Below are 72,089 nucleotides of genomic sequence, written 5' to 3' on the forward strand. Positions count from 1 at the left end.
AAAACACAAGAAAAATGGCAAATCCGGGTATCTCTATTCCCAATCCCGATAATCAGGGGACGGAACAGATAATGAATAATCCAGAGGAGAATTCCCAAATAGCTCTACAAACACTGCTGGCAAACATGATAAATCAAAAGATTGAAAGCATACAAAGGTCTCTGTATGAGCGTGATAGGGAGAGAGAGGAGGCATTTCAAAAGTTTATACAGGAATATCATAAGCATAAAGAAGCTACTCAAAAGCTGATACAGGATTTGCATGAGCAGCTTGAGAATACTCAAAGACAGAAACAGGAATGGCGTGAACAGGCTGAAAACACTCAAAGAGAACTACAGGAATCCCACGAACCGGAGGAAGCTTATAAAAGAGTAATACAGGAATTGAGAGAAGGAAGACAATACACAAAGATCACTAAAGGCATTCATGGAATCCATTAACAAAGAGCTGAAGGAAGTCAGGGAGACCACAAAATGAATGCTGAATGGAACCCAACAGAAGGAATGGGAGTCCAAGGAAACCATAACCAATCAACAAAGTGATCTGAGAATAAACACTGAACATCAAATTAAGGAAGTAAAGAAGTTCATACAAGATCTAAAACAAAGCTTCAACAAAGAACTTGAAGCCATCAAAGCTGACCAATTAGAAGGAAAAGAGATAAAAAAACAAAGTAGAAAGTCTTGACAGCAGGTTAGACCATGCAGAAGATCGAATCTCAGGGATTGAAGACAGCCTAGATATTATAGAGAAAGAAGATACAAACATCCAAGACAAGTACAAGAAATATGATAGATCTATCCAATACTTGGAAGACACCATCAGAAGGCCTAATCTAAGGATAATGGGTGTAGAGTAGCACCTAGAAACAGAAGTTAATGGCCTAGGAACTTTGTTTAACAGGATCCCAGCAGAGAACTTCCAAAACATGCAAAAAGATAGGCCTATTCAGATACAAGAAGCTTTTAGAACTCCAAACAGACTAGACCAGAATAGGCCATCCCACCCTCACATTATAATCCACACAGGATCATCTCAGACCAAGGAAAAGATCCTTAAAGCTGTCAAGGAGAAAAGATTAATCACCTATAAAGGAAAACCAATTAAAATCACCTCAGATTTCTCAGCAGAGACAATCAAAGCAAGAAGAGCCTGGAACGATGTATGCCATGCCCTAAAAACAAACAATTATCAACCAAGAATACTGTACCCAGCTAAACTCTCCTCCATAACTGAAGGCCAAATAAAAACCTTCCATAGCAAAGAAAAATTGAAACAATACATCTCTACCAAACCAGCCCTACAAAAGATTCTTAAAGATGTTCTTCACATAGAAAACCAACAAGACCACAATAAAGGTCAAGAAACTTCACCCAAACTGAGAATCCAAGAACCATAGGAAGAACCCAGTTTTCGCAACCTCCAAGAAGGTGGATAGCATGGCAGGAACTCCCAAATACCTCTCAGTCCTTTCTCTTAATGTTAACGGACTGAACTCTCCAATTAAGCGACATAGACTGTCTAGTTGGATTAAAAAACAAGACTCTTCTATCTGCTGCCTTCAGGAGTCACATCTTGCCCGCAAAAACAAACACATTTTCAATGTTAAAGGTTGTAACAAAATCTACCAAGCAAACGGCCCCCATAAACAGGCGGGAGTTGCAATCCTAATATCAGATAAAATAGACTTCAAATTAAACTTCATGAGAAGAGATAAAGAAGATTGCTACATACAAATTAAGGGATCTCTCATTCTGGAGGATATTACAATTCTAAATATCTATTCGCCAAACAATGGAGCACCCAAATTTATCCAAGAAACACTACTTTCCCTCAAATCCCATATAACTCCAAAGACATTAATTGTTGGGGATTTTAACACACTACTCTCACCACTAGATAGATAAACTCGGCAAAAACTCAACAGAGAAACTACAGATCTAAACAGCTGCATAGATCAACTAGATTTAACAGATATCTACCGAACATTTCACCAAGCAGCATCAGAATACACGTTTTTCTCAGCAGCACATGGAACATTATCTAAAATAGACCACATTTTAGGTCACAAAGCAATCTTGTCCAAATTCAGAAACATTGAAGTTATATCTTGCATTCTCTCTGACCACAAGGGAATAAAGTTAGAACTCAACACCAAAAGTCACCAAAGAAAGTCTGGTATCACATGGAGGCTGAATAACACACTTCTGAATCACGAGTGGGTGATGCAAGAGATTAGAAAGGAAATTCAAATGTTCATGCTATTCAACAAAAGTGAACACACAAATTACCAGCTCCTCTGGGACACAGCAAAAGCAGTACTCAGAGGCAAGTTTATAGCTCTGAGCGCCTACATCAACAAATTGGAGAGATCTGAAACCAACAATCTAATGACACATCTAAACCTCCTTGAAAAAGAGCAGCAAGATAAACCCCAATCTAGTAGACGGAAAGAAATAATTAAAATTAAATCAGAATTAAATGAATTAGAAACCAAAAAAGCTATAGAAAGAATCAACAAAACAAAGAGTTGGTTCCTCGATAAAATTAACAAAATTGACAGACCCTTAGCAAATCTTATCAGGAAAAGAAGAGAACACACCCAAATAAAAAAACTCAGAGACGAGAATGGAAACATCAACATGGAAACAACCAAGATTCAAAACATTATAAGGGAATACTTCTCAAAACTTTATGCTAATAAGTTTGAGAACTTGACAGAAATGGACCTTTTCCTAGCAAATATTGACATGCCAAAACTAAACCAAGATGAGTTAAACCAGCTTAACAGGCCCATATCAAGCATTGAAATTGAAACAGCAGTAAGAGACCTCCCAGCTAATAAAAGTCCAGGACCAGATGGTTATACAGCGGAATTCTACAAGGCCTTCAAAGCAGAGCTCACACCAATACTCCTCCAACTCTTCAATGCAATTGAAAGAGAAAGTTCACTACCGAACACATTCTATGAAGCCACCATAACAAAACAATGTTTCTTAATTTATAAATGCAATATATTTATAGTATAAGTCAGTGCTTTCTTAAGTATGAGAAGAGAAGGAAGACAGAAATGTAAAAGATGTCAGATATAATTTTGACAGCATACTAGGTCTCCATAGAAATTTTGTAGTTGTCACTTCATGTTATCTTCCTTCCTTAAATCTTGCTTTATTAAAACCCTCTGGGTGGATATTGGTTGTACTACTGGTAATGTTCTCCAGGAAATGAAGCTGATTTTTGCAAACTGATGGTGTGATAAATAAAGGAATGTTGAGAATGAGGACTGATATTGTCACATAATGAGAGACCAGGTTCAACTGCTGAACAGCAAAACAATGCAAAGTTTCAAGTCTGATGATTCATCTTGGAAGATATATAGATAGCTACATGCACATATACATATGCCTGCATGCATGAAATAGTAGAATATTGAGAAACTTGGCCTGACAATTTTAGACTACATCAAACTGGTTGCAGGAAAGGTAGAGTAAAATACCAATAGTTTAGCATAGATTTTTGGAAAGGATGAAAATTCTTCCTTGATTATATACTTTACAAATATCCTTAATATATTTTAAGTTTTTTTTATATTGTAATGGGATCATCTATACAATGCTGACATTTGGAATTACCCAAAATATGCAACATGGCTGGGAACTGGAGGTTCAAGGATGTAATCTTATCAAGTTAAGAGATTGAAATCTGATTATTATAGTGTGAAGCCAGCCTGCGTAGAAAAATTCATTAGATTCTTATTTCCAATTAACCACAAGGAGAAATGGAGTTCCAGTTCAAATTGTATGCAGAGCACTGGCCTTGAACACAAAATCACCATCCATGCCCTGAGTTTAAGCCCTAGGATCAACAGAAACAAAAACACAAAATACAACATGGAGTTAGATATTTTATAATGAAACACATTATTAGAAAACTAGATTTCTGTGTTAGCTTTATAACCTACAATAATCAGTGATATTGTCCATTTATTAAGCATAAATGCTTACTCAGATTTACAAGTTGGAAGGTTTCAGTGTATGTAAAGTTGGTTTTATTGTTTTGGTGGTCTGTGACAAGACAAAGTCAAGGTGGGGAATGTGTCACAGACAAATGTTTTTGACCTAGAATGATTAAAGGATAAAAGAAGAAAGTAGATGATAATCTATATTCTCATGGTTTCACTCTGAAGAACTTACTCTCCAAAAGAACTATTCAGATATTCTCCACAGTATGGGAGGAAATGGAAAGTCATTTTTCTTTAACACATAGGTCTTTCTGGGCATTCTAAATTCAAATGGCTACATCTATACCAGTGATAATAACTTATCCAGGGGTGGATGCAACTCGATATTTCTATAAATTCTAATCAGATCTTAGCAGACGAAATATTTTATGGAATTCCTATTAAAATATTTTCTAAAGACTGACTGAGTCTCCATACTACAGATGTGTATATCTGTGTATTTGTATGTGTGTGTTTTAATAAACTAATATAACAATGTACCTGATAAAAAGTACTCCTATGGCCTTTTTTTCTTCTCAGATCATGAAAGCCTCCCAATTTCCCAATCAAATCCCATCCAAGATTCAAACGTTAATGCTGTCCCAAAAGTTTTGCATGGAAACTCAAGTACATCCACGTCATTTCAGAAGGCCATGGTATAGGAAAATTTTAAGGTTTTTCAATTATGTTGTCACCAAGGATACAACATAAAATATTTCTTTTGAAAATACCTAGATTATAGAACACTTTAGCCAGAAAATTGAAGGAGTATAATTTATGGGATTTAATTTAAATATTTAGTCACTTAAATGGATATTCTATATCCACATTTCAGAGCCTTACTAAACTACATAATTGCAAAACTAATCTATTACCATATTCCATGAAGACAGGCCTTGCTGAAAACAAACCAAATGTGGTAAACAAATTAACATGTATGTCATTTACAAATGTTGCTTTTCTAAAGGATAGAAGTGACAGAGCAATTAATGCCTGTGAACAGCTGTTTCTAAGGAGTATGGAAAGTGATTACCTTGCACCATAAGTGGAAAAATCCACAGATATTTCAGGTTGTGCTTCATTGTTGGCATTTGTGAGATATATTTTGGAAAGCACAATGAATGAAAGCATGCTGTTTTGTAAAACTTTGCTGGCTGACACAACAGGGAAAAAATTTATTGAAATGCTTCAAATGAGAAGACAGAGAATAGGGTGGGTTACGATGTGGTATGAAGCTTTAAATACAGACTGAAGCAAACCAAAGAATGGGAAAAATAGTTTTCCCTTAACAAATGTTTTCTGAGTATATCGTGCTATACATTATAACGATTAAATGATCATTTCTTTGGAAAGTAAGGAAAAATACTATCACTTGTTGAATTTCTTTTTAAAGTGAATCTTAGATGACAAGGATGAATAAACTTAAATGGTTGAATCAAATATTATCATGTATTACTTTAATTTTTGTTTAAAATTTAAAACAAACTGATAGACTATTAGTCCATCAAATTTATAGAGTGAATTGTCTGGAATATACTTTCTTTTGTTCCTATTTTGTGGGAGGTGATATAAGTATTTTTTTTCTCAGAAAGAGCACATGGTTTTAACCATTACCCACAAAATTTATGCTGTAATAGAATCAGAGAGTTTTTCTTTTTACTAAATTAAGACAATTGTAGGCTAATTTTATGCCAACACAAAATTAAACACCAATGACATTTTTCACGGAACAATCACTCATAAAAAATCATGAAATAATAATATATAAATCCATGTCAATTTCTTTTGTCGGTCGTGAGATTTCAACTCTGGGCCTGGGCACTGTCCCTCAATTCTTCAACTCAAGGCTACCACTGTATCACTTGAGCCAAATTGCCGTTTCTGGTTTTTAGGTGGTTTATTGGAGACAAAGTTCTCACAGACTTTTCTGCCCATGCTGGCTTTCAACCACAATCCTCAGATCTCAGACTCCTGATTAGCTAGGATTACAGTTATGAGCCACCACTGCTGGCAATATTTATATCTGAAATTTGTCAGTGGAACAAAAGGTACAGAAACTGTTATTCTTATTACTAAAGGACTTCACATTGACAGGTGTAATTACAAGAAGAAAAACGATAAATATTCACAGAGGCACAAAAATTCCTTAGGTGCCTCGTTAGACAACACTTTTTTTGAGAGACTGCATGTTGTGTGAGTGGTTTTCAACCGAAGTGACTGTAGAAGGTATTGGACCCTAAACAACACTGACAATTGCCCACTGACAAAAACCCACTCCTCTATGACAGATTTAGCAAGGATTATCATGGAGATTCCTGTTAGGGACATGATGAAAAATTTATATGTTAGTTGTGATTACAGAACTTTTTTACACCTGTCACTCAGCCATTAACTGTATTTAACGTAGTTCCTTTGCTCTAACTTATATTTTCTTGTCTCAGGAAATTGTTGTTATTTGTGAAAACTTGGCTGTTCACAACATAGACATGAGTTTTTAATCCTTTTGAAATTACTGTCTGCACAGATTTCTATGAGATGAACTTCTCTTAACCACTGGAATAAACTTACTCTGATTCAAACTTAGACATCAGCTAGCTTGTTCTTGCTCCCAGAAAACCATCTGTATAGACGTCTTTACATGTAAAACAGATCCTCACTTACTTGCAAAAGTCTGTCAGTGAGTCAATCCTAACTCACCCAAGTGAGGTTAATTCTTCTCCCATGCTTCCTTTACATTAAAAATGGTAAGAACTGTTCCACAATGCACATACTTTTTAATGTGAAGTGTGACTCCTATTTTCCATAATGTGAATCAAGCAGAGGAATCAGTTTATGATGCGAAAGAGCCTTTCAAAGAGTCTTAGACCTTGAAAATTATCCTGAGTATAATTTTTGGAGAAATATCTCTTTTCAAAATAGAGGACTCAATTATCTTTTATATTGTGATGGTACTGAGGTTGGAACTGCTGGTCTTGAGCTCTATCTGGGCTTTAATTCTCAATGTTTGCTCTATACCACTTAAGCCACACCTGCACTTCTTCCTTTTACCACAACTGGAGAAAAGAATCTCTTAGGTTTATCTACTTGGAATAGCTTCATATTGCAATTGTCAAATTTGAACCTACCAAGTATCTAGATGTAAGCCACTGGTGCTCTGCTACAACTCAATTCTAAATAATAAATAATTACAAAAATCTGAGAAAAATATTTGTTTAATTATTTATGTGTTGTCTAATAAACCAAATCACTTGCTACTGGAAGAGAAAAAGAAGATAGAGATGAATATGGAGGAGCAAGACCCAAAGAAAGAAGAAGGAAAGGGAGGATAAAAGAGGGAAGGAGAAGGGAAGGGAGTGTACGAGAGGAGGGGGCTGAGTAGAATTGTCTTCTCCTCACTAAGGTATTGTTGGACAATCAGTGCTTTTGCATTTATGTAGCCAAAGCTTTCTATTTTTGGTAGTAGTAAGCTGAGACATAAAATACCAATTTACAGGTAATAACCTGCTACTGTGCTTCCTCCTGCACCAAGGAAGCCACAGTTAGATTACTGTTAGAGAGAAGGCAAGAGTAATCAGTTTAAGTGATTCTGAGAAACAATAATTGACATGCAAGGAATGCTCCCTTGTATGGTGAAATCAAGCATCACTCTTGTTCCCTGCTCCACTCTTCCTCTCAACAAGAACAGCAAAAACAGAAGAGGAAGAGGAAGGAGATATCTGAGTAATGATCATCTTTATTTTTCCTCATCCCTTGGCCACTCAAACAATAAAGCCAAAGGAGACTTAACCTGAGCTAGTGGGAGAAATAGGGGGAAAAGTTCAGTCTAACAATGTGACAGTTGTCAAGTAATTGGGATGGCATTTCAAATACTGAAATAAACTTTTTAAAATTATTAATAAAAAGTAACTCGAAATTTATTGAACATTTAGAAGATTACAGGTCTCACTACATAGTGGAATCTGCATTATTAAAACTGACTCCTGCTTCTATCATCAGAAATTAAAGATCTTCCCTAATATTCCAATACTAGGCAAATTACCCTTGATATTGACTTATACTGTGTGAATATAATGCAGAAAACATGACTTTAAATTTGGACTGGTGAAGTGGTAGGTAATGGAAATTCATGATGGATAGCATAATGCTGAAAGCATGGAAATTTTTTTCCTTCTGTTTTCCATTCCTTCTGTGTAGAGAAGAAAAAAGCTCTCTTGGATGTCCCTGAAAATCCATTTCTAAATTTAGGACAGAAGGTGAATAGTAAAGGAGACCTATCTCAGCCATTCAGAGATTAGAAATGTGGAGAAATATCCTCATTTTTGTAGGTCAAACATGGAAGAGAAGATGTGGCAAGTCCAAAGCCAAATTTCAAAGGCATGAAGTTAAAACAAGTCTTAATAGGGAATCTGGGTTTAAAGAGAGTAAGGAGGAATAATGGAGAGGGAAATGGTGGACTAATACATTACTCAATGTACTTGTGTGAGGATATAAGTAGTAAACTTGAAGGGATAGGTGGGGTTGGGGTAAGGGAAGGAAGAAAAATGGAAAGTTTGACAATGATCCAGATGTATTGCACATTGAAATGCACATACACTCTATTCAACATTGAAATGATGAAGCGAAATCCATTTGCACAACTAGCTAAAGATTAAAAATTTTTTGAAGTTTTAATATTGAGAGACCAGAAGCCTAAACCTTTAGAGATAAACAAGAGGATAGCATTGACATATTGTTGAGGCTTGTGCTCCTTTCAATATGCAAAATTTAATAAGTGTTGTCTGGGCAAATGTAAATTTTATTTTACCAATTCCTTTTTCAAATTGCTTAAAATATAGAGAATCAAATTCCAATATTACTTCACTTCCAATAAAAAAAAATTTATAGACCTTTAGTTTTCTCAGTTGTTTCTAAATATCTTAGTGTAATGCATTGGAAATAATTTTATTCTCATTTAATTTTAAATTTGAAATCACTAAATTCTTTTAAAATCCTCTCACTCGGGCAGAGGTATGGATAGATAACTGACGTGGGCAGAATCAGGATTATTCAGAAGGCTGTAAATGGATCCTTACCTAGTTTTCTCTCTGCTAGATCATAGAGTACAGACTGCCATAATTGGAAAAAGTTAGCCTTCCCAAGTTTTCTTCGTATAAACACTCTATCAACATTTTGTTGTTAGAGAATTATTCAAGAATAGCTATATGTTATTGATAATGACTGAACATTACAGAAAGGTTAGGGAAAACCCTCTACACTTCAGTGAGGTTGTGAATTGTGCTTCATAAACTGTTATGAAATGGCTCCATGAGAAATCTAGCAACCTCATTTCTAAAAAGTCCTTGCATGGTTACTCTTTCTAATAATGTCTCAATTCAAGTAATTCTCCTTGGAGTTCCATACTACTCAATGATGCTGTATTAGCTCCTTGTTATATTTTGCAGACCGGTGTTGGTAATGAAATTTGTGCTTTCCGAAATTGCTCTCCCAATTCCATCCACAAAATGCAGACAAATATTCTGAAAGAGTCAGAGGAAGATGGCGGAGGAGAAGCTGCAGGCTAAACAAGCTCTAGCATAGAAAGCAGCTTTAGTGTTCCAGTGAATAATCCTAGACTAGAGAATCACAAGAAGTGTGCCTTCACTGTACAGAGAGTTTGGCAAAAGAGGGAAAATCCAGGAAGGAGACAGATCTGAGCACTTGCCCTTGGCCACAGATCTGGCCAGGGGTGGCGGCAGCAGCAGCTGCCTTTGCTGCCATACCAGAGAGAGTCTGGAACAAAGGCGCCAGATGCAGCGGGTAGGTGGATTCTACTCAAAACCAGCAAGAACTGACAAGGAGCAGATACGTTCATCCTGCAGATCACAGAACAGAGACTATGCAAAAACCAAGATTCTGGCATGCAGGAACCAAGACTCTGGCGTGAGTAGAACCGTGACATCTTCACTCCTTCGCTGGGAACATAAGAGGGAAGACTGCCCCCTTACCTCCCGCCCCCCCCCTCGCCCCGCCATCACCAGAGATCTCCATCTTTGATTCTGACAAAGTCCCGGCTGAGCAACTAGCTCCAACTCAGGCCTTGGAAGAAAACAAAAAAGGCATTTAGCAGGTTAGAAGAACCTGATCTGACCTGCCAAGTTCAGCTCCACCCAGGGGAAAGTCATCCAGCTTAGGCAGGGTATCCTCTGCCCCTGGAGGAGTGACTTTCTTCACTGGGTAAACAGAGCCAGTAGCTGCCCCTCCCTATAGAAGCCTAGACAACAATTGAAATTCAGTAAACATAAACCCTGAAAATGGCTCCAGGCTGGACTCTGTGAGTCTCTCACCAGCTAGCCCCTCAGGGAAAAGCTATTGTTTGCTGAAAGGCTTCAACCATACCCAAAACCTCGCCTCATCACAGCATTTCCAAACTAAAGAAAACAGCCATCTAACTGTTTTGTGATACTCAAAGCAGATGTCCCTCCCACTGTACTAGACTGGGAGAAGGATCACAAAATCCTGAGTAATGCAGAGCATTTTTCTGCCTGCTCTAACAAACTGACTTAAGAAACCAATCAACCCACAGGAAAACCAAACACCACAGACTAGATACTCCACCAAGAAACTGGTTACAGACACAGGGGAGATAGAGGATCTTCCCATTTTTGCACCCCCCCCTCCAAAAAAAAAAAATCAAAGACCTCTTTTTTTGTACCTTTTTAAATTTTAATTTTAATTTTTTTCTATTAATATTTTTCTCTCATAATTTTTTTAATTTTATTTTTATTTTTTGTGAACATGCTGTACGGAGGGGTTACAATTACAAGGGCAAGATAATGAGTATATTTCTTATCAAGCATTGCAGCCTCCTCCTTTGTTTACCCATCACATCCCTTCCCAGCCTTCGCCCATCCCCCTACCCAACCACCCCCCACCCCCCCCCGCACCAAAGTTGTAAAGTTCGTTTTTGACATGACAACTTGTACTTCTCATAGTTGCATCGAGTCCACCTGTATCCTTAAACGACTTGTTTTTCCCCATCTCCTCCACAAATTATACCGACATCAAATACAGTGAAAGCAGGGGTTATAATGTGGGGGAGGGACATACAAAGCTACAAAGAAATAATCTTATAAATGAGCTAGAAACAAATGCATGAAAGAAAAAAACATTAAAATACATATCTAAGGGTTCATTTTCCTAACATCACATAGTCTGATCTTTCCTTCTTGACTCATACATATACTAGATATTGCAAATAAGGGAAACCATGGGACCTATGTTTCTTTGGGCCTGGCTTACTTCACTTAATGTAATTTTTCCCAAGCCTTTCCATTTCCTAACAAATGGGGCAATGTCATTCTTTCTGATGGAGGCTTAGAATTCCATTGTGTATATGTACCACATTTTCATGATCCATTCATCTACTGAGGGGCATCTGGGTTGGTTTCATATCTTAGCTATGGTAAATAATGCTACAATAAACATAGTTGTGCTGGTAGCTTTAGTGTGGTCTTGTTTGTAAACATTTGGAAAACTGAACAACACAAACAGACTAGAGACTCCACCAAGAAACTGGTTACAAACACAGGGGAGATACAGGATCTTCCCATTTTTGCACCCCCCCCCAAAAAAAATTCAAAGACCTCTTTTTTTGTACCATTTTGAATTTTAATTTTAATTTTTTCTATTAATCTTTTTTTCTCACATAATTTTTATTGTGTGTGTTTGTGTGTGTGTGTGTGTGTGTGTGTGTGTGTGTGTGTGTGTGTTGTGTGTGTGATTTTTAAAATCTTTTTTGACCTTTTGGTCCTTTTTAAAAATTCTTTTCAATTTTTTGTGTTTTTTTTCTTTTTTGCATGACTTAATTTCTGTTCTACTCATCTTCAGATAAATACCTGACATTGATTATTAGACCTTATCCCCCACTATGTACATACTTAATCCAGAAATTTATTATTGAAATCACAACCACTTAGGCTTAACTTCTTTAATAGCAGCATTATATCTTTATACCTATATAATTTTCAAGTAACTAATTTTAAGTATTTTTATTTTTTAGTTTTTCATGGTTCCTTTCTATCCCTCCCCTCATCTCATCTTATCCTTTTCTTCTATAAATATCACTTATTTAAACTTACATGGTTTTTAATTGTATCACTTTTTAAATTTAAATTTTAGTTTTTCCATTTTTCCTTTTTTTTGTTGGTTTGTTTTAATCTCTCTCCTATCATTCTGTCCAATCATTTTCACTCTTGGAGATTAGGACTTGGTTAAATTCACTTTCCTTTTACTTCTTCACATCCCTCTAAGCCTATTTTACCCATATTTCTCCCTAAAACGAATAATTTCTGGTTTACCAAATTCTTCTTTGCTGTTTTTAGCCCATTAGTCCATAGTTTTTTGGTGCAGAATAGATTATATCTGTTGAACTACATTGTATCTATAGCCTTTTGACTGTGTAACTACAGAAATTTGGCTGATGCTTGCCTTAAAATAGTGTTCTAGCACAAAATTGGTGTTTCTTTCATACCAAATGGGCAGAAAAAGCTGGAAAAACACAAGAAAAATCCAAGTCCGTGTCTCTAAACTCCCAGACACGACAATCCAGTAATAGAATAGTTAAGGAATAATACAGAGGAGATTTCCCAAAAAGCTCTACAAATACTACTGGAAACATGATAAAAAAAAAAAAAAAGAATCGATTGAACACTTGCAAAGGACTCATGTTTGCGAGATAGGTAGAGAGAGGTGACAACCCAAAGGTTAGTACAGGTATTCCCTGAGCATGAGGAAGCTACTCAAAAATTGATACAAGACTTGCGAGAGCAGGCTGAGAACAGTCAGAGAGAAAGACAGGTATTAAGTGAGCAAGCTGAGAACAGTTAAAGAGAAAGACAGGAATTGTGTGAATAAGCTGAGAACAGTCAAAGAGAACTATTAGAATTGCATGAACATGAAGAAGCTAATAAAAGTAATAAAGAAACTGCAAGAGCAGGATGAGACTAGACAGAGATCAATTGAGGAATACATGGAATCCATAAACAGATAGCTGAAAGAATTCAGGGAAACTACCAATGGAATGCTGAATAGAACCAGACAGAAGGAATGGGAGTGCAAGGAAACCATAACCATTCAACTAAGTGATTTGAGAATAAATACTGAACATTAAATTAAGGAACTAAATAAGTTCATAAACATCTAAAACAAAGGTCCATCAAAGAATTTGAAGCCATCAAAGTTGACAAATTAGAAGGAAAAGAAAAAAAAAATGAGAAAGTCTTGACAGTAGGTTAGACCAGGCAAAACTCAATTCTCGGGGATTGAAGACAGCCTAGATTTTACAGAGAAAGAACTTACAACTATCCAAGACAAATCCAAGAATATGAAAGATCTATCCAACATTTGGAAGACAATATCAGAAGGCCTAATCTGAGGATAATGGGAGTAGAGGAGCACCTAGAGACAGAAATTAATGGTCTAGGAAATTTATTTAACAGAATCTTAACATGCAATGAGATAGGTCTATTCAGATACAAGAAGCTTTTTGAACCCCAAATAGACCAAACCAGAATAGGACTTCCCTCTGTCACTTTATAATCTTAACAGGATCAATTCAGACAAAGGAAAAGATCCTTAAAGCTGTTAAGGAGAAAAGATCAATCAATTATAACAGGAAACCAATTAGAATCACCTCAGATTTCTCAGTAGAGACAATTAAAGCAAAAAGACCTTGGAATGATGTAGGCCATGACCTAAAGACAAACAGCTATTAATCAAGAATAATGTACCCAGCTAAACTCTCCTTCATAAACGAAGGTCAAATAAAAGCCTTTCATAGCAAAGAAAAACTGAAACAATTTATCTCCACCAAACCAGCCCTAAAAGATAGTTAAGGATGTCCTATACATAGAAAACCAAGAAGACCCCAATAAAGGTGAAGAAAATGAACTTAAACTGCTAATCCAAGAACCGTAGGAAGAACCCAGTTGCCGCAGCCCCCAAGAAAGTGGATAGCATGGCAGGAACTCCCAAACACCTCCTAGACCTAACTCTCAACATTAACAGACTTTATTCTCCAATTAAGCCACATAGACACTCTAGTTGGATTAAAAAGGAAGATCCTTCTATTTGCTGCCTTCAGGAGTCACACCTTCACCATAAAATAAAAATTTTGAAAGTGAAAGACTGAAACAAAATCTACCAAGCAAACAGCCCCCATAAACAGGCAGGAGTTTCAATCCAAATATCAGATAAATTGGTCTTCAAATTAAAAATAGTGAGAAGAACTAAAGAAAGTTGCTACATTCTAATTAAGGGATCTCTCCTTCAGGAGGATATCATAATTCCAAAGATCTATTCACCAAACAACGGAGCACACAAATTCATCCAATAAACACTACATTATCTCAAATTTCACATAGATCCAATGACACTAATTGTTGTGGACTTTAACACACCACTATCCCCACTAGATAGATCAAGTGAGCAAAGACTCAAAAGAGAAACTGAAAATCTAAACAACTAGACATAAAAAAACCCTTAGGAAATCTTATCAGAAAAAGAAGAGAACACACCCAAATAAATAAACTCAGAGATGAGAATGGAAACATCACCACGGAAACAACCAAGATTCATAACATTATAAGGGAATAATTCTCAAAACTTTATGCTAATAAGTTTGAGAACTTGACAGAAATGGACCTTTTCCTAGCAAATATTGACATGCAAAAACTAAACCAAGATGAGTTAAACCATCTTAACAGGCACATATCAATCATTGAAATAGAAACAGCAATAAGAGACCTTCCAGCTAAGAAGAGTCCAGGACCAGATGGTTTTACAGCGGAATTCTACAAGGCCTTCAAAGCAGAGCTCACACCAATACTCCTCCAACTCTTCAATGAAATTGAAAGAGAAAGTTCATTACCAAACTCATTCTATGAAGCCATCATAACCCTCATCCCAAAACCAGGCAGGGACTCATCAAAGAAAGAGAACTATAGACCCATTTCTTTGAAGAACATTGATGCAAACCCTCTCAATAAAATTTTGGCCAATCGACTTCAACAATTCATCCAAAAAATCATACACCACGATCAAACAGGATTCATTTCAGGGATGCAAAGCTGGTTCAATATACGCAAATCAATTAATATTATTCATCACATCAACAGGAGCAAGAATAAGAACCACATGGTTATCTCATTAGATGCAGAAAAAGCATTTGACAATATCAAACACCCCTTTATGATGAAGGTTTTGGAAAAATTAGGAATCCATTGAACATTCCTCAATACAATAAAGGTTGTATATGACAAACCTACAACCAGCATTATATTTAATGGTGAAAAACTGAAGGCATTTCCTCTTCACTCAGGAATAAGACAAGGATGTCCACTCTCTCCACTTCTCTTCAATCAAGTATTAGAATGCCTAGCTACAGCAATAAGAAAAGATTCGAACATAAAGGGGATCCAAATAGAGAAAGAAGAAATAAAACTTCCCGCTTTGCAGATGACATGATCTTTTTTTAAAGAATCCTATAGACTCCACTCCTAAATTACTCAAGCTGATTCAGAACTTTGGCAAAGTAGCAGCATATGAAATTAACCCCCAAAAATCAATGGCTTTTCTGTTTGCCAACAATGAGAAAAGTGTGGCTGAAATTAGGAAAGCAACTCCATTTGTAATAGCCCCACAAAAAATAAAATACTTAGGAATTAACTTAATCAAAGAAGTAAAGGACCTCTATGATGAAAACTTTAAAATCTTGAAAAAGGAAATCAAACAAAACTTAGAAAATGGCAAAATCTCCCATGATCCTGAATTGGAAAGATTAACATCGTGAAACATGCAATACTTCCCAAGACTATATACAAATTCAATGTGATACCTATCAAAATTCCAATCTTATTCTTCAAGTAAATAGAAGAGGCAATCCAAAAATTCATATGAAACAATAAAAGACCCTGAATAGCAAAAACGCTCCTCAAGGGAATGAACCCTGCTGGAGGAATATCAATACCAAATTCCAAACTTTACTATAAATCCATAGTAATCAAATCAGCTTAGTATTGGCATAAGAACAGACCTCAGGACCAATGGAATAGAATTGAAAACCCAGAAATGAACCTATAGACCTATGGCCATCTAATCTTCGATAAGGGAACTAAAACAATAGAATGGAAGAAAGCCAGCCTCTTCAGTCAATGGTGTTGGCAAAATTGGTTAACTACTTGTAGAAAATTAAAGCTAGATCCTAATATATCACCCTGCACCAGAATCAACTCCAAATGGATCAAAGACCTCTGAGTCAAAGCAGACACTCTGAAAACATTACAGGATGGAATAGGAGAAACCCTAGGTCTCCTTGGCTCAGGCCGAAACTTTCTGAATAGAGACCCGGAAACACAACAAATCAAAGAATGGTTGGACAAATGGGATTGCAGGAAGTTACCGAGCTTCTGCATGGCAAAAGATATAGCTAGCAAGATCAATAGAAACCCCACGGATTGGGAGAAGATCTTCACTAGCCATACAACGGACAAGTGTCTCATATCTAAAATATACTTGGAAATCAAAAAATTGAATCCCCCAACAACAAATCCTCAAAGAAACAACTGCCCAATAAACAAGTAGGCAAAAGACTTAAAGATAAACTTCTCTGAAGAAGAAAGAAGGATGGCCAATAGACATGAAGAAATGCTCAACCTCCCTAGCCATAAAAGAAATGCAAATCAAAACAACATTGAGATACCACCTCACTCCAGTTAGAATGGCAAAAATCAAGAACTCTAACAACAACAGATGCTGGAGGATATCTGGACAGAAGGGAACCTTACTTCATTGTTGGTGGGAATGTATACATGTTCAAGCACTTTGGAAAGCAGTATGGAGGTTCCTCAAAAAACTTCACATAAAGCTTCCCTATGACCCAGCAATCCCACTTTTGGGCATTTAGCCAAATGTTTACAAACAAGCTACCAGCACAACTATGTTTACTGCAGCATTATTTACCATAGCTAATATATGGAACCAACCCAGATGCCCTTCAGTAGATGAATGGATAAAGAAAATGTGGTATATATACACAATGGAATTCTATGCCTCCATCAGAAAGAATCACCCTGCCCCATTTGTTAGGAAATGGATAAACTTGGAAAAAATTATATTAAGTGAAGTAAGCCAGGCCCAAATAAACGTAGGTTCCATGGTTTCCCTTATTTGCAATATCTAGTATATGTATGAGTAATGTGGAAAATGTCAGATAATGTGATGTTAGGAAAATGAACCCTTAGATATGTATTTTAATTTTTTCTCTTTCATGCATTTGTTTCTAATGCAGTTATAAGATTATCTCTTTGTTGCTTTGTATGTCCCTCCCTTACACTATAACCCCTGCTTTCACTATATTTGATGTCAGTATAACTTGTGGAGGATATGGGGAAAAACAAGTCGTTTAAGGATACAGGTGGACCTGTTGCAACAATGAGAAGTACAAGTTGTCTTGTCAAAATCGAGCTTTACAACGCTGGTGCGGGGGGGGTGGAGAGAGGGAGGAGTGGGTGAGGAGGTGGGGGGGATGCTAGGAAGGGATGTGAAGGGTAAACAAAGGAGGAGGCTGCAATGCTTGATAAGAAATGTACACATTATCCTGTCCATGTAATTGTAACCCCTCTGTACAGTATGTTCACACACAAAAAATAAAATTTTAAAAAAGACATCTACTGAAATTTTCACCCTGCAGCATCAGAATACAAGTTTTTCTCAGCAGTACATAAAACATTTTCCAAAATAGACTTCATTTTAGGTCACAAAGCAAACTTGTCCAAATTTAGAAGCATTCAAGTTATACCTTGCATTCTCTCAGACCACAAGAGAGTAAAATTAGAACTCAATACCAAAAGCCACCAAAGAATGTTCTGTAACACATGGAGGGTGAACAAGACAGACTTGAATCACCAGTGGGTCATGGAAGAGATTAGAAAGGAAATTCAAATGTTCATGATATTCAACAAAAGTGAAAACACAAACCATCAGCTCCTCTGGGACACAGCAAAGGCAATACTCAAAGGCAAGTTTATAGCTCTGAGTTCCTAGATCAACAAATTTGGAGAGATCTGCAACCAATGATTTAATGAGACAGCTGAACTACCTTGAAAAAGAGCAGCAAGATAAACCCCAATCCAATATACAGAAAAAAATCATAAAAATGACATCAGAATTAACGGAATTCGAATCCATAAAAAAACATAGAAAGAATCAACAAAACAAAGAGTTCGTTCTTCAAAAAAAATTAACAAAATTGGGCTGGGAAGGTAGCTCAGTGGTAGAGTCCTTGCTTGCATGCCTGAGGCCCTGGGTTCGACTCCTCAGCACCACATAAGTAAAAAGAAAAAAGCCAGAAGTGGCGCTGTGGCTCAAGTGGTAGAACACTAGCCTTGAGCAGAAGAGCTCAGGGACAGCGCCCAGGCCCAGAGTTCAGGCCCGATGACAGGACTCAAAAAAAAATTAACGAAATTGACAGACCCTTAGCAAATTTATCAAGAAAGAAGATAACAGACCAAAATAAATAAACTCAGAGATGAGAATGGAAACCACCACAGAGAGGGGAAAAAAAGATTCAGAATATTATAAGGGAACATTTCTCAAACCTTTATGCTAATAAGTTTGAGAACTTGGCACAAATGGACCTTTTCCTAGCAAATATCGACATGCCGAAACTAAACCAAGATGAGTTAAACCATCTTAACAGGCCCATACCAAGCATTGAAATAGAAACAGCAATAAGAAAAGTCCCATCTAAGAAAAGCCCAGGACCAGATGGATTTACAGACGAATTCTCCAAGGCTTTCAAAGCAGAGCACCCACCAATACTCTTTCAACTCTTCAATGAAATTGAAAGAGAAAGTTCACTACCGAACTCAATCTGTGAAGTCATGATAACCCTCTTCCCAAGCCAGGCAGGGACTCATCAAAGAAAGAGAACTATAGATAGACCCATTGCTGCGAAGAAATTTGATGCAAAACTTCTCAACAAAGTTTTGGCCAATCGGCTTCAAGAATTCATCCAATAAATCATATACCACGGTCAGACAGGATTCATTTCAGGGATGCAAAAATGGTTCAATATAAGCAAATCAATTCATAGAATTCATCATATCAACAAGCGTAAGGAAGAGAATCACATGGTTATCTCAATAGACACAGATAAATCATTTGACAAGATCCAACACCCATATATGATGAAGGCTCTGGAAAAATTAGGAATCTGGACATTCATCAATACAATAAAGGTTGTATATGACCAAATTACAGCCAGTATTATACTTAATGGTAAAAAAGTAAAGCCATTTCCTCTTAACTCAGATAGGCGACAAGGATGTCCACTCTCTCCACTTCTCTTCAACCTAGTATTAGAAAGCCTAGCTACAGCAATAAGACAAATTACAAACGTAAAGGCAATCCAAATACGGAAAGATGAAGTAAAACTCTCCCTCTTTGCAGATGACATGATCTTGTATTAAAAGAATCCCTCGGACTCCACTCCCAAATTACTCAACATTAATGAAAACTTTGGCAAAGTAGCTGGGTATAAAATTCACCATCAAAAATCAATAGCTTTTCTGTATGCCAACAATGAGAAATGCATGGCTGAAATTAGGAAAGCAACTCCATTCGTAATAGTTGCACAAAAAATGAAATACCTGTCAGGGAAAGGATGTGAAGGGTAAACAAAGGAGGAGGCTGCAATGCTTGATGAGAAATGTACTCATTATCTTGCCCATGTAATTGTAACCCCTCTGTACAGTATGTTCACAAAAAATTAAAATTAAAATTAAAAAAAAAACTGGGAATTAACTAAACCAAATAAGTGAAGGACCTCTATGACGAAAACTTTAAAACTTGAAAAAGGAAATCAAATCAGAACTTAGAAAGTGGAAAAACCTCCAATTCTCCTGGATTGGAAGGATCAACATCCTGAAAATAGCAATATTTCCCAAGGCTATCTACAAAGTCAGTGCGATACCTATCAATATTCCAACCCCATTCATCAAGGAAATAGAAGAGGCAATCCAAAATTTCATATGGAACAAGGAAAGACCCCGAACAGCAAATGCAAAGCTTGATAGAAAGAACAGTGCTGTAGAAATATCAATACCAAATTTGAAACTCTACTACAAGCCTTAGTAATCAAAACAGCTTGGTACTGGCATAAGAACAGACCTCAGGACCAATCAAATAGAATTGAAAACCCAGAAATGAACCTACACACCTATAGCCATCTAATGATCAATAAAAGAGATAAAAAATAGAATGGAAGACAGCCTCTTCAGTAAATCGTGTTGGCAAAATTGGTTAACTACTTGTAGAAAACTAAGTTTAGATCCTTATATGTCACCTTGCACCAGAATCAACCCGAAATGAATCACAACCTCGGATACAAAGCACACACTCTGAAAACATTACAGGATGGAATAGGAGAAACCCTAAGTCTCCCTGGCACAGGCTGAAGTTTACTTACTAGAGACCCAGAAATATAATACATGAAAGAAAGGCTGGACAAATGGGATTGCATGAAATGGCAGAGCTTCTGCATGGCAAAGGACATAGCTAACAAACTCAATAGGAAGCCCACGGATTGGGAGAAGTCTTCAAAGGACACGAGTCTCATATCTAAAATATACTTGGAACTCAAAAAATTAAATCCCCCAACATCAAATACTTAAAGAAACAACTGCCGAATAAATAAGTTTGCTGGATTTACAGAGAAACTCCTCTGAAGAGCAAAGAAGGATGGCCAATAGACCCATTAAAAATGCTTAACCTCTCCAGCCATAAAATAAATGGAAATCAAACAACATTGAGATACAACCTCACCCCAGTTAGAATGGCTATAATCAAGAACTCTAATAACAACAGATGCTGGAGGGGATGTGGACAGAAGGGAAACTTACTGCATTGTTCTTGGGATTGTAAACTTGTTCAACCAATTTGGAAAACACTATGAAGGTTCCTCAAAAGACTCCACATAGAGCTCCCCTATGACCCAGCCATCCCCCTTTTGGGCAATTACCCAAATGATCACAAACAAGACCATCCTAAAGCTACCAACACAGCTATGTTTATTGTAGCACCATTTACCATACCTAAGATGTGGAACCAACCCAGATGTCCCTCAGTGGATGAATGGATCAAGAATATATGTATAGATATAGATATAGATATTATATATAATATATTTATACTATATTATATAATATAATATATAGTATAGATAATATATAATATATAATAATAATATGTATATATATTATATAACATATAAAAATATATTATATATAATATCTATATCTATATATATATAATTATCTCTCTCTCTCTCTCTCTCTCTCTCTCTATATATATATATATATATATATATACAATGGAATTCTATGTTTCCATCAGAAAGAATGACATTGCCCCATTTGATAGGAAATGGAAAGAATTGGAAAAAATTAAGTTATATGTTGAAAGCCAGGCCCAAATAAATAGAGGTCCCATGTTTTCCCTTATTTGCAACTTGTATATGTCTGAGACAAGTAGAAAAGTTCAGATAAGTTGATGTTATGTGAAATGAACCCCAAGATAAGTATTCAAATGTCTTTGCTGTCATGAGATTGTTTCTAACATATTTATAATATGATTTCTGTGTTGTTTTATTTGTCCCTCCCCCACGGTATAACCCCTGCTTTCACTGTATTTGATGTTGGTAGAATTTATGGAGGGGAAGGAAAAATGAATTCGTTTAAGAAGGGATAAAGGTTGACCCATTGTAACAATGAGATATAAAAGTCGTTATGCCGAAAAATGAACTTTATAACTTTTGCCGAAGGAGGGGGGTCGGAGTGACGGGGGGGGGGTTATATAGGAAGGGATGAGAAGGGGAAACAAATGAGGAGCCAACAATGCTTGATAAGAAATGTACTTATTATCTTGCCCATACCTCTGTATGGTATTTTCACAATAAAATAAATATATAAATAAATAAAAAGCTAAGTGCATCTTAAAACTTGGGTTTAAGTGTAAGTTTGTGAACATGCTCAATATAATCTCATCATAATACATAAAAACCGTAAAGATTTATCTTCTTTATTTCTTGATAGTGATATTTCTTATCAAATGTGCTGTTTGTTAAAAGAAAACAATTTTATCAAGGGTAGTAGTAAAAGGAATAAGTCCCAGCTCAGCTCCTAGCCAGCTGTGATTAAAAAAAACATGTAATGAGATAAGAATTGTTTTGAAATGTTTTTTTCACATATCTGTTCCTGTCCTCAGAAAGTTCGAGTATGTAGAAGTTATGAGTATGCCTTAAAATACAGCTTATGAGTAAAGTTGGTATGTAATTGTTGGCTGTGATTTAACATTAAAACTAGCATGTCATTCTGTATGTCCTTCTAAAGTCAAGTGTCTTTAACCAGTCTATGTATAATGTTGTAAGCAACTAACCAGGAGATTTGACACTTCATCTGAGGGACGCAGTCTAGCCCAGATCCTGCCTGAACCATCCTACCTCCACCATAGTATACTGCACTCCTGCTTGACTACATCACACACAGCTGATTCTTGGTAAAAGACTGCTTTAGGTTTACAAAAACTAACGCTCTTGTGGGATACTCTCTGTAAACCTTACCAAGCCTGACCTGAAAAAGCTAGCTATGTTGTTATGCTAGCTAGCTATGTTGTTATGCTATTGAAACATGTACAGGCCAGGAGAGCCTCTTATACACTTTGGTTATCTGGTTTTCCAGGCAGCCAAACTATGCTCAAACTCTCATCCCATCTATTGAGTTTTGTCTTTACAGAATTTTGTTAAGTATTTGTTGATCAATTCTTGACAGGGTGCACATAAGCTCTACTTGTTCCCACTGATCTCTTTGTTGCTTTAATTGGAAGTAATAAAGGATTTTTTTTGTGGCAAAGATTGCAGTTCAAAGCCATCCCAGGCAGAAAAATCCCTTCACACTCTCCCAACTAACCAGCAAAGTGCCAAGCTGAATGCTGCCTCAAAAATTAACCAGCCAAATGCTAAATGTGGCCTTTTGACTCAAAATGAAAGGATGTTCTTCCCGAGCAGACGTGCTCAGGAAAAGTGCTAAGGCTTTGAGTTCGAAGACCATGTCCCAGCCATAAGCACCTAGATCCCAGGACAATGTGGAAAAGAATAAGAGGAGATAATGTCACATCAGCCACTTTGTGCCTGCCCTTTCAAAATTAACCAGTGTCAGGAGGTCATTAGAAAAAAGATGAGAAGCTTGTCCATCTAATGTCCATATCTGAAAAACTTCTAACTGGACAGGAATTTGCATTCTTGCCTTTGTTACCTGCTATTTATAGGAAATTATCAAGATATTTTATCAGACCCTTCAATACTCCAATCGTAGTTTCTGACTGGTTATGGGCTGATGATCCAAATGGAACTTCTCTGGCTTTTTCCCAGGATGTGTTTTCCTATGTCACTCATATGCCACCTTATCAGCCTTTTCCGTGGTCTCAGCATTTTCAAGTTTTTTTTTTTGTTTGTTTGTTTAAATTAATTTAATTTTATTTTATTTGAGAACATACTGTACAGAGGGGTTACAATTACATGGGCAGGATAATGCATACATATCTTACCAAGGATTGCAGCCTCCTCCTTTGTTTACCTTTCACCTCCCTTCCCAGCCTCCCCCCTCCCCCCCACCCAATCTTTCCTCCCCTCCCCCCCCACACCGACATTGTAAAGCTTGTTTTTGACATGACATTTTGTACTTCTCATTGTTGCAACAGGTCCACCTGAATCCTTAAACGACTTGTTTGTCCCCATCTCCTCCACAAGTTATACTGACATCAAATATAGTGAAAGCAAGGGTTACACTGTGGGGGAGGGACATACAAAGCAACAAAGAAATAATCTTATAAATGCGTTAGAAACATGCATGAAAGGAAAAAACATTAAAATACATATTTAAGGGATCGTTTTACTAACATCACATTATCTGACCTTTTCCGCTTGACTCATACATATACTAGATATTGCATATAAGGGAAACTATGGGACCTATGTTTCTTTGGGCCTGGCTTACTTCACTTAATATAATTTTTTCCAAGCCTTTCCATTTCCTAACAAATGGGGAAATGTCATTCTTTCTGATGGAGGCATAGAATTCCATTGTGTATATATACCACATTTTCTTGATCCATTCATCTACTGAGGGGCATCTGGGTTGGTTCCATATCTTAGCTGTGGTAAATTATGCTGCAGTAAACATTGTTTTGCTGGTAGCTTTAGTGTGGTCTTGTTTGTAAACATTTGGGTAAATGCCCAAAAGTGGGATTGCTGGGTCATAGGGGAGTTCTATGTGTAGTCTTTTGAGGAACCTCCATACTGCTTTCCAAAGTGGTTGAACAAGTTTACATTCCCACCAACAATGAAGTAAGGTTCCGTTCTGTCCACATCCCCTCCAGCATCTATTGTTGTTAGAGTTCTTGATTTTTGTCGTTCTAACTGGAGTGAGGTGATATCTCAATGTTGTTTTGATTTGCATTTCTTTTATGGCTAGGGATGTTGAACATTTTTTCATGTGTCTATTGGCCATCCTTCTATCTTCTTCAGAGAAGTTTCTCTTTAAGTCTTTCGCCCACTTATTTATTGGGCAGTTGTTTCTTTGAGGATTTGTTATGCAAAACTTCTCAACAAAATTTTGGCCAATCGACTTCAACAACTCATCCAAAAAATCATACACCACGATCAAACAGGATTCATTTCAGGGATGCAAAGCTGGTTCAATATACGCAAATCAATTAATATTATTCATCACATCAACAGGAGCAAGAATAAGAACCACATGGTTATCTCAATAGACGCAGAAAAAGCATTCGACAAGATCCAACACCCCTTTATGATGAAGGTTTTGGAAAAATTAGGAATCCATGGAAAATTGCTCAATACAATAAAGGCTGTATATGACAAACCTACAGCCAGCATTATACTCAATGGCGAAAAACTAAAGCCATTTCCTCTTAACTCAGGAACAAGACAAGGATGCCCACTCTCTCCACTTCTCTTCAATCTAGTATTAGAATGCCTGGCTACAGCAATAAGACACGGTGCAGACATAAAGGGGATCTAAATAGGGAAAGAAGAAATAAAACTCTCCCTCTTTGCAGATGACATGATCTTGTATTTAAAGAATCCCATAGACTCCACTCCCAAATTACTCAAGCTGTTTCAAAACTTTGGCAAAGTAGCAGGTTATAAAATTAACCCCCAAAAATCAATGGCTTTTCTGTATTCCAACAATGAGAAAAGTGAGGCTGAAATTAGGAAAGCAACCCCATTTGTAATAGCCCCACAAAAAATAAAATACATAGGAATTAACATAACTAAAGAAGTGAAGGAACTCTATGATGAAAACTTTAAAATCTTGGAAAAGGAAATCAACAAAGAACTTAAAAAATGGCAAAACCTCCCATGCTCCTGGATTGGAAAGATTAACATCGTGAAAATGGCAATACTTCCCAAGGCTATCTACAAATTCAACACAATACCTATCAAAATTCCACCCTCATTCTTCAAGGAAATAGAAGAGGCAATCCAAAAATTCATATGGAACAATAAAAGACCCCGAATAGCAAAAACCGTCCTCAACGGAAAGAACACTGCTGGAGGAATATCAATACCAAATTTCAAACTCTACTATAAAGCCATAGTAATCAAAACAGCGTGGTATTGGCATAAGAACAGACCTCATGACCAATGGAATAGAATTGAAAACCCAGAAATGATCCTACAGACCTATAGCCATCTAATCTTCGATAAGGGAGCTAAAACAATACAATGGAAGAAAGACAGCCTCTTCAGTAAATGGTGCTGTCAAAATTGGTTAACTACATGTAGAAAAGTAAAGCTAGATCCTTATATATCACCCTGCACCAGAATCAACTCCAAATGGATCAAAGACCTTGAACTCAAAACAGACACTCTGAAAACATTACAGGATGGAATAGGAGAAACCCTAGGTCTCCTTGGCTCAGGCCGAAATTTTCTGAATAGAGACCCGGAAACACAACAAATCAAAGAAAGTTTGGACAAATGGGATTGCATAAGGTTGCAGAGCTTCTGTAGGGCAAATGACATAGCTAGCAAGATCAATAGAAAGTCCACGGATTGGGAGATCTTTACTAGCCATACAACGGACAAGGGTCTCATATCTAAAATATACTTGGAACTCAAGTTTCTCTCTAACAGGATAACAACCCTCACTCAAAACTTGGGACCAAATCAAGGCCATCCTATTACTGCTGGCAACCAGAGGCTTTGCTTACACTGCCCTGGACTGAGCACAGACCTGGACCTGAAGATCTCAGCCCCAGTGACTCCTCCACACCCCCATGCCAGCTGGAAGTAGCCAGAAAACACCACAATGCCCCTCCACCTTTTATACTCCAGGGTTCAAAATGATGGGAATCTGCTTTGTTCTCATAACTATATGATAGTCCTCTCTCAGCCCAATTCTTTTTCTGTATCCAAAGATCCTAAATGAAGATCTTGCCTCTCCCCTCTTGGCCCTATCATGTTATGTATCTAGCGATAGAATATGAAGGAATAACCCCCACCCTACTGTTCCAGGCCCAGGCAAAATCCCAGATATGTGTGAACTCCTTTGAAGTGCAGGCAGGACAATCTACCTAATCCCAGCTGTGACTTAAGGGCTATTCATTAACCTCTACCACCTTGCTCAGACCACCTATAAAAACCCAGATCCTGTCCCAGACCCTCACACAACCTCCAAACCTGCTGGCAGGACTGTGCCCCTCGCTGTTCGTCAATAAACAATCCTCGCCTGTTGATGATCGAGTCCAGCCTATTCCTTTTCCATTCTCCTCCATTTTCCTAACAAGGACAGTCTGTATTTTATGATCCAGAAGAGAGAAACTTAGGTAAGCATTTATTTACAGCCTTCTGAATAATTCTGATTCTGCCCACAACAGCTACCTATCCATACCTGTGCCTACGTGAGAGGATTTTAAAAGAATTTAGTGTTCTAAAATTTAAACTTAAATGTAGAATGAAATTGATTTCAATGCATTATATTAAAATATTTAGAAACAACTGAGAAAGCTAAAGGTTTATAAAAATTTTTTACTGGAAGTGAAGTGATGGAATTTGGTTCTCTATATTTTAAGCAATTTGCAAAAAGAATTCGCAAAATAAAATTTACTTTTGCAGCAGACTTGACACATTAATTTTTGTATATTGATAGGAGCACAAGCCTCCACAATATGTCAATGCCATCCTCTTATTTATCTCTAAAGGTTTATGATTCTGGTCTCTTAATATTAAAATTTCAAAATTTTTGAAATCTTTAGGAAGTTGTGCAAAGTGGTTTCACTTCATCATGTCAGTGATGAATAGAGTGTATGTACATTTCAATGTACAATACATTTGGATCATTGTCAATCTTCCACTTTTCTTCTTTCCTTACCCCAACCCTCCTAACCCTTTAAGTTTCTTACTTATATTCTCACATATGTACATTGAGTGTTTTGACTGTATTCATCCATTTCCCTCTCCATTCTTCTGCCCTACTCCCCTTAAGCCCAGCTCTCCCTTTGAAGACTTGTTTCAACTTCATGGTATTTTGTTAAATTTCTCTGCCTTTGACATTTGGCTTAGGGCTTGCCACATTCTCTCAACCATGTTTGACCTACATAAATGAGGATATTTCTCCACATTTCTAATCTCTGAATGGCTGAGATAGGTCTCCTTTACTATTCATCTTCTGTCCTAAGCTCAGAATTGGACCTTCAGAGCCATCCAATGAAGCTTTTTTCTTCTCTACACACTGAAGATGAAAGGAAAATAATTTCCATGCTCTTAGCATGACACTATCCATCATGAATTTCCATCACTTATCAGTTCAGCAATCTAATTTTTTAATTTTTATCCATTTTTATTGTAAAAATATTTTCTGCATCATATTCACACACTTTAAGTGAATATTGAGGGTAATTTACCTAGTATTGGAAGTTTAGGAACGTTCTTCAATTTCTAATGATGGAAGCAGGAGTCAGTTTAATTATTCAGATTCCACTATGGAGTGAGCCTTTTAGTTTTCTAAATTTTCAATAAATTTAGAGTTACTTTTTTATTAATAATCACCAACGATTTATTTCAGTATTTAAAACGCTGCCCAAAATATTTTAAAACTTTCACATCAAGCTAGACTGAAATTTTTCCTCCCATTTTCCCCACTAGTTCAGGTTAAGTCTACTTTGGCTTTATTGTTTGAGAGGCCAAGGGATGAGAGTAAACAGAGAGATGATCATTACTCAGTTATATCCTTCATCTTCTTTTTGTGCTATTCCTGTTGAGAGGAAGAGTAGATCAGGGAACAAGAGTGATGCTTGACTTCACTATACAAGGGGGCATTCCTTGCATGTCAATTATTGTTTCTCAGAATCACTTAAACTGATTATTCTAGCCTTCTCTGAAACAGTAACCTCACTGTGGCACCCTTGGTGCAGAAAGAAACACACTAACAAGTTATTACCTGTAAATTGTTATTGTATATCTCAACTTACTACTACCAAAAATATTACCCTTTGGCTACATAAATGCAAAGGCACAGATTGGCCAATACTACTTTATAGACAATTCTACTCAGCTCGCCCCTCCTCTTCTATGCTCCCTTCCCCTCCCCTCATTTACCCTCCCTTTCCTTCTTCTTTCTTTGGGTCTCTATCCTCCATATTCATCTCTAAATTCTCTCTTTCTATCTTCCAGTAGCAAGTTATTTGGTTTATCAGACAACATAAATAATTGAACAAATATATTTTCTCTTTTTTTGTGATTATCTTTTTTTAAGAAGTGAGTTCTAGCAGAGCACCGGTGGATTACACCTATCTATTAGGTAATTTCAAATTTGACCATTGCAATTCGAAGCTATTCTAAATGAATAAAATTAAGTCATTCTTTTCTCAACTTGTGGTAAAAGGAAGAAGTGCAGGTGTGGCTCAGGTGGTATAGAGCAAGCATTGAGAATTAAAGCCCAGATAGTGCTCAAGACCAGGAGTGCTCAAACCCCAGTACCAGCACAATATAAAAAAATGCATCCTTCCGACTTCCTGAAGAGAGTCCCAGGGTCACAACGAATTGGAGAGAGACTCGACAAATGGGACTACTTAAAATAAAAAGCTTCTGCACAGCTAAATCTATCACAACCAAGCTACAAAGACAACCAAATATTTGGGAAAAATATTTACCAGCAATATATCAGACAAGGGGTTAACATCCAGTATATACAGGGAACTCAAGAAATTAATCCCTCCCAAATCAAAGAAATCAATTACTGAATGGGCAAGGGAACTAAAGAGGGACTTCCCAGATGAAGAAATAAAAATGGCAAAGAAACACATGAGGAAATGTTCATCATCCCTGGTTGTGAAAGAAATGCAAGTATAGACAACCCTGAGATACCACCTTACCCCAGTCAGAATGTCCCACATCCACAAGTCAGCCAACCACAAATGCTGGAGGGGATGTGGAGAAAGAGGAACACTATTACACTATTACACTGCTGGTGGGAATGTACACTTATACAACCACATTGGAAAGCAGTCTAGAGGATCCTCAGAAAGCTAAAGATTGACCTCCCTTATGAACCAGTCATACCACTTCTAGGCATCTACCCTGAACAACAGGAACTAATATACAAGGACACGTGCACCTCCGTGTTTATTGCAGCACTGTTCACAATAGCTAGGATATGGAAACAACCCAGATGTCCCACCAGAGATGAATGGATCCAAAAATTGTGGCATCTATACACAATGGAATATTATGCAGCCATTAGAAATAACAAAATAATGGCATTTACAGGGAAATGGATTGAGCTAAAGAAATCATTTTGAGCGAGGTAAGCCAAGAGCAAAGAGACAAACGGTACATAGTCCCCTTGATAAATGGATGTTAAATCCAAAATGTTAGGTGATAAGACAAAATTAACAGGACTTAAGAAACAAAGAACTTCCACTCAGCTGGTCGAACCACTCCTAAATATCCCCATGGTGCTGATCACATGTATGGTGTATATGTGTACACTCTCATATGTTATAGACTGTGATAGACAACTTGCTCCAGGAAAGTTAGAATGAACTTGTGACTTTAAATGAGCATCTTTATTCCACAATCCTGTGAAATTTGGGAAATTACGCAATCACTGAATCTCAATTAGAAAAAAAAAAAAGAACCTCGGGGAAGGTAGGAAGGAAAGGGTTGGTAGGGGGAAAGCAATGGAGGGGGTAACAATGCTCAATAGGAAGTGTACTTCATTACCTTGCTCATGTAACTGTAACCCTCAGTAGAGTATCTTTACAATAAAAAAAATTTATTGGGGATATTTCTCCAAAAATTCATACTCAGGACAATTTTCAAGGTCAAAGACACTTTCAAAGTCTCTTTCATATCTCAAAGTTTTATTTGAATCCTGTATCTCACATACATTCAGCTTCCTTACAAACATGCATGAATATTCATGTTCACATACATCCCCATACTCACATGACATACTAAACGTTACATTGTAAAAAAAATATCATAGATACTGAAAAAGAACACCTTTGCCAATGTAATTAAATTTCTTTTTTAAAATATAATGCATTATTGAAATACTGATCAAAGAGCAGGTGGGAGGATGTTTCAAATACTAGAGTGCCAACTTAAAGATCACGTTTCTCAATCCAAACATCATTATTTCCATCCTTCCTTCTCCCATTAAAAAAATGAATAACTACAGAATTCACGTACACGTTCCTTAATTGCTGATTGAATAAAGAATATATACGTATATGCATATATACACAATGATATATTATGTACCCACACATAATAATGAAATCACTTCATCTTCAGGAAAATAGATAGAACTGGATACCTTCATATTAAAGCAATAAGCCATACTGTGAAAAACCAATACTAGATTTCTCATGCAGACTCTGAATGACCCAAGTGTAAAAGATGGAACTGATTAAGTTTGGAAAAAAGTGAATGAGTAGATAAAGAGAAATAGTGTGGAGTAATATTCAAATACTTTATAAGTTAGTATGATCACATAATAAAATTTAAGTATAAAAATAGAATAATGAAATTAATAAAGGAATAAAATATAACAAGCTACATTATGTAGACATTTGTGTATATCCTAATAAAATTACTTTGTGAAATTAATATTTGCTACCAAACAGACAAAAATTCATTCCAGTTGTTATAGATTCATATAGTAATTTTCTTTTTTTTCAGTTATTTCCCAGACAAATTAAAAGGAGAAATAGGTTTTGCTAATTCATAAGAACAATCATGTCCAATTAGCATTAAAATATTCTAGTTAATTACTGTCAATGTGAAATTGTTCAATCAACTTAATTATTATATTAGAATATTTCCAATGCATTTGTCAAAATATTATCTCTACAGGTATATATTTTTTGCTATTTATTGTATATGTTTTCTTTACTTAATTGCTATATACCATTTTCTGAATATAGTTTGGTATGTGGAACTAGGATATATTATACCTGACCTGAAAATCAACTATTCAAACAGTTTTTTGTTTTATCAAAAATACTTATAGTGAAATGAAGAGATAAATCCAAATTATGTATATTTGAAGACAATGCTTAGTTAGTCTTCTTCTCACATTCCCCATTCCCTTCTCAAGAATAATACACAGTGTAATGAAATACTTAGAATGTTTTGGAGAAATAGCTTGACTTTAAACCAGTGAGTTACTTTATGCTGCAATTTGTTTACTTTATATCCAGAAAAGCTAAATTCTTACCTTATCGTTTTCCTTAAGCTTTATACTCAAGTTTAATCTCTGATGAGTGACAGATAAAGATATAAACATTTTTAACAGTGGCTTAATTTAGGCTGAGGAATCTAGTTACAACTATAGATAGGCCTTATCAGTCATGAGACTATGATATCGAAATGTTAACCTATGCGTAATGAAATCTTGCTTATGAAATTTTGTGTATTATAAACAGTGGTTATTAGTTTTTTTTTTATAATCAACATCATTTCATGAGTTAGGAACTGAAGTGAGACATTTTACTCAGAAAAAATTTAAGGATGCATCCAAAATTAGTTACCAAGATATACATCATTTAACAGAATGTTTTAAAATGTAAACTAAAAGAAATCATTTATGGAAAAATTCATTTAAATAAATCAGTGTGATTGACTTTCTTTTACGCTAGTTTTCAATATGGCTTGTATAATGATTTTTCTGTTTATATGTTTATTTATGTCTTGATATTTAGTTGAAGTTATGTTATTTCATATATTCATTTTTTTCAGATCAAAGAGGAAATGAATTCCATGCCAGAGTCAACATCAATAATAATGTTAGAGTTGTATCTTACTACTTTGCCAAAGTTTCAAATCAGCTCGAGTAACATGGGTCTTTTTTGGAACTAGCTAAATTGCTATGCAATTTTGTCAGTACTAGAAAGATTTTGACCACCACTTATTAAAATAGTATTTTCCAGAAACTACTATTATCCTTCTCATGAGGTTTTTAATTTCATTTATATAATGTGCTGATGTTTTCCTTTAGATAACCCTCATTGAGTCTTCTACAAACTGTGATTTAGAGTAGTTTTAAATTATGTGCAGTCATGTACACTGCTCAGATTCTATTATTTGTATATTTGGTTATTGTTAAATAAGTGGTTTTTAGTTCTCAATATGGATACTATTGGACTTATTCATTGGATTTCTGAATTTGTTAAGTATGTCATGATTTTTGTGATTTAATTCTATAGCATTTTTTCTTTTAAATATGTGCAGATCTTAATTCATATACAGTAAAAAAAAATTTTTTTAAACAATTTGATCCATTCAAGAGATTTGCTCTATTAGGATCATCTAGATGAATTTAATTACAAATTAACACAATCTTGTTTCTGAGACAGTTATCCTTATAGCTGTACTCAAATTAACCTGTATTTGAGGTTTTTGTACTGAAAAAAAAACTGGGCACAACATGTTTTTGTTCCTGGGGAAGTTACACTTTGTTGGATGTTTTTCCAGCTATGGTGACATCAACATATGTGTGCATTTTATTTCGATTGGTTTGTGTCTATATTTTGTTTCATATAACAAAAAGTACAAAGAATCAGTGATTTAGAACTTTTACAACTAGAATTCTAAGAGAGACACTTGAATTTTTATGACAACTGGGAATGGGCAGGTCTTGGTGGAGGGGCTAGCAAAATAGCAGAGATATTGTTTGGTGTGAGTTGAATTCTGCCTCCTTTTGCCTCACTAGTCCAATGGTATTATTTCAAAGTCTTTAGTGAAAAGAAAATAATTTTGTCTGTATGAACTCAGAATTTTTGGTTTAATTGGGACACACTACATATTCATATTTGATTTTAAATCTAAAATATTTTTTGCTTAGTTTAAAACCACAGATGTGAATTTAAATGCTAAAATAGCATCTAGTAAAAAATTTATATGAAATGGTTCAAACTGTATTTACTTCACACTATGTGAAATATAGAATGGAATAATAATAGTGTGTAAGATAGTATGTAATAATTGACTTTGTGCAAAGTCAATAATAGTGCATTTTAGTGAGATACTGAATAATAGTAAAAATTATATTTGAATCTATTAAAAAATCCCAGTTACATCTAAAAATAACTCAAAGTTATAAAATAGTGCTGAAAAAATAAGTTTATTGGAAAAAGCCAGAAATTTCAATAAGATTGTTTTTTTGATTGAATTGGATCTGGGTTTGGTGGCTCATGCCTGTAATCTTCGCTAATCAGGAGTCTGAGATCTGAGGATAGTGGTTGAAAATCAGCCTGGGCAGAAAAGTCTGTAAGACTCTTATCTCCAATAAACCACCTATAAACGAGAAACGGCACTGTGGCTCAAGTGGTTCATTGATAGCCTTGAGCTGAGGAGCTAAGGACCCAGAGTTTGAGACCCATGACCAACAAAAATAAATTGACAGGGAGATTTACTTTATTATTTCATGATTTTTTATGAGTGGTTGTTCCGTGAAAATATCATTGGTTTTTATATTTTGTTTTGGCATAAAATGAGCCTACTATTGTCTTAAATTAATCACAAAAACTCTCTGATTCTATGACAACATACATTTTGTGTGTAATTATTAAGACCAAGTTGCCCTCTAAAAAGGAGGAAGAAAAAAGTATATGCCAGAAACCTACTCTGTAAATCTTAATGGAATAATAGTCTGTCAGTTTGTTTTAACTTTTAATAAAAAATTGAAGTAATCCTAGATAATATGAACCCATTTAAATTTCTTCATTCTTGTCATTTAAGAATCACTTCAAAAATAAATTCAACAGATGACAGTGTTTTTTCTTACTTTTCCAAAGAAATGATCATTTCATCATTATAATGTATAGCACAATATACCCAGAAAACATTTGTTAAGGAAAAACTTTTTTCCCATTCTTTGGTTTGATTCAGTCTGTATTTAAAGCTTCATACCACATCGTAACCCACCCTATTCTCTGTCTTCTCATTTGAAACATTTCAATAAGTTTTACTTCCCTGAAGTGTCAGCCAGCAAAGTTTTACAAAACAGCATGCTTTCTTTCATTGTTCTTTCCAAAATATATCTCACAAATGCCAACAATGAAGCACAACCTGAAACATCTGTGGATTTTTCCACTTATGGTGCAAAGTAATCACTTTCCATACTCCTTAGAAACTGCTGCTCATAGGCATTAATTGCTCTGTCACTTCCATGCTTTAGAAGAGCAACATTTGTAAATGGCATACATGTTAATTTGTTTACCACATCTGGTTTTTTTCAGCAAGGCCTGTCTTCATGCAATATGGTAATAGATTAGTTTTGCAATTATGTAGTTTAATAGGGCTCTGAATTGTGGATATAGAATATCCATTTAAATGACTAAATTTTTAAATCCCATAAAATATATTCCTTCAATTTTCTGGCAAAAGTGTTCTACAATCTAGATATTTTTAAAAGAAATATTGTATGTTGTTTTCTTGGTGACAATGTAGTTGGAAGACATAAAAATTTCCTATACCATGGTCATCTTAAACAAGATAGCTGGATTTGGGCTGGTATGCAAAACTTTTGGGACAACATTAATGTTTGAATGTTGGATAGGATTTGATTGGAAATTGTGGCAAAATTTCATGGTATGAAAAGAAAAACGAAAGGCCATAATACTTTTATCTGCTACATTGTTATATTAGTTTATTCAAACACACACATACATACAAACACACAGATATACACATTTGTAGTATAAAGCCCACTCCGTCTGCAAGAAAATATTTTAATAGGAATTCCATAAAATATTTAGTCTTCTGAGATCTAATGAGAATTTACAGAATTATCTAGTTTCTTCCACCCCTGAAGTCATTATTATTGGTGAAGATGTTGCCATTTGAATTTAGTATGCCCCAGAAAGATCTATGTGTTAAAGAAAGATGATTTTCTATTTCCTCCCATACTGTGGAGAATACCCGAAAAGTTATTCTGGAGATTAAGTACTTCAGTGTGAAACTTATGAGAATATAGACTCTTATCTACTTTCTTCCTTTCTCTTTTAATCATTCTAGGTCAAAACCATTTCTCTTTGACAAACTCCCCACGTTGACATTGTCTTTTAACAGGCCCCCAAAGCAACAAAACCAACTGCACATACACTGAAACCTTCAAACTTGTAAACTTGTGTAAGCCTTTCTGTTTAATAAATGGACAGTGTCACTTATTATGGTAGGTTATAAAGCTAACACAGAAGTCTAGTCTTTCTAACAATGTAGAGTATATTAAATTGGGCTTCATTCTAAAATATCTAACTCCATGTTTTATTTTATGTTTTACTTTCTGTTGATGCCAGGGTGTAACCTCAGGGCCTGGATGGTGTTTTTGTGTTCTAGGCCAGTCTCCACATACATTCTGAACTGAAACTCCATTTGCCCTAGTAGTTAATTGGAGATAAGAATCTAATGAACTTTCCTACTCAGGCTGGCTTTGAACTGTGATCTGCAGATCTCAGCCTCTTAACTAGCTCAGATTATATCCTTGAACCACCAGTGCCTAGCCATGTTGCATATTTCGTGTAATTCCTTTTTTCAGCATTGTGCAGATTCTCCTACTACAATATCAAAAAACTTCATCTTATTTTCACTGTATTTGATGTTGGTATAATTTGTGGAGGGGAAGGGAAAAACCAAATTGTTTAGATAGGGATACAGGTGGACCCATTGCAACAATGAGATGTACAAAATGTTAAGTAGGAAAACGAAAATTTACAACTTTGGCTCCGGTTGCGGGGGAGGGTCAGGAAGGGGAGATGGGAAGGGATGTTAAGTGGAAATAAAGGAGAAGGTAACAATGCTTGATAAGAAATGTACTCATTACCTGGCCCATGTAATTGTAATCCCTCTGAATGGTATTTTCACAAAATAAAAAACTTAAAACATACTAAGGATATTTGTAAAGTATATAATGAAGGAAGAAATTTCATCTTTACAAAATCTATGTAAATTCTATGCTAAACTCTTGATATTTTACTGTACCTTTCCTGCTACCAGTTTGATAGACTTTAATACTTGTCATTCAAGTTTCTCTATATTTAATTTTTCATGTATATATATTCATGTATATGTATATTTATATACATATGTATATGTATCTATCTATATATGTTCCAATGTGGATCATCAGACTTGAAACTTTGCTTTGCTTTGCTGTTCAGCAGTTAACTTGGTCGGTTCATTTTGTGACAATATCTGTGCTCATTCTCATCATTCCTTTATTTACCACACATCAGCCTTCTAAAATCACCTTCATTTCCTGGAGAAGATTACCAATTAGTCCAACCAATATACACCCAGGGGGGTTTAATAAAACAAGTTTTAAGAAAGGAAGATAACATGAAGTGACAAGTACAGAATTTCTACAGACCTGACATCTTTCACGTTTCTGCCTTCCTCCTCATACTTAAGAAAGCATTGATTAACAGTATAAATATACTTCATTTATATCTTAAGGATCAGTGTTTTTTTCCAACCTGAAGCCTTCTTTTCCATGATTTTTTTTATTGTGAAAATACTGTACAGAGGGGTTACAATTACATGGGTAAGATAAGGAGCACATTTCTTATCAAGCATTGTAGCCTCCCCCATTGTTTCCCCTTCCCATCGCTTCGTATCCTCCCCACCTCCCCGTTCCCCAAACCAAAGTTGTAAAGTTTGCTTTTCGTCATAATGACTTGTACATATCATTGTTGCAATGTGTCCTCCTGTATCCCTGTTTTAACAATTTGTTTTTCCCTTCCCCTCCACATATACCAGAATCATATATAGTGAAAGCAGGGGTTATACCATGGGTGAGTACATACAAGGCAACAAAGACATAATTTTATAAATATGTTAGCAACAATCACATTAGAGATCTCTCTCTCTCTCTCTCTCTCTCTCTCTCTCTCTCTCTCTCTCTCTCTCTCTCTCTCTCTCTCTCTCTCTCTTTGTCAGTCGTAGGGCTTGAGCTATAGGCCTGGGAGATGTCCCCGAACAATTCAGCTCAAGTCTCATGCTCTACCACTTGAGACATAGAGCCACTAGTTTTCTGGTGGTTTCTTTTTTAAAATTGTGATTAAGTGATTACATAATTTCCCAAATTTCACAGTATTGTGGGATAATGATGCTCATTTAAAGTCATAAACTCATTCTAACTTTCCTGGAGCAAATTGTCTATCATGATCTATAACATATAATGGTGTACACATATACAGCTTTCATGTGATCATCAGCATGGGCTTATTTAGTAGTGGTTCGACCAGATGAGTGGAAGTTCTTTGTTTCTTAAGTCCTGTTAATTTTGTCTTATCACCTAACATTTTGGATTTAATATCCACTTATCCGGGAGACCATGTACCGTTTGTCTCTTTGCTCTTGGCTTACCTCACTCAACATGATTTCTTTTAGCTCCATCCATTTCCCTGCAAATGCCATTATTTTGTCATTTCTAATGGCTGCATAATATTCCATTGTGTATAGATGCCACAATTTTTGGATCCATTCATCTCTGGTGGGGCATATCCTAGCTATTTTGAACAGTGCTGCAATAAACATGGAAGTGCACGTGTCCTTGTATATTGGTTCCTGTTGTTCAGGATAGATGCCTAGAAGTGGTATGACTGGCTCATAAGGGAGGTCAATCTTTAGCTTTCTGAGGACCCTCCAGACTGCTTTCCAAAGTGGTTGTATAAGTGTATATTCCCACCAGCAGTGTAATAGTGTTCCTCTTTCTCCACATCCCCTCCAGCATTTGTGGTTGGCTGACTTGTGGATGTGGGACATTCTGACTGGGGTAAGGTGGTATCTCAGGGTTGTCTTTATTTGCACTTCTTTCACAACCAGGGATGATGAACATTTCCTCATGTGTTTCTTTGCCATTTCTAGTTCTTTATCTGAGAAGTCCCTCTTTAGTTCCCTTGCCCATTTAGTAATTGGTTTCTTAGGTTTGGGAGGGATTAGTTTCTTGAGTTCCCTGTATATAGTGGAGGTTATCCGCTTGTCTGATATATTGCTGGCAAATATTTTCCCAATTATTTGGTTGTCTTTGTAGCTTGGTTGCGATAGATTTAGCTGTGCAGAAGCTTTTTATTTTAAGTAGTTCCATTTGTCGGGTCTCTCTCCAATTTGTTGTGATCCTGTGACTCTGTTCAGGAAGTTCCTTCCTGTGCCTATTAGTACAAGTGTCTCTCCTACTCTGTCCTGCAGTAGTTTCAGAGATTCAGGTTTAATATTAAGGTCTTTAATCCATTTTGAGTTGATGTTGGTGCATGGTGATAGGCTGGGGTCCACTTTTATTTTTCTGCATGTGGCCGTCTAGTTTTCCAAGTGTTTGAAGATGCTGTGTTTCTTCCATTGTATGTCTTTGGCTCTTTCGTCAAATATCATCTGATTGTAGGCCAGTGAATTTATTTCTGGATCTTCTATTCTATTCCATTGGTCTTCAGGTCTGTTTTTGTGCCAGCACCATGCTGTCTTTGTTATTATAGCTCTATAGTAGAGTTTAGAGTTTGGCATGGATATCCCTCCCATGTTGTCTTTATTCCCTACAATTGTTTTGGCTGTTCTAGCTCTTTTGTTGTTCCATATGAATTTTTAGACTGTTTTCTGTATTTCAGTGATGTACGTCACTGGGATTTTAGTAGGAACTGCATCGAATTTTTATATTGATTTTGGCATTATTACCATTTGCACTATATTAAGTATTGCCTATCCAATAGCATGGGAGGTCTTTCCATTTCCTAGTGTCTTCTGCAATTTCTTTCTTTAACTTTTTATAGTTTTCTTTAAATAGTTCTTTTACATCTTTTCTTAGGTTAATTCTTATTATTTTATTTTTTGGGAGGTTATTGTGAATGGGGTTGCTCCCTTTATTTCTCTCTCTTCTTGTACATTGTCAGTGTTCAGTAAGGCAACTGATTTTTGTGGGTTGATTTTGTATCCTGCTACATTGCCGAAGTGATTTATGATTTCTAAGAGTTTGAGGATGGAGTTTTTAGGATCATGAATATATAGTATCATGTCATCTGCAAAAAGGGATAGTTTAACTTCTTCTTTCCCTATTAGGATCCGTTTCATGTCTTTTTCTTGCCTTATTGCCCTGGCTAAGGGTTTCAGGACTATATTAAAGAGGAGTGGAGACAGTGGGCATCCTTGCCTTGTTCCTGATTTTAGGAGAATTGGTTGTAGCTTTTCCCCATTAAGTATAATATTTGTTATTTGTCTGTCATAAATGGCTTTTATTGTTTTAAGAAATGTTTCTTCTATTCCTATTTTCTCCAGAGCTTTTAGCATGAATAAATGTTGAATTTTATCAAAGGATTTTTCTGCATCTGTGGCGATAATCATGGATTCTTGACCTTGGCTCTGTTCATGTGTTGGATTACATTTATTGACTTACGTATGTTAAAACATCCCTGCATCTCTGGGATGAAGCCTACCTGGTCATTGTGTATGAATTTTTTCATGTCTTTCTGGATTCTATTAGCTAGAATCTTGTTAAGGGTCTTTGCATCTGTGTTCATCAAGGAAATAGGACTGCAATTCTCTTTTATTGGTTGGGTCTTTGCCTGTTTGGAGATGAGTGTGATATTGGCTTCGTAGAATGAGTTTGGGATAGGTCCCTCCTTTTCTGTTTCTCTGAAGAGCTTGAGGAGTATGGGTATTAGTTCTTGTTTAAAGGTCTTATAGAATTCTGCTGTGAATCAATCTGGTCCTGGTCTTTTTTTTTGTTGGAGGATTTTTATAGCTTCCTGTATCTCATTGTAGGATATTGGCTTATTTAATTGGTTTATTTCTTCTTTACTTAGTTTGGGCAATTTGTATTTCTCTATAAATGCATCCATTTCTGTCAGATTTTCTTCCTTAGAGAGTATAACTTTTGAAAGTAGTCCGTTAAGATTGTTTGGATATCTTGGGTACGTGTTGTGATGTTTACCGTGGCATCCCTAATACTGTTAATATGGGGTTCCTCTCTTCTTTTTTTAATTAATCTTGCCAACGGTCCATCAATTTTATTTATTTTTTCAAAGAACCATATTTTTGTTTGGTTAATTTTGGCTATAGTTTTCTGATTTTCTAATTGATTAAACTCTGCTCTTAATTTAGTTATCTGGCTCCATCTAGTAACTTTAGGTTCAATTTTTTCATGTTTTTCTAGCTGTTTTAATTGCAACTTGAGATTATTTACTTGGTCTGTCTCTATTTTCTTGATATGGGCACTGAGGGCAATAACTTTGCCCCTCAGGACTGCTTTTGCTGTGTCCCACAAATTTCTTTACGAGGTGTTTTCATTTTCATTGAGTTGTAGGAAATTTTTTTTATTTCATCTTTGATCTCTTCCATTACCCAGGCATTGCTAAGAAGTGTGCTGTTCAATTTCCATGTATTAGAGAAATTTCTGTGATATGCTTTGTTATTGAGAACTGGTTTGATTCCACTGTGGTCAGATAGGATACAGGGGATTATGTCGATCCCTTTGTATTTGCTTAAGTTCCTTGCATGAACTATGATATGGTCTATTTCAGAGGAAGTTCCATGAGCTGCTGAGAAGAATGTGTACTGTGTTGTTTTAATGTGACATACTCGGTAGATGTCAGTTAAATCTGCTTGAAGCATGGCCTCACTTAATTCGGTAGCTTCTTTGTCAATCCTCTGGTTGGTAGACCTGTCCTATGGTGAGAGTGGGGTGTTAAAGTCTCCTAGTATTATCATATTGGGATATTCTGTAAGTTTGAAAGTATTTGCTTAACATATCTTGGTGCACCAATGTTTGGGGAATATAAGTTGCTGATGGTAATATCCTCCTCTTGGATTGTTCCCTGTATTAATATGTAGTGTCCGTCCTTGTCTTTCTGTGTTGATTTTAATGAAAAGTTTATTTTGTCAGATATCAGGATAGCTACATCTGCTTTCTTACTGGGGGCATTTGATTGGTAGATCCTCTTCCAACCCTTTACTCTGTTCGTTTGTATGTTTGGCTGAGAGGTGGGCCTCCTGAAGGCAACAGATGGATGGGTCATGTTTTCTGATCCAATCTGCAGTTCTTTTTCTTTTGATTGGTGAATTAAGCCCATTAATATTAAGTCCCTGTCATTTCCTGTTTTCCTCACTTTTTCTTCTTTCCTTTCCTCCTGTGCTTTCTCAGTTAGACTTCAATTAATGCCTGTCTGGGTGCAGGTCCCAGTTCCTGGTTGGTTTCTTCAGGTTGTGTCCCCCCTCTTAGTATTCTTTCTAATGGTAGCTAATGTTTATGTATTCATTTAGTTTTTCTGCTATTAAAAATTTTCAGCTCTCCATCGAATGTGAATGCTAGCTTTGCTGGGTATATCAGTCTGGGTTGGCAGTTATTGGCTCTCAGTGCTCATATGGTACTTTTCCAAGCCTTTCTTGCATTCAGTGTTTGTGTAGACAGATCTGCAATGATTCTAATTTTTTTCTCATTGTAGTATAGTTCCTTCTTCATGTTTGCTGCATGCAGGATTGTTTCCTTATTATTCAGATCAATTATTTTTACTATAATGTGTATAGAAGTGTTTCTACTGGGATTTTGCTTGTTAGGTGTTCTATATGCTTCTGTTATGTAGGTAAGATGTTCTTTTTTGAGATGGGGAAAATTTTCACTGATTATCTTGTTGAATACGTGTTGCATTCCGTTGCTTTGATATTCCTCACCTTATATGAAGGTTAAATTTCTTGGCACTAAGTGCTTTCTCTTGCATTTCCCTTTGGCATAATTTGAGTGATTTTTCTGTCATTTTTTGGTCCAGTTGGTGTATTCTGGCTTCTGTATCTGACACTATATTCCATTTCGTTCACTCTGTTAACTGTGGCTTCCACTGTGGTTTTCATGGAGGAAATGGACTCCTTTATGGATTCGATGTTGGTTCTCAAAGTATTGATCTCACCTCTTAATGAGGTATGTACTGCCTCTATTTTGGCATTTATTTCACTTCTTAGTAACGTGTGTGCTGCCTCTATTTTTGCATGCATTTCCTATTTGGTATCCTGAATCTCTTTTGATAGTTCATCCTTGTGCTCTTTCAATTTCTGGTCTATTTCTTGCTTTATTTCTTGAGTCATTGCCTCCAACATCCCTTGGATGTAGCTTTTGCCTTCCATTCCTGCTTTGCTCCCACTGGGGCTCTCCCCTGCATGACTTCTGGCTATTGGGTTTAGCTTGCTATCCTGGGTGTTGATAAACCTTGTAATTTTTCACTGTGATTTTCCCATGGGGTTTCAGGGATTATTGTAGACTAATCTGAAATGTTGTTTTGGTGTGTCTGTCTTTGCTTGGTTGCTGTTTATGTATTGGTAGAGAGAGTCTGTACCTGATCTGGGTTCTGTTGGAGGCCTACCTCCACCTGCTGGTCTATCCTACATAGGATTCCCGGCTCTCTGCTGTAGATCACTGGCAATTCCCATATTTGGAAGGGTTGAGCAGCGTAGACTGCTCCTGTTTGCTTCTATGGGTGCTCTTGGCAAGATTGGATGTTCTGGATGCACTCTCCCAGATGCTGGAGTCTGCTATAGCCCCTGAATTTTTTTTGGCTGATTTTGGGCTTGAGCTCTGGGCTTGGGTATTGTTCCTCAGCCCTTCAACTCAAGGCTGGTACCCAACCATTTGAGTCAAAGCAGCACTTCTGGCCCTCTCTGCTTATGTGGTGCTGAGGAATCAGATCCAGGTCCTCATGCACCCAAGACTACCACTCTACTTCTCAGCCACCTTACCAGCCTGAGCTCCTGCCTATTATCAGGTGCTGGTGGCCTGTGTTGTCCAATTCCAAGCCTAGAATATATGAGTCGGATTCCGGTGGGCTTCTCTTGTCCTGAGCTCCCCGGTCTTTTGTTGTCACAGGCGTGCTTCCCAGGGGGTGCAGTTCCGTGTTTTTCTCCCCTATGCTGAGGCATATGCTCAGCTTTTGACTTCAGTTGGGAGGAGTTGGTTGTGTTGCTCAGGCACCAGATCCCCAGACTTGGTCCTGGTCCCCCTACTGGGAGGCCCAACCCTAGTTGGGCCTGTGCTTCTGTGTATATCACCTAGGTTATGCAGCCTCGGGTACACAGATCAAATTTCTTCTACTGTTGGGTGTCTTGACCCAGGGGTGCTGTTCCTCGCTTGGGCGTTTAAACTCCCTTCCAGGGGCACTCTTGCTTTAGCCTGGCCAGTGGAGTGTGCTCCGCCAGTTTTACTGGTTCCTGTGGTCCAGGTGTTGGGGTAGGGTGTCTGGGTCAGAGTCGGGATTTCCACCAGCTCTGGTCTCCACTGAGGGACACACTGTCCCCTGTGGAGTACTCACCCTGGAGCTAGTTATATTTGTGTGATGTAGGTCATCAGTTGTTGTTGCAATCTGAATTCAGTTGGGGTGGTTGTGGGCTGGGCTGGGTGCTGGTGGCTCTGTGTGATTCTCTTCTGTCTCTGCCTCCATCTATGCTGTCGGATCCACGCTGTGGGATGGGCCTTTTGCCTCTGCCCGAGGGGTGGGGGCAGGGCCTACATACAGGTTCTGAGCTCTGGGTTTGTCTCTGTTTGCACTCTCCGGATCAGCACCAGTTCCTTTAAGGTCTTCTGCTCTGGTGTTCTGTGGGTGTCCCGTGTAGCACTGTGGCTCCCATCGTGGGGCAAAGTTCCGGGCTCAGGGGTTTCTCCATTTGTCGTAATCGGTGGGTCTGACACCAGTACCTCAGGCGGCTTCTGTGCTGGTTATCTTCAGACAGTCCCCTGTGCCTCTGGGATTCTGGCAGCCCCCGCCAGGCTGGCTGATGGGGGCTTGGCGTGCTGCCGCATGGCCAGTAAAGATTGGGGGTGTAGCTCTGTGTTTCCTGCCCTGGGGTTGAGCAGCTTTGGCGGGATGGAGCCTCTCTGCTCGGATGGAGAGTGAGGGGTGGGGAAGGGATCTTTGTGCAGACTCCCGGCTGGTAGGTTTCTCTGTTCATGTTGATCAGCAGGTCTGCAGAATGGTACCTCAGGAGGCTTCTGTGTGGGTGATCTGCAGGCAGCCCCCTGTGATTCTGGGACTCCGGCAGCCCCCATAGGGCTGGCTGGCCATGGCTTGGTGCCCTACCTCGTGGCCAGTAAAGGCTGGGGGAGGGGTCTTTGCTCTTCTCTGTTCTGAAATTCTTCTTTTTCTCTCTTTCTTTTTTGTTATTTTCCACCTCCTGTTTTTCTCTGGGTGTTCATCATTTTGTTGTTGTCAGTCTCGGGGAGATTAAGTGTTGGATGTTGAACTCTCCTTTTGGTTGGGGAGAGCTGTGACGTTTCTCTATTACCTTGTTGCCATCTTGGTCCCCCTTCCTTCCATGATTTTTGACATAAACTTTCGGTAGATTTTTTTGATTGTGATGGGATTCCATCCAAAACATAGCCATGTATATCAAGAAAGCCAATGTTTTCAACTCAGTACTAAACAAAAGAGGGAGAAAATTAAGGTTAGCTATATATGTTAAACACAAATATAGACAATATCAAGATATTTTGAAATTGTATACTTATACTGAATAAAGTGACTCAAACCTATGATATTATCTAATTAGAAAACAGAGATTAGAGAATTCCAGTTCCAGGCAAGCCCAGACACAAAAAAGAAGTTTCAGAAACTAATTATTTGCTGCATGCACTGTTTTTTTGCTTGTGTTAGGAGGACCGCAGTCCAAGCAGGCCCAGGCATAGTTATACTACCTCAAAATAAGCAATCTTATTATAATCTGTAGGTATGGTATTAGTAGAGATACTGTTTTACAAGTATAGGGTTTTGGGTTCAATACTCAAGTATCGCTAGGAATTTACGTATGCACCAGGGTAAGAAATTTGGCATGTCTAAGGTCAAGACTTCATATTCGTTTTACAAGCTCAAATAAAATCTTTACCTATTTTGCTATTTTTTAAAGTATAACCATAACCTCCATGCCCAAAACAAATAATTTCCTATTAAAGATTTTCTTCTATCCATTAAGTAATATGTTATGTGTTGGATACTGTCCCACTGAAATAATACTAAAGATCAAAATCCCATTGTCTTAGACAGTGACTGCATATGGAAACAGAATCTCAAAGGTAGCATTTAAGTTGGTCTCCTCCAAGAGAAACAGAAGTGTTGGGTCTTCGTCTGTCCTGTGGAAGACGGACAGTGTGTAAGGAAAGGTAAGTGCACTGCTCACCCATTCCTCAGCCTCCCTTAGCCTTGGAGACAGTCAAATGCAGCGGGGAGTCAAGTCAAACAGGAACTCATTCATTACCACACAGCAAGTACTTTTTATAGCAAAAATACCCCATGCACCATTAAAGGGGAGGAAAAGGAACCAACCACTCCCTGTAGAGGTCACCCTATCATGCACCTAAGCTATCTATACTTTCCCTGCTGTCCACGAGCTGTTCGCTCGCTGATGTCACTTTGCGTGATTGTGGGATCCAGTCAGATTTTAACATAAACACCTCGGGCTCTGCCCACTCAACTTCTTCTCAGCGCCATTTTTGCTGCCCACCTCCAAGTTAGTTATCCTTTTTCCTTCCTCTATAAAGGTTATTTTAACAGGATTACATTGGTAAGAAGAACATAGGCCATTCAGAGGTTTTGAGGCCAGTCTGGGCGGTGAGATTCGCCAGACAAGGTTAGGGTCTTTGTCCATGATTTAAGAGACTGTCCCAGTTACCTCACATCCCCATCTAGCACAGTAATAAACGTCAGCCCCACCACAGTTAGAAATGTCCAAAGCAGTTTGATTACTTCCAGGGGATATATAAAGGTCAGTATCTCGTAAGGTTAACCTCTTTAAAACATGAGAGCAGCCTGGGTATTGGGGTCCCATACATGGGACATGGTGCATCCTCGTGGGCCACCACACTCAGGCCATTCTTGGTGAAGGGGTGTCCAATCTCCAACATCCCAGTATCCACTAGCCAGGTCACAGAGGTCAAAATGAAGGTCAGGCCATCAGGTCAAAGGGACAGCTTTTCTCGTGGTGCTATTCATGATTTCTCCATTGCCTGCACTGATCACTCCCCAGGTTACCCATTGAGGTATGTGGATTCCATAGGGCTATTGCCAGGACTGGGCGAGTCAGGACAGCCAACAGTTGGAGTATTACCATCTACAATTGTTAGGGAACATAAGAGCTTCTCAAGCGATTTTTGTCCTTGCGGATGATTAGCAGTTATCTTTTTAGCTTTTCCTCTTTTAAACACAAGCTGTGACCACGATAGCCTTTTTTATCCTTGTTAGTAAGTTTATCCTTGGGCATCCTCTTGAATAGAGGAAATGATGAAAACTTAAGGTTCCTGGCCGGGATCCAAATCAGGGCTATCTCTCCAATGGGAAAAACACATCCAAATCCCCTTCACATGGTAACTAGGGGGTCAGGTCCTCTCCAATGTTGTGTCAGAGGGTCCTTCCACCTGACTTTCACTTGGGGCTTAGGGTTTAATTGTCCCCAGTGCTTCTGAAATCTGGATTCAGATGCCCCTTTTGAAAAATTTAAAATGTTAATGGTAAATAAACCTATCTGTAACTGTATGTGGGGGTTAACTCTCACTTTTTGTTTTGATAATTATTCCTTAAGACATTGGTGATTTCTTTCTATACTTGCGTGGCCTTGGTGATTATAGGGAATTCCTGTAGTATGATTAACATGCCATCTGCCAAAAAAGTCTGACATTGCTTTACTAGCAAAACAGTGTCCATTATCGATTTTAACTTGTGCTGGTAGACCCAAGGTGGCAAAGCATTGAAGAAAGTGTGTTGTGAATGTTTAGTTTTATCTTCTGTGTTCAAGATGCTCTTGAATATAGAATCTATAGAATCTATAGAACCAAAAATATATTTAAGCTTACCAAAGGCTGGGAAATGAGTAACATCAGTTTGCCAGAGGATGTTGGGTTTGAGGCCTCTGGGATTTACCCCTAGTGGTTGTAATGGAGGTACTTTTAAGAAGGGCTGGCATGTTTTAGAGATATGTACTATCTTTTTGAGGTCCTTTACAGGAATCTGAGGGAATTTATGTTGAAGTTCCCTCCAATTGATGTGGGTTAAATCATATAAATGGATGGCCCTCTGTAATGTTAATGCTTGTGGGCCAGTAGCTAACTGACCCACCGAATTATTGCCCATGGATAAAAACCCAGGAAGTTTTGAATGCCGTTCAAATGTTGAATATGAATAGGGGCTCCCCATCCTTCTAATAGGCCCTTAACGGTAACAGTAAGGCGGGAAATAGGGTTCCATCCAGACTGGGGAATATGAGGGATCAAGTTAATCATATATAAGCTACCACAAAACAAATTAAACTGTTTTTGAATGTCCTGAAGGGTCATAGTTACTGCAAGCATTTCTTTATACTGTACTGACCCTTGACAAGGTTGAAATATTTGTTTGCTCAGCTCTTTTGTTGCTCTTCAAAGGCTGTATATGGAGAGCCTGCTTTACCTCCATCAGTAAAAACATGGAGGGCACCAGGAATAGGTGTAGAAGAAAATAGAGAAGGCATTTTGAGGGGAAGTCACCATAACATGACTGTCCATTTGGATGGCCCATAATGGCAGTCAGTATGGCCAAGAAACCCCTCTAGGGAGAGAGCAAGATGAGCATTTGTTTGAGTGAGCCACTCAACGTCTGTCATCCGAAAAGGAAAAACAATTGGGTGAGGGTTGAGGCCATACTTCCTTTGGGCTTGGGTCCTTCCCTTGATGATAGCATTGGCAAGTTGGTCTGCCTGAGAGTACAACAGAAGTGTGCCATCTAGAGGACTGTGAACCCACTGTAATGGCTCCTTCTTCTGAGTTAAAAATGCAGAAATCAAGTGACACCTGCAACCAACCCAAGGGAAATGAGATCAAGAATAGAATACCTCTTCAGGGAAACTTCATCCAGGGCTTTTTGGAACTGAAAAAATATTGTCCTTAATTGTCTGTAATTGTAATAACTTCTTGGGCTTCCTGTCTTTTAGTAGGGCAAATAAGGGCACAAGATTATCATTAGGGACAAGAGCCCATGGCAACAGCTAATTGATTTCCCCTAAAAGACTTTGGAGTTAGGCTAGGGTCAGAGAGCCTGGAATATCCAACATAGGATTAAGGGGACTGGCCAGAGTCAAGGTAAGGTGGGATCCGAGCTACATAAAAGGAGGTACTTTTGAATTTTATTGAGGGCTATGGTAAAAACCCCCTTTTCTAGTATGGCGAGAACCTGGGCTGGAAGGCCCTCAACGTGGCCCGGGTCTTGGTGGTCCAGAATTATACCATTCATGTCGGCATAGGCAAGGGAGGTATCTAAACCCAGCACAAGCCCTAAGTGTGGCCAAGTATTGTTGGAAAAAGGCCTGGCTATTGGCCATTCTCTGTGGCAGCACTGACCACTTGAACCTCTGATCAGGCTGGGAAAAATTAAGAGAAGGGATGGTGAAGACAAACTTCTCACAGTCATCTAGATGCAGTGGGATATAGAAAAAACAAACTTTAATATCAACCCCATGGAACATTCCTCAATACAATAAAGGCTGTATATGACAAACCTGCAGCCAACATTATGCTTAATGGTGAAAAACTGAAGCCATTTCCTCGTAACTCAGGAAAGAGACAAGGATGTCCACTCTCTCCACTTCTCTTCAATCTAGTATTAGAAAGCCTAGCTACAGCAATAAGAAAAAATGCAAACATAAAGGGAATCCAAATAGGGAAGGAAGAAGTAAAACTCTCCCTCTTTGCAGATGACATGATCTCGTATTTAAGGAATCCCACAGAATCCACTCCCAAATTATTCAAGCTGATTCAAAATTTTGGTGAAGTGGCAAAGTATAAAATTAACCCTAAAAATTCAATGGCTTTTCTGTATGCCAACAATGAGAATAGTGTTGTTGAAATTAGGAAAGCAACTCCATTCATAATAGCCCATAAATAATGAAATACCTAGGAACTAACTTAACCAAAGAAGTGAAGGACCTCTCTGATGAAAACTTTAAAAACTTGAAAAAGAATATCAAAACAAAACTTAGAAAGTGGGAAAAAACGCCCATGCTCCTGAATTGGAAAGATCAACATCATGAAAATGGCAATACTTCCCAAGGTTATCGACAAATTCAATGTGATACCTATCAATATTCCAACTTCATTCTTCAACGAAATAGAAGAGTCAATCCAAAAATCCATATGGAACAATAAAAGACCCCGAATAGCAAAAACGATCCTCATCAGAAAGAACAGTGCTGGAGGACTATCAATACCAAATTTCAAACGCTACTATAAAGCCATAATAATCAAAACAGCTTGGTACTGGCACAGGAACAGACCTCAGCACCAATGGAATACAATTGAAAATCCAGAAATGAACCTACAGACCTATAGCCATCTAATCTTCGATAAGGAACTAAAAAATAGAATGGAAGAAAGACAGCCTCTTCAGTAAATGATTCTGGCAAAATTGTTTGAGTACTTGTAGAAAACTAAAGCTAGATCATTATATATCACCCTGCACCAAAATCAAATCCAAATGGATCAAAGACCTCAGAGTCAAAGCAGACACTCTGAAAACATTACAGGATGGAATAAGAGAAACCCTAAGTCTCTTTAGCACAGGCCAAAATTTTCTTAATAGTTACCCAAAAACACAGCAGATCAAAAAGGGTTGGACAAATGGGATTGCCTGAAATTGCAGAGCTTCTGCATGGCAAAAGACATAACTAGCAAGATCAATACAAAACCCACAGATTGGGAGAAGACCTTCACTAGCCATACAATGGACAAGAGTCTCATATCTAAAATATATACCTGGAAATCAAAAAATTAAATCCCCTAACAACAAATCTTCAAAGAAACAACTGCCCAATAAATAAGTGGGCTAAAGTCTCAACGAGAAACTTCTCTGAAGAAGAAAGAAGGATGGTCAATAGACACATGAAGAAATGTTCAATCTCCCTCGCAATAAAAGAAATGCAACTCAACACAACATTGAGATACCACCTCACCCCAGTTAGAATGGCTATAATCAAAACTCTAATAACAACACATGCTGGAGGGGATGTGGACAGAAAGGAACCTTGCTGCATTGTTGCTGGGAGTGTAAACTTGTTCAACCACTTTGGAAAGCAGTATGGAGATTCCTCAAAAGACTCCATATAGAGCTCCCCTGCGACCCCGCAATCTCACTTTTGGGCCTTTACCCAAATGTTCACAAACAAGACCACACTAACTCTACCAGCAAATCTATGTTTATTACAGCATTATTTACCATAGCTAAGATATAGAACCAATCCAGATGGCCCTCAGTATATGAATGGATCAAGAAAATGTGGTCTATATACAGAATGGAATTCTATGCCTCCCCATTTGTTAGGAAAGAGTTGGAAAAAAATATATTAAGTGAATTAAGCCAGGCCCAAAGAAGCACAGATCCCATGGTTTCCATTATTTGCAATAACTACTCTATGTCTGAGTCAAGCAGAAAAGGTCAGATAAGTTGATTTTAGGAAAATGAAGTCTAAGATATGTATTCAAGTGTTTTTTGTTCTTTCATGTGATTGTTTCTAGCACATTTATAAGATTATTTCTTTGTTGCTTTGTATGTCCTTCCCACGGTATAACCCATGTTTCACTGTATTTGATGTCGGTATAATTTGTGGAAGGGAAGGGGAAAAACAAATCGTTTAAATAGGGATACAGGTGGACCCATTGCAACAATGAGTAGTACAAGTTGTTATGTTGAAAACGAACTTCACAACTTTGGTGCGGGGGGTGGGGGGGGTGTTGTGGGGAAGGAGGATTGGGTGCGGGTCGGGGGAGTATGGCAAAGGATGGGAAGTGGAAACAAATGAGGAGTCTACAATGCTTGTTTAGGAATGTAGTCATTATCTTGCCCATGTAATTGTAACCCCTCTGTACTGTTCATAATAAAAAAAGAAAGGATTGTACTCATTACCTTGCTCATGTAACTGTAACCCCTCTGTACAGTATTTTTACAATAAAGAACTTATTAAAAGATACCAATCACAACCAAGGTATATTCTGAAAGTATAGAGGGAGTCCAGAGCATAACTCTTAGGGGCATTCCTACTAGCTCCATCTGTTTATTTACCTTATGTATATCTTGGAGCATGAGTCAGGCCCCGGATGCTTTTTGGATAACAAATACGGGTGTGTTCCAAGGACTCCTAGAAGGGCCTATGTGCCCAAGATTTATCTGTTCCTCCACCAAAAGGTGGAGAGCTACAAGTTTAGGTTTGGTCAATGGCCACTGCTCCACCCAAATAGGGCTTCCTGGTTTCCACCTGATGGGAGGTACTTGGGGGGAGTGGCCTTAAGGATTGGGGGTGCACCCGCGTGGGTCCCTTATGTTCTTCTCTGTAATTATGAAAGTTAAAAAAATCCTTTTCCTTAACTCCTTCCAGATCCCATTTAAGCCTTTGTCCTTCTCCATCCAGAATATCATCATAGAATGCTTGATTGTTTGTAGTGACCACAGCATCCATTTGTCCTACCATGTCTTGCCCTAGTAAATTGGCGGTGTAGTTTTTTGCCAGTAGTGAGCATATCTTTCCCTGCTCTACATCTGGTTAGTCCATTTCATAAGGGCGACCATCTCTTTGGACTGGGAGTTGTCCCCTACCCACAATATCAGGGCCCCAGTGCATACTTCCATTCCAAGGGCACTTCCTCCTCCCTGAGTACAGGTTGATCTGCCCCCGGGTCAATCAGGGAGTGAAACCACTTCCTAACTATAAAAATACTCATTTTAGGGCACAGTCCTTTTACCAGGGGGATGGTTCAATGGGCCTTGGTCGTCCTGCCATGAGGCTGCCTGGGCCTTACAGCAGAGCGGTTCCTCCTTGAGTTAATGGGGCTGGAGGATGCACCTCCTCTTCTTTAAAGACTTTCCATATAAATCAACAGTCTTTTTTCTGGATCAACAATCTTTTTTCCAATGGTACCCCTTCCTGCACCTGGGGCAGGTTGTAGGGGGTGGTTTGGACCCCCCAGGCTGGTTGGAGGGGAGGTGGGGATTGATATGAACAGTCCCTCTTAAAGTGCCCCTCCTGCCCACATTTCAATCAAGTCCCTCTCCCCAATTGTCTTAGGGTTCCTTGGTCCTGGGCTGCCAGTGCCTCGGTGATAGTCTCACTCATTGCAGATGTCTGTGCTTGTAAAACTAAAGCTTTTGATTGGGACTGGTACTGTTGCATTACCACATTCTGCAAGGGCACCACCCATCTGCTCAGGGAACTCTCTCTAAATCCAGCACAGTCCATGCAGTAGTCTGCATTTATTCTTCCCAAACCAGTAGCTTTTCAAATTGATCCCAGAAGCCCCTGCTAGCAGCTTAGGATGAAGACTCTGTTGTACCCAGTCCATAAAATCAGGTAGAGGCTCACCAAGCTTTTGTCTTACTCCTGCTATGGGGGATTCAGTGGGCCCTTCGTCCAGTTTGTACCATGCGGTAATTCCTGCCTGCCACATCTGGTCACGGTATGGGCCAGGTATTGCAGCCTGTTGGACACCAGTGAAGTACACTTTCCCTGTCCCTGGTAACATGTCATAAGTAATAAGTATTGCAGGTTGAGCCTGCTGGTTATTTTCTGCCCACACTCTGCATTCCTCCTTAAAGAAGGCGGACCACTTGATAAACTGAGAGCTGATGAGGATGGCTTTGGCCACATCCAGCCAGGCCTTAGGGATGCATGGGTCATAAGCAATGTCCTGTAATAGGGTCTGGGTCCAAGAAGAGTTAGGGCCATCCTCCACCACTGCCTTGTGGAGCTCTTTAAAATCCTTAGCTTCCTATGGATACCATTCCATAGGGAATTACATAACCATAGAGTCTGTTGCCTTCTGGTGCCAAATTGACCGGACATGTTTGGGGAAGTGAATCCTGTGGCCCATGGTCCATGCTCCCGGGTGGTCCTTCCTTTACAGGGTAGGCCTCCACTTAGGTTACTTCCCTGGTACTCGGCCCCTCCATGAAAGGTTGGTCATAGGGATCCAGGTCTCTCAAGACCCTCTGTAGGCACCATACCTTCCCCCGCTTTGAGGGCCTAGGGTGGGTGCCTAGGACCATCAGGGGCACCTGAGTTGGGGGCAGGTAAACTTCACCCTTGTTTTGACTTCCACTGTGCATGCTTCTGTCTGATCAGTGGGTTCTTGGTCAAATTTGACTCATTCCTTTTCCTCCTCACTTCCCAAGTCCTCCTTCTGAGAGCTAGAATTACCCATACTAAATGTTTCACTTACACTGAGAGTCCGCTTAGCCTCAGCTAAGCGTCATGCCCCACGTTGGGCACTAGATTTTGAGTCTTTGACTATCCTGTGGAAGACGGACAGGGTGCAAAGAAAAGTAAGTGCTCCACTCACCCATTCGCCAGCCTCCTTTAGCCTCAGTGACAGTCAGATGCAGCGGGGAGTCAAGTCAAGCAGGAACTCATTTATTAAAACAGAGCAAGCACTTTTTAAACAAAAAAAAAAAATAAACCCACACAGCATGGAAGGGGAGGAAAAGGAACCAACCAATCACTGTAGAGGTCACCCTATCATGCGCCTAAACGTTCTACACTTATCCTGCTGTCTGAGAGCTGTTCATGCACTGAGAGTCACTTTGCATGATTGTGGTATCCACTCAGATTTTAACATAAACAACTCAGGCTCTGCCCACTCAACTTCCTCTCAGCACAATCTTTGCTGCCCATTGTACCCCACAGAAGGCTTTGAATATGTCAAGGAAAGAGGACTTAGAATAAGCCAACTCTGATCTTGGAGTTTTAGATCCACCAACTCTTAGGTAATATATTTACAGTGTTAATGCTACCCGATCTGTGGTAGTTTATTATTACATTTACTAGCAAATATGTGGAATCTGTAAGACATGAAAAGTTTTTGACTCTTTGGGTCCATGACTCATCTCTATAACCCTAGTGATTAAGAAGGATGAGACTTGGGGGATAATGATTTTCCGGCTGCTAGGAAAGTTCATGAGATTCTATCTCCAATTAACTACAAAAATTTCTGTGCTGAGGCATGGTTCAAATGGCAGACTGACTAATGTTAGCAAAAAAATTGAACGCATAAGGTATGTTCAAGCCTCAAACTGGGAGAGAAAAAAAAAGTCCTTTGAAGAATACCATGAGAATTAGCATTATGAATAGCTAAGCAGAATAAAAAGAAATAAACTTATTGATATGGACAAAGCTTCCCAATATGAAAAATGGCACAAACTGTAATATTTATATTTTTCCTTCCTATACAGGAGAAATAAATGGTATTTTTACTTGACAAAACTAAAATGTAAAACTGTATGAAATAACTAAACATATTAGGTTTATGTTTCCATAATTTAACTTGTTTTCCTACAAATTTCTAGAATAGTGTAGGTTTGGAAAATTAATACATGTTGCATTTTCATATAAGATTACATATCCTTGCACGTGTTGTCTAAAAATGATCTACACTGAAATGCTTGCCATTGATATCTTTCTAAAGATTGCAAATGTTTATACTTTCAGCTGAAATTCCACAAAACTCATACCCCAAACATCATTTTTAGTTTGTTCATGCAATCATACGAACATAAATATATGGCCCAAAATGTTAAATACCTTTATCTGCTTTCATTAATGTAGTATAACTAATACAATTAAGTAAATTCCATGAGGGAAATAAGATACTTCCTTCTATATACAGATTTGCAGACACACACACACACACACACACACACACACACACACACACACACACACACACATTTACCACTGTGACTCATGTTAGATTCGTGACATTGGGTATCAGACAATGATCTAAAAATCAAATTTTCCTGCCCAGATATATAATATCTTCATAATTCAACAAAAACAGCAGATCATTCAAAATAATGAGAATATTTAACAGAACCAACCAGTTCTTAGCCATGTACTCCCTGATTTCATTCATTAATGATGATGTATTTTTCATATCATAATTAAAAATCTTTTTAGTCTCTCTGATTAGCAGAAAAAATATATATCTATCATATAATAGAAAATATAGGTAAAATTATTTGTCTCTAGGTAATCTTTAATATATCGTATCAAAGACTTCTGTTTCCTTCTTGCAGAGTCTGTTTCTGGCATTTTCCCCTAATTTCTAATGTTAAATTACAAAGGACATGTCATATACCTTAATTCATATTTCCTAAAGGTTATTCTATGGAGTTGAATCTGATTTGTTTGCTTACTCTAAATTAAATTTTCTCAACAACTTGAATTATTGTTTATGTTACTTCTAAGCCATTTGAAATAAATAAAACTCAAAATTCACCTTGGCAATGATTTGTGAATGGCATTAATGGTTGTGGAGAGATGAAGGACTTCAATTATTTAAAAATGACACTGTATTCAAAAGGCTGATCGTGTAGTCCGCTTTTAAAGTGTGTTCTTCTTATTTCATCTAAGAAGATAAAAGTGTGCTTTTCATCACATTCTTGCCTACAAAGCAGTATAATTATTTTTTTGTACAGTTGATGTCCAGCTGCGACTGTAGTGAAACCTACAAACAACTGCACAGCAGTGTTAGCTGCTCTAGATTTTGAAATTTTCTTCCAGTAGCCCTTGTGATTTGAGCCCAGAATTATGGGATAGTCACATAATCCACACTTGCAAAGCACTACAATATACAAAAACCACGTGCACAATGAGCTTCAATTTTTTCCCGGTTGTTTCCTTTTTTTTCTTATTGTCTCTTAAGGAGCTAGGGGATGTTTATTTCTTATTGTTGTTGATGTGACTTAAATAACTTTTCCAAATTTATCAAATAAAATAGAGATATGAAAGAGACATATTTAGTTACAAAATTCAGCTAACCATTTGCGTGATTTTTTTTATTCTAGTTCTGTTCTCAGTTATCTTGAAATAACGTTGAGATGAGCCAAGCATATGTGTAAATTGACATGTATCAAGCACACAGAACTCTGAAATCTTTGGACATTGATTTCTATATCAACTTTACCTAGAAAAGAAAATTATCACTTGCTTCATAGCTGAAGTAATTTACTTAAAACAAGTTTTATTAATTTTATCAATAAATCTCATAATCTATGGAATTAATGCATTGCATGTTTTTGATTCTGTATTTCCAATTAATTACTATTACATTTATTTTACTTTTTTTTTTACACATGATATGACATTCTTGCGGAAAAAATAGGCCTGTTTTTCATTTCGGTTGCCAAAATGGAACTATTAGAAATTTTGAAAATTTAACTTTAAATCTGAACCTTCAAATTTCACTAGGACTTGAATTGTGTTACTTACAACTTTAATATTAAAATAAAAAGCATTTTAAATATAAAGCAAGATTATGTTATCATACCTTAATCCCTGTATTGACTTTATGATAAAACAATTAAATTTATATAACAAGATATACATATTCAAACAAACCATGAGATATGTAAACAGAAAACTCCTTTGTTTTGTGTTTGTTGTTGTTTATAGTTTGTGATGATTCTGTCTTCTTTACCTTATGCCTGGTATATTCATTGCATGTCTTCAGGAAGGTGAGGAGTGGCACAGAACTTTAGAGAAAATAGTGAAAAATTGCAGCAGTGGAGTTCATTGAACATTTAACACATGGGTCAGGATAGGAGAGTGGAACTGGGACCAGTGAGGGAATTGAAGACATTTCACAAAGAGAAATGTACTCATTACCTGACTCATGTAATTGTAATCCATCTATAAATTATCTTAATAAGAACCACAGAATAAATTTATTTTAAAAAGGTAAACAAAATGTTGTTTGTTAGAATCCTAGAAGTTTGTTTTTTCACTGGTTTGAACTGCTTGAGTCTATCTCGGAAATAGGTACATTGACATTCATTGGGCGAATTTGTGAGCTACTAGTAGATAAAAGTCAATTATGATGGTATGTTTTTGTGAGACTCTGAATCATTTATTTCTTTAATCTAAGTTGTATTATTTCTGTCTACCGGTTTTTGGTTTGGCTTGTTCCTGTTTTTCAACGACCTAGTGGTGCATCATTAGTGTTGATTCAATATTGTTCTAATTTGCTGATATACCTGCTCGAAGCTATAAATTTTCCTCTGAGTATTGCCTGTGCTGTTGTGTCCCAGAAGTGGTAGTATGTTGTGTTCACTTCCACTGAATTCCATAAATGCTGGAACTTCCCTCCATATCTCTTCAGTGACTCACTGACTATTTAACAATATGTTATTATGTCTATGAGTTTCAGAATTTTCTGTGATGCCTTTTGGTGTCGAGATCTAATTTAGTCCCATCATGATCTGACAGGATACAAAGAGTAATTTCATTTTAATATTGAATTTTGACAGATTTTCCTTGTGATCTTAGATATAATCTATTTTGGAGAATGTTCCGTGGGCTGCTGAGAGGAATATATATTGTGACACTGCTAGGTGAAATATTCTGTAGATATCTGTTAGGTATAGCTTGTCAGTGCATTTATTTAGCTCTGAAGTTTTTTTGCTAAATTTTTACCTGGATGGCCTGTCCAGAGGTAAGAATGATGTGTTCAAGCAACCAACAATGTATTTGGATGTATGCATGTTTTTAGGTTTAGTAGTATTTGTCTGATGAATTTGGGAGCTCTAGGATTCAGGGCATTTATATTTAGAATTGTTATATCCCTCTGATGGAGAGTTATCTTTATCAATATTTAATATCATTCTTTGTCTGATTTTATTTTCATACAACTTTTAATGTAAAGCCCATTTCATCTAATATTAGTATAGCTACTCTGGCCTGTTTATGGAGTCCATTTTTAATTTGTAAAGATGATGTACAGAAGGGTTAAAATTACATAAGTCAGTAATGACCACATTTCTTTTTGAACAGTATCACTTCTTCCCTCATGTTGTACCATTTTTTCCCTTTCAACCTCCCTCTCCTATAAGTTGTATAGTTCATTTACAATGTAGTGTCTATTGAGTAACACTGCTGCATTTGTTAACCCTTTGTCCCACCATTTCTCTGTTCCCCCCTTGCCCTTTCCAAAGTTACATATAATATAAGACCAAAGGTGCACAAATTTTAAAAGAAAAGCATCAGAACACAGAAGGAAAAAGCAAAATAAATAAAAAAAAACTATCACTTCTTGGAGATCATTTTAATGAACATTATTTTTATGACAATATTCATATAGCTATTGAGCCTTTGAGACCCTCTCCAAAGGGCATTCTCCTTTTATCTCACTGTATAAGTATTTAGAATCTCATATAATTTATCATTTCCAAGTGTGATGTTTTCTCTTTTACCATCCAAGTGTCTTTACTTGTGGAATTAGAGGCACATTCTAATGTAACAAATGAGGGAATTCAGGCAACTAATATTTCTTTCTTCACTTAATATAAGTTTGTTCGAAGTCTTTCCTTTTCCTTATGAAGGGTGTAATATCATTCTTTCTGGATCAATAGACTTGCATCATACTGAAGAGTTTCTTCATGACCAAGGAAAAAGTTAGCAGGATATATGGAAAGAAAACAGAATGGAAAAAGACTTTTTACTAGCTAAGCATCAGACAAGGGTTTTCATAACTAACCCATATTTAGAGATCAATATGTTAAACCCAACAAAAATAAACCCTCAAATAAACAAGAACCCAATTTATATATGGGATAAAGACTTAAAGATAACTTCTTAGAAGAAGAAGTAAGAATGACAAATACACACATCTCTCTCCATAAAAGAAATGCAAATTCATACAATACTGAGATTCATCTAACTCCTGTTGCAATGTCATTGTGAAAAAATGAACAATCACAGATACTGATAGTGATGTGGCCCAAAGGAAACTCTATAACACTGTTGGTGGGAATGTAATCTTGTTCAACCAATTTGGAAAACATTATGGAAACTGCTCACAGAGATACCTACCTATGATGCAGAAATTCCACTTATGGGCATTTATCCAATAGAGCAGAAACAAGGCCAAACTGAAGCCACCAGCACAATCATGTTCATCATTGCATTATTTTCTGCATCCAACATATGGAATCAGCCCAGAAGTCTTTCATTGTAAAAGGAGATAAAGGATTATATATGTATATGTAAATTATATATATATATATATATATATATAAATTACGTATATATTTATTGAACTCCATTTACAAGTATATACATATGTATATATGCATACATATATACATATATATATACATCCATGCATAATGGAATTCTTTTCATCCATCAGAAAGAATATTGCACCACTCTTAAGGAAAATGAAACACTTAGAAATAATATTAAGTGATATAAACCCTGCCCAGAGAAACTTAGCTTGCATGATTTTCTTCATTTGTGGTGGATAGAAAGAGCCTATAAATGTGAAAGTAAACACACTGGATGGTATGCAATGAGGTACAAATGAATTATCTGAAGTGTCAGAGTCCATGAAAAGTGAAAATACTATAATTCTCTTAAAAGACTAAGTCAAATCCCAGCAAAATAACTACCAGTAAATGTGTCCTGCAAGAAAGGACAATGGGGAGCAATGTGAGAGTGGTAGAAAATTGAAGGGGAAAAGGATTGAATACAAGCAAGAATCTATTTTATACTTCCCCGAATTGAAATGTACAAAGCAAAGGGTAGTGTGAAATGGGAGTGAAGATGTTGAAGTGGTAACACAATTCTAGGTGCATTGTACACATAAACTACTTTGTTAAATGGCAAGTAATTCCATAACATAATATTGAGATACATAAGGATACGGGTTGATTGGGAGGGGTGGATAACAATGTTGAAAGGGGTAATCTTGATCAAGATGCAATGTATCCATACATTGTTTCATTGAATAACAACTCCTTTTTATAACTAAAGACAATAAAAATATTAAAAAAATAATTATGATAGTTGAATAGAGAGTTGAACCTCAATTCAATTCCCATTTAAAAAATTTTTAACCTGGAGACTTGGAGAACAAAATTCAAATAATAAAAATGTATGAATCTTTTTATCAGAATTTGTGAAATTTAAATCAAAACTACTTTGCTTTTTGTCAGCCATTGTGCTGTTATAATAGAATATTTCTAAGTAAATGGCTTCAGAACATTAGGAGTATATTATCCATACTCTAGAAGCTTAAACATTGATTACAAAAATGGAAATTCAAAGGAATTCTTCGTCTCATGTGGGTCCATTTTCTGGTTCATTATAATCTATTTGCTGGACGTTAACATGGCAGAGTAGTTATATTGGGATTCTTTTATCAGGATCATTATTGAAGGGTCATCTCTGAAAGGTTCATTCTAATGTCACCCGGCAGGGGAATAGAATTTCACATGTGTATCTGGAAGGCGTTACATCACTACACTTTGCAAATTTTTTTTAACTCAATGTGGTGTATCATTTGAATATTATTTCATAGAAGGTAATAACGTAAGGACAAGCTTATATCATGTGAATTATGTGAATGATTCGCTAATACCTTTGATATAATACATGATAAAATTGTTACAATTAATATAACATGAAGACTATAATATTAATAGCACTATAATTACTTGTATTCACATTATATAATATATTGACATCCTTAGGTTACATCAATTTTTAGAATATTTATAACTAAATATAAATCGTTTGCAAATAATTATTTGATGATGTATAGAAAATGAGAAAAAGATTTGCATAGATATTTACTACAGATCCAAACAGATACACCTGGTTATTTCTGATCTTTCATTTGTTGGTTTCATTCATGCATGGGAAACATTCAGAGAAATGAAAATTGCAAACTTGCATTTACTAAAGGGTTAATTACATGAAGTTTATGTTGGGCTAAATAGTAGATTTTATAAATTAAATTGTTCTTTCCCTTCATTCCTCCCTCCCATCCTTCGTTTATTCGTTCCTTCATTCCTTCCTTTTTTCATTCCTTCCTTCTTTTCTTCTTTCCTTCCTCCCTCCTTCCCTCCATCCCTACCTCTCTCTCTTTCTTTCTTTCTCTCTCTCCATCCTTTCTTTCTCTCCTTCCCTCCTTCCTTCCTCCCTTCCTTCCTTCCTTCCTTCCTTCTTTCCTTCCTTCCTTCCGTCCTTTCTTACTTTCTTTCTTTCTTTCTTTTTCTTCCATTCTTCCTTTTTTTCTTTTACTCAGAATATTTCTTATGGCTATAGAAAAAATACCAACTGTTGTACTCCTAGGTGCTATGAGTAATTATAAATATACTAGTGTATTATTAATTTTAATAAAAATAAGTTATATCTTAAGACAAATTGTACTAAAATCAACTTCACAAAAGTTGCAAGATATGTAACAAATAATACTTTCCATGATATTGTTTATTTCCTCAAACTAAAACAAGAATTTAGACATAATATTGTGACTGTCTTGCTCTTGTGATTTGAACTCTCAAGGATATTGCTTTAACTTTTGAGACACAACTCCACTTTTGGCTTTGTGTGTGTGTGTGTGTGTTGTGATGTGTGTGTGATTAACTGAGATGCGATTCACAAACTTTATTGCCAAGGCTTGCTTTTTTAATTTTTAATTTTTTTTATTGTGAAAATACCGTACAGAGGGCTTATAATTACATGGGCAAGTTAATTAGTACATTTCTTATCAAGCATTGTTGCCTCCTCCTTTGTTTCCCCTTCCCAACCCTTCCTATCACCCCCTACCTCTTCACCATGGCCAAAGTTGTGAAGTTCTTTTTTCTACATATTGACTTGTACATCTCATTGTTGCAATGGATCCACCTGTATACTTATTTAAACCATATATTTTTTCCTTTTCCCTCCACAAATTGCACCAACATCAAATACAATGAAAGCATATCCATCCGTGAGGGAGGGACATGACTGAGACAAGCAGAAAAGGTCAGATACAGTGATGTTAGGTGAAATGAACCCCCAAGATAAATATACGAAAATTTTTTTCTTTCTTGCAATTGTTTCTAACATATTTATGAGATGATTTCTTCGTTGCCAAGGCTGGCTTTGCACCCCAGCTTCCTGGGTAGTGAGGATTACAAGCTTGAGATACCCATATTCAGCACAGATAGAATATATCTAAGAATCAAATAAATTTCTTATTTGAATTCTAGAGGCTCAATTTAACAAATTAACATTTAGATATTTATTTAGTTATTAAACCTGAACCTGCACTGTGAAAAATAATTTTCATTTTTATGAAAAAATATACACTCGACGGTTTAAATGACAGAATCTTTGCACAAATTGAAATACTCTATTATTCAAAAGTGACAAAGGGATCATTAATCAAATTTCTCATGTAAGCGAAAAGCAATAGGCTCTGTCAGGGTGAATGAAGCAATTTTTCATTAAATTGAATATTATCTACTGCAGTCACATCATTTTCTCTTCTTTTAAACCTGAACTTTTCTGGCATAAAATATAAATTCATACATTTTTGAGTATATAAAAATCTTAGTTACTGGTAAGCTCTTTGTGAGGTTTGATTACCAAGACATTTCAGAGAAACACTGACTTTCATGTATTTTATGTCAACAGTGATTTTTAAAAATTGAATGAATCTCAATATGACATAAAGCAAGATATTCCATGATGTATGCAATTATTCCTATAGACTTGAATATAACTTATTTTTGAATGGTAGGAAATTCATATTATACCTACTCTATAGAATAATTAAGAAATAAATGATCATGATAGTATTTATTTTTCCTTCAACTAGAAAGAAAGAACTTCACTATAGATGACAAAACCTTCAATGGAAATGTCATAAAATTATGAAAAAATTCAAGTCATTATGAGTTAGATGAAATAGTCATTTTTGAAGGTCACAAAATGAAATCTCCTGAAGCTTTCTTAGCTGTTAAACAAAATGTATTTGCACTCAAAATATTTCATTTATCTCTCCAGCAATGGTATAATCAAACCACCTAGATTATAAATAGCTTCTCTGATTAATTCAACTAAATATTTAGGAACAGAAGTTATCTCAATTGTATAGAAATATCTACCCACCACTCTAGAAATTATATCAGAAATCATAAAGGATTGGGATAAATAATAAGCTTTCACTATGTTGCCATAAAGAGGTGAACCCTCTCATGTGAGCATAGTTGTAGAGATTTGGTCACTGAGAACTTCTGATCAAAGAGGATGTTTAGATAAAAGTCCTCTCCTCCTCTTCCTTCTTTTACTTCTTTGTCTCCTTCACCTTCTACTATTCCTTCTCACTCTCCCTCTTCCCCTCATCATCATTCTCCCTTTCCCCACTCCCATTCCTCCTCTTCTTTATTTCCTGGCTTCCATAAATACACATACTCCATCACATGTTCCTGACATGGGATACTGTGCCACCACCAATCCAAAGCAATGAGGATAAGAAAGATAATCAGAAATGTATAAAATCCGATGCCAAGATTAATCGTTCCTCCTTTTAAGTTAATTTTATAAAGTATTTTGTCAGGTTAATAGGAGACTGTCACAGCATGCTCTCATTTAACATAAGGGATAAGATTTACTTGAAAAAATCTGACCAACATCGCCCTAATGAAATGATTGATTAAATTAATATTATATTAGGACAAATCTAATTTAAAATATCAGACATACTTCAATAAGAGGTAAAAAAACACCTCTATGGTTTCCCTTGAAAAGACAGCAGAATACATTCTGTTCCTTAAGGAAATTGACCTATAATTGGCGGTATTGGCAATTTCATAATTGATGTAAGAAAACTATAGAACAATTTCAACTCAAATTGCATGATATAAAATTTACTTTGTCCCGTGTATACTATCTATGTCTGGTTCCCAAAATGACTTGTATTTTATGATATTTTCAATTAACTTTAAGTAGTTGTATGGGAGTTGCTCTTTGACAAAGCAGTATATGAATAGTGTTTAGTGAGTTTTTTTAATTATTTTTTCTCTCCTGAGGTTTGAACTCTGGGTCTGGGTGCTGTCCCTGAGCGCCTTTGGATGAACACTAGAACTCTATCACTTGAGGCACAGCAGCACTTTCATATTTTTGTGAGATTTAATTGTACATAAAAATCTCACAGACTTTCTTGCCTGAACTAGCTTCAAACCTCAATCCTCAGCCTCCTGATAATCTAGGATTACATAGGTGAGCTGCTAGTGTGGAGCTTAATACAATGCACTTTTTTTTTTTTTTTTTTTACTATTCCTGGGGCTTGAACTCATGGCCTTGGCAATGTCCTTGTGCTTCTTTCCCTCAGGCTAGTACTCTACAACCTGTGACATAGAGCCAATTCTAGCTTTTTTTGTTTATGCAGTACTGAGGAATCAAATGCAGGGCTTCACACATGCAAGGCAAGCAGTCTACCACTAAGCCATATTCCAGCCCAATACAATGCCTCTTGATCATCATTATCCCTCATCCTTCTCAATCTTATCTCATCCCTCAATTTACATAATTTTGTACAAAATTCACTGACTCACAATGTCATGTATAGTCACTCAAAGGATATATTATGGATCATTTTTCTTGTTGGTCTTATTCATCAACATACTAAAATTATGCAATATAGAATTCTGTGGTTTTAAATTCTAAATTATCACCCAGATTCACCCAATACTATTCTAAAAATTTTCCTAAGGTTAATGCGAATGCAATTTGTAATTCTTCAATAAAGTACAATGATTCTTAGAATGTTAAAGTGTTGAAGTAACAATATCACCTTCAGTTCTAGAACATTTTACTATCACTACCCTCTCAAAATACTCCAATATTAGTAGTCACTTCCTGTCATCATTTCAACCTACCCTCCCCTTGAGCAGCTATCATTTCATATTCTACCTCTACAGATGGGCCAATTTTAAAAAGCTCATATAATTAGAAAATATAGTCTATTTTATACATTTCTCCGATATAATATTACTGTTTCCAAAGTAAGTCCATGTAAATTTTTCTCATGGATGGAGCCTATTGATTTGTATGCATGTGTATAATTGTATAACATCCTCAAAGGGCATTTCAATATTTTATTATATGTTATTGCAAAAGGTTTTGCTATGTATATTCTTGTACATGTGTCTCACTGGACATAGGTTGAAATAATTTTGAATATAAAATTATGATTCAAATGCAGAATCACAGAGGCAACTCTATATGTAATATCTAAAAGATTGCCAGTATGTTTAACAAACCGACCGTATCATTTAAAGTGCCACACACCAATGTATAAGGATTCCAATTTCTACTTAATGGTTTTGTAGTGCAATCTCATTGTTTTTTCTATTTCCACTAATCTCTATATGTATGCAATGTCTAGGTATGTAATGATCTTTCCATATGTTCCTTGGTTGTTGTTATATTACTATAGAGATATGTATTTGGATTTTTGATAATTTATTCATGATGGTTAAACGTTTTCACTGTTATTAATATTCTCTTCATATATTTCTGATTCGTCTATTTAAATAAATGTATATTTATGCACACTATGTGTACCCATGTAAATATTCATACTTATATGTGTATATATACAAATACTTATATGTATGTATACATATATAAGAATATACAGATGTGTACATGCATGAATATAGACATATGTAAATTATTATATTCATTCATCTGTAAATTATCATTTTACTTTATTTGCCAAAGGTGTCCTTTATTGATTTTACTTTATTTTAGGGTTGATATTGTACAGAGGAGTTTGGTGCCGGTGGCTCACCCCTGTAATCCTAGCTACTCACAAGGCTGAGATCTGAGTATCATGGTTGAAAACCAGCATGTGTAGGAAAAGTCCATGAGACTTTATCTCCAATAAACCATCAGAAAACAGGAAGTATGGCAATGGAACAAGTGATAGAGCTCTAGCCTTGAGCTGAAGAGCTGAGGGACACTGCCCAGGCCCAGAGTTCAAAGACCATGACCACCACAACCACCACTAACAACAACAAAAAGAATACTGACTCAAAAAGCAATATTATTAAGCGGTCTTCAAGATAGGCTCAAGTCTAACATTTTAGTATTATTTTAGATACCAGCAGCCTTCTATTCCAATGAGCTAAGAGCCCTCAGAATGTTGGCCGAATTTCTTAGTTCATTTACACAATCACTATAAGTATGTATTTTCTCATTTATCGTTATTTCAACACAGAATCTGTATTTATCCTTTATGTCATACTTGAATACAAAATTCATTGGAAGATATTTATTAATTGGTGTATATTAATTGTATGAAGAAATTTTTATTTATTTATTATTATTTTTTAATTTTTATTTATTTATTATCTTGAAAATACTGTACAGAGGGGTTACAATTACATGGCAAGATAATGAGTACATTTCTTTTTAAGTATTGTAGCCTCCTCCTTTGTCTCATTGAAATATTTTACACTCTCACATTTCTGTCTTTCTCCATTCTCATTGCCCTTTAATTTTCAACTGTTTACTGTGAATTTCTTTGTGCTATCTTCACACATTGTCAAAATGTATTAACGTGCTGTTCACCCACCGTAATTTAAAATTATACAATGCTGAATATAAAGCAAACATCTAAATAAATGTAGACATATAACTTTTGTGGATTGGAGGATAAAATTGAGCAAAGATATAAATTCTCTCCTCCCCGTTTTTTTGGTCATTCATGGGGCTTGAAATCTGATCCTGGGCACGGTCCCTCTGCTCTTCAGTTCAAAGTGAATGCTCTACTCTTTGAGCAACTGCGCCACTTCTGGGTTTCAGGGGGTTAATTGGGCATATGAATCTTACGGACATTCCTGTTCCAGCTGGCTTTGAACCGCAGTCCTCAGATCTCAGCCTCCTATGCAGCTCGTATTAAAAGCATGAGCCAACAGCACTCAGGTTCACAGGTTTATTTATGTTTATGAGAATTTCTAAAAAACCCTGAATAGCACTCTTTGAGTCTTTGAGAAAGAAAAATAATCTGGAATATATTTCTCTGTCCATTAGTAAAGCTGTTAGTGTAAAGTTTTTATATTTGTAGAGGAAAGACTACACAACTCAATGGGTTGGTAGGGCACCAGATTAGATCCAATAAATATTATCAAGGAATATTTAATAAGAGGTAAAACAAAACATTTGTGGAATGACATTCTCTTTAATAAGTGATAATAGATTAGACAGTATTTGGGAGAATTAAAAAGTGAACATTGATTTAAATAACAATTTATTCAAATATTACCTTCAAGCAGGATTAAAACGTGGCATACAAAACAAAAAGAGTGATGTAAATGCAAAGCAAAGGAAGATGTCTTGACAATTTTGGAGGTGAAGCATTCTTAAATTTGGCAATAAAATTATAGGAAAGGAAAACGATATAGTTGATTTCAATAAAAGAGTAAAACAATTTAGTCTGTGAAAACTCATATACAAGTAGTGAATAGAAGTTGGTAGCAGGTGGCTCATGTATTTCATCCTAGCTACTTGGGAGGCTATGATTTGAGTATTGCTATTTGAAGGCAGCCCACAAAATAAAGTCCCTGAGAATCTTATTTCTGATTAATCAGTAAAAAAAGGCAGAAGTGAGGCATGACTGAAATGGTAAATTGTAAACAAATTGCAACAAATCTCAGGGACCCTGAGTTCAAGCCCCAGTACCATTGATACGTGTACAAAAGTAATAGTAGTAATACTAATATGATGATGATGATGATGATAATGATGATGATGATGATGAAGAAGAAGAAGAAAAAGAAGGGTATACATAGTCAAGGATAAAATATTTGCAAATCTTATTCCTGAAGAATGCCTCAAATCTAGATTCTACATAGAACTCTGAAAACCCAATGTTAAAAAGAACATCAATTAGAACCCAGCAAAATACATCTTGTGAAAAATAAGCACAAGAAAAGCATCATTGCTCACCAAATAAATGCACATAAAAACTAAAATTACATCATACAACATGTATCAGAATTGCTTCACATAATACAATAATAACCATACTAAATGCTATTAAGAAACAGAGAAACTGGATGCTGGCAGGAATGCCAAATGGGAAAGCCACTCCTGAAAACATTTTGACAGGTTCCTAGAACATGAAATAGGCAGCCACCCACAGTATAGCCCAGGAATTGTGCTGTTCAGGCTTTGTGCTTTAGAAATAAAATGTAACATTCACACAAAGGCCAAAACACAGAGGATTATACCAGCATTATTTCCTCTACTCAAAGAAATGGAAATCAATTCAGGCTTTCTAATATTAGTTTAGTTCTGCATGTGTTATATGTATGGGGCTGTATTTGAGTTTTGTCTCAATTTCACATGCTATTTTCTTCAAGTATATGAGTTGGAAGAAGACTCCCTCTGGAAATATGCTATTTTCATAGCTAAGGGAACACAAGACACAGAAAATGAGATAGAAATTTTCCCTAGAAATTGCCTTTCACTACTTCTGGTTTACTTTTGTATGCTGAGGTAAGTCATATCACCCATCTTGACATTGCAGAGTAGAGGTAAATCTCACCCATAGGAAGCTGATTCAGCACACAGAGTAATATGCCAAGATATTCAAAACGAGATAAAGAGGAAAAAAAGAGAACTCTAGTACAATCAATCATACTTGCCATCAGATGTCTCTTCAGGAAGGAAGATATTATGTACCTTTGTTTCTAAAACTACTGTGATCTTCAAATCATGTCTTTTATGCTTGGATGTTACAGGAATTAGAGAACATTTTGATACTGACACAGAATAAAATCTCAAAGAAAGCTGGAGTAATCATTTCAATACTACCTTTTGTTCTCTGAGGAAAAAACAACATTTTATAGACAACAATTTATACTTTCTTATCTAGTATCTTTTTATTTCCAGAAATGGATTTTGTTAATATATGTGACTATCCACCAGAATAAATGTCTTCATTTATCTTAATCTTGTGCAGACAGCAAGTAAATTCGATGTAAGTGGAAGTTCATCAGTAGCACTTTTTAAAAATGCAAAAAAATGTGGACAGAGTATCAATATACATATTTTTTCACCATCACCTACCACACCTTCTTTCTTCCTTCCTAGGAAACACACCCAATCAATAAAAAGGCTTAGATATTTGGCTCTTGACCTGGAAAGTGTAAGCAGAAGGTTATGGATGTCTGAGATGACGGTTAATAGTGTTTTACATAATAATGTCACATGCAACAGCCCTATGAGTCCTGCAGGTCTTAACACTACTTCCTTAGTGATGTGATAGGAAGGTCAGCCTTTCTGGACTTAGTATTGTTTTCCACTTCCTTTTCTAAGACCTGCCCTAAATTCTAATACATAGTAGCAGAATGCAAAAGTAATGCCATCTATAGAACGTCCCATTTCAACAAGACATTATGTAAAAAAATGAACTTTACAACTTTGGCGGGGGTGGGGAGGGGGGTGGAAGTCGGGCGGGGATGGTAAGGGGAAACAAAGGAGGAGGCAACAATGCTTGACAAGAAGTCTACTCATTACCTTGCTCATGTAATTGTAACCTCTCTGTACTGTATTTTCACAAAAAAACTTACTAATATAAAAAAGCAAGTGATTTAGGGCTCTGGGAATGTGGGTTCATGGAACAGTGATTGCTTAGCATGCATGAAAATCTTGGTTCAATTTCTCAGTACCACACCAACAGAAAAAGAAACACTGGAAGTGGTGCTTTGCCTCAAGTGGTAGAGTGCTAGCCTTGATCAGAAAAATATTTTAAGAAATCTCAGGAATATTCCCTGGCCCTGAGTTCATTCCCCGGGACTGGCAAAAGAGTCATTTATCTAGAAAATGCAAAATAAAGAAACCATACTTGGAATATATAATTGTTCCTTCCTACTGATACAGAAAAATAGTCCTTAAGTCATATACTTTAACTATATTAGAATAATGTGTTAAACAGAAAAAAACGTTTTGTTAATAGGTCATGGGAATTAATATCAGTAATGTGCTTAGATATCACATGAAGATTAATTCTGGAAATTCAAATATTCCAGGCTTTGAGTGGTCACTGCTAATTGCAATGAGAAGGGTAGTAAAAGTGAGATTTGCAAATTTTTTTGGTAAATAATGGCACCAAAAAGGCACAGGCTAATTAATAGTTTTGACAGAAGAGAAGGAATAACGCCAGATGGAAGGAATAAATGATAATTATAACTTAGTTATAACACAAACTGTTCTAGGGAACCATTTTTGGTTATTGAAGAATGAGTTATGAACTAGGCTTATTCCTCATTGCCTTTAGCATTCAAATCACTTAGGCTAGTTCTTAATCTCTGTGTGATAAGTTGTATATCTTTCTATGTTGCTCTTTCATACTTGATCTCCTTTGCTTTCTAAAAATCTCAGTCTTTATTTCTCTATGAACAATTTCCGATACTAAGTCCACATACGCAGACAACAGAGGATGCTAATGTAAAAGTCCCATTGCTCATGAGTCATTAATGTAACAATATGGAAAAGGAGGACATATTTATTGCTACCTCAATTTTTCTGAAAAGCTACAATGTCACATCATTTGATTCAAATTGCCATTCTTTTTCTACATAGTGTCATTCAGTGCACATAAATGCAAATATGAGCCAGGTGCTGGTGTCTCATGCCTGTAATCCTAGCTACTCAGGAGGTTGAGACTGGGGGATTGTGGTTAAAAGCCACCCTGGTCAGGAAAATCCATGAGAATCTTATCTTCAATTACTACCAGAAACCCGGAAGTGGTACTGCAGCTAAAGTGGTAGAGCATTCCACTTGAGCTGAAGAGCTGAGGGACAGTGCCCAGGATCAGAGTGCAAGCCCAGGACCAACAGAAAAACCGCAAATATGACTTTAAGTTTCCCCAAAAGGAATGACAAAGTCAATAGTAATCTTCCCAGTAGCCTTGAGCTAAAACAGGCTCAGGGACAGTGCCCAGGCCCAGAGGTAAAGCCTTAATACAAACCAAACAGCAAAAACAAAATAAAAACAAACCTCAAACCTAGCTGTTTTTCTAATTGTATACAGAGGTACGTAATTATGGAAATTTCTTCCTCTGTTATGTATAATAGAAGAAAAAAGATGTCACACAGTTATTCCCTTCATACTATGTTACACCAAAGTCTCAAAAAATTGCTCTTTTTCTAAATTTATAAATTAATAGCATCTATTTGTTGGCAACCCTGACTAGATTATACACTTCATCATGTTATAAGTGGACTGTTGGAATTATCTATTAACTAAGTTCTAATTATTACTCCCTTGAAAGTATATTCTAGGAAAATAGAATGCCAGAATAATTTGTGAATTTGTCAATTAAACTCTCTACTTAAGAAGTCAGCATTGTATTATTGTTACATCAGAATCCTTCCCTACAAGCAAATGAGTATGAGAAAATGAAAGAAAGGCATTAAAGCAACATGTCTTATCTTTTAGGCATTTAATCGTAGTGGTGAAGGTCATGTCTGAACTCTTCAATTCAATAAAAGCTTGATGTTTATAAGAGCACTTGCTACATATAAGAATTTGTGGCAGGTTGATTGACTGGGTTATTTCAGCATGGAAATATCCCTAACAAGAATTGTATTTCAATAGAGTATATGGCAGTTATGCTGTTTCAAAGACTATTGAGGCATTTTCTATTCTAAACAAGAA

Source organism: Dipodomys spectabilis, unplaced genomic scaffold, assembly GCF_019054845.1.
Source record: "Dipodomys spectabilis isolate Male_0828 unplaced genomic scaffold, ASM1905484v1 ptg000154l, whole genome shotgun sequence".
NCBI lineage: Eukaryota > Metazoa > Chordata > Mammalia > Rodentia > Heteromyidae > Dipodomys > Dipodomys spectabilis.